Raw genomic sequence first — 72,089 nt, forward strand, 5'->3', positions numbered from 1 at the left:
TTGACCGATGCCGGGAGTATGGGATTTCCCTCAACCCCAACAAATGCATCTTTGGGGTCTCTTCTGGAGTTCTGTTGGGCCACATTGTCTCTGCACAAGGGATATCAATAGACCCTGCAAAGATCGAAAAGATCGCAGCGCTAACTGCACCCACCAACCTCAAACAGTTGAGGGGATTCCTAGGCCATGTGGGTTACTATAGAAGGTTCATAGCTCATTTTGCAACAAAGGCAACCTCCTTGCACAAGCTTCTGAGGAAAGATGCAGAGTTTACTTGGACGGAAGAATGTGGCAAAGCCTTCCACACTCTGAAGCAGTGTCTGATTGAGGCACCCATTCTGCAACCTCCTGATTGGACGAAAGAGTTTCATGTACACACTGATGCATCAATTGAAGGCTTAGGTGCTGTCCTTTGCCAGAAGGGTTCCTCGAAGCTGGATCAACCGATCCATTACGCAAGCCGGAAAGTCACTGATAGGGAACGGAACTACACAGTGACAGAGCTGGAGTGCTTGGCAATGGTGTTTGCCCTAGAGAAGTTCCGCCACTACCTCCTATCCACCCACTTTAAATTTTATGTGGATCATAAGGCCCTGTCCTTCCTGATGAACAAAGCAGATGTGAAAGGACGAATGATGAGATGGCTCCTTTTATTCTAGGAGTTCGACTTTGAGGTGATTACTAAGCCCGGTCATTCCCATGTTCTAGCTGATCATCTGTCACGTATCCCACAAACTGTAGACGAGGAGCACGATGATCCCGACCTCCCTGATGCTTCCCTATTCTTGGTGGAAACTGTAACTCCCTGGTATGCAGACATTGCCAATCTGCTGGCAACCCAACAATATCCTCCTAGTATTTCTAGTCGGGAGAGGAAGAAGCTTATGCTAGAATCAGCCCCCTACACCCTGCTAGGCGGTGCACTGTACAAGAAAGGCAAAGATGAAGTGCTCTGAAGATGTGTTGCAGGAAATGAGATTGGGATTGTTCTGAAGGCTTGCCATGACGAGCCATGTGGAGGCCACTTTGCAGGAGAAGCTACAGCTAGGAAGGCTCTGCTAGCAGGATATTGGTGGCCTACCCTTCATAAGGATGCCTATGATTACTGTAAAAGATGTGATGCTTGTCAGAGAATGGGGAAACCCACCAAGACAAGTGCCATGCCACTGCAACCTATCCTTCCCTTGAAGCCGTTTGAGAAGTGGGGCATCGATTTCATAGGTCTGATCGATCCTCCTACTAGAAGGAAACAGAACGGATACATCCTCATATGTACGGATTATGTCACAAAGTGGTGTGAAGCTAAAGCCCTAAAGCGGGACGATGGTAACAGCGTGGCCCTGTTCATGTATGAGAATATCATCACCCGTTTTGGTAGTCCCTTAGAGCTGGTAAGTGATAGAGGCACTCATTTCATTAATAAAGTCATGGAAGAATTGGCAGAGTTGTATAAGATCCACCATCGCAAGTCCACTCCTTATTACCCTAGAGCCAACGGCCAAGTCGAAGTCACCAATCGCATCCTCTGCTCGATTCTGACAAGAACAATTGCCATACATCGTCGTGATTGGGATGATCGACTTACAGAGGCCCTCTGGGTGTACAAAACCTCCCATAAAGCCGCAACAAGACATACACCTTTCCAGCTGGTGTATGGTACAGAAGCTATTTTCCCTGTTGAACTGGAATTACCTTCTTTGAGAGTGGCTATCAAAGAGCGTTTGGGGGACGATGATTCACTTAAATGCCGTCTCTTGCACTTTGAATGTTTGGACGAAATTTGTAGGATGGCTCTACAGTGCATGGAAGCCACGCAAGCTCGACGTAAGGCTTACCATGATAGCTTCATCAAGCACAAGGAGTTCAAAGAAGGTGATTTGGTCCTAGCCTATGATTTACGATTTGGTAAGTTTCCTGGCAAGCTTCAACAGTGGTGGATGGGCCCCTATAAGGTACTTGTCGTCAACCCTAATGGCTCTGTCCAAGTGCAGACCGTTGATGCCTCTGATGATCCCTTTCTGATCAATGGATATCGCCTGAAGAAGTACTTTCCTCCTTGGGGATCTTGACAATCACGGTCACTTGATCCTTTCCCTTGTTGGCACGGCACTCTACTTCTTATGATGCTACTTCTGATAGCTGTTTTTCAGTCACTCCTGATGAGATGGACGCAACCCTCTATCCCCTCCACTTCACCTTCCAGCCTTGATCTCTTATCCTCTATTTTCCACCAACGACAGTGGCGAGGTTGGTTCTGACAAATGGTCTTTCTACCATTCCCTTGCTTAATTTGAAAAAAAAAGGAAAAAAAATATACATATCGGTCGTGGGAGAAAAGGACAAGGTCCCTGTCATGCCGACCTATTCTTCGAGAAAAGGTGGAAACACCCTCGGGAATAGGGGAAAACAAAAAAAAAGAGAAAGAAAAAAAAACAAACAAAGAAATAACAAAAAAAAAAACTGTTATGCGAGAAAAGGAAGCAATTCCCTGTCATAGCAGGCCTCGTTCCAAGAAAAGGTGGTAAACACCCTTGGGCGGGAAGCTGGCTGTGGAAAAGGTGGCAACACCCAGCAGTCCAGAAAGTGGATTCATTAATGGATATCCCCAGGATCCAATTCCGAATCTGCCTCCCTTGGTACGCTGTGTCCTGGGTCTTTCTGTAGAGTGTCTACCTGTCCTCTCGCAGACGACATGTCCTATCTAACACAACGTCCGATTTGATGGCTACCTCCCTAAGTACGCCTCTTCAACAATTGACGACGCGATTTCAATCGACCAACAATCGAGTGATGTGAGCTTTCATCCTAACCGGATGGGGAAGTGAGTATGGTTGCCCTCTATAATTATCAACAGAGCGTGAGACAGAGGGTGGGGCGAGAGACCAGTCTTTTCCCTTCAAATCAAATGAGAGGTGAGTAGTGTGAATGAAGTGTTGCACGCACGGGATGGGCCTCTCAATGCACAAAGCACAATTTGTTTCTGTGCACTGCACCATAAGGCTCCCTGGCCTTCCTTCTCACACTGTATGCCGACACAAGGCGGGATGCACAGTTGCACCATCAAATGCACACAAGGCATACAACCTTTGCACAAGTGACTGTGAGGATTACATCAATGGGTTTCAGGAAAAGGCTGCCCTTCGGTATCTATCAATAGAGCGTGAGACAGAGGGTGGGTTGAGTGTGATTGGAGTTTCTTTAATCACTTACCGAGAGGTGAGATTGAGGGACATTACGACACTTGGAGTCAGGTATGTTCCCGTTTTCCTATGCACCCACGGGATGGGTCTTTGCCGTCATCACAAGACACATCACCCTATTCTGTACACTGCACTGTAAGGCTCCCTTGCCTTCCTTCTTGCACTTATGCCAGACGGGTTGGACGCACTAATGCACCATCAACTATGCACCCTGGCATACTCCTTCTGCACCATTCCCCTGTTGATTTGTAAACCGGGTATGAGATATGGGTTTCAATCATTCTTCCTCGAGTGATATTAGTCCTGGGGTGAGTGATTGTTCTTTTATTTCATTTGAATGATTGTGAGTGGAGTGCAATATCCCTCGTCATCGATAAATTTCATGTGCTTCCTTCCATCAGCTACCTCCCTAGGTGCTGCCGCACAGTCCCTGCTATGAAGGACGTGTATAGCAAAGATGCCTTGGTACCTCCAGAAGCCGACAACAACACTGGACGTGCCATCGACACTCAACCTTGCTTCTTGACGAAATGGGCCAAGTTTTTCTAACCCTCCCACTTTGGTTTTTTCGTGACGGTCATGTTTTAAGTGTGGGGACGTTAGTGGATGGTTTGTGGCATGGTCCTAGGTCCCTGTTGCTCGGTTAACCCTATCCATTGAGGTCTTAAGTGTGGGGACGCGTCCCTGCGCGTCTACATTGCCTACTCCTCTGCATATGCCTTAACCTGCTCATGCATGTATGACATGCCTTGCTGTTACCCTGATGGGGTCCCTTCCCACCCACCCGGTTATGTTCCACCCACCCTTGGGGTTGTTCCCTTGCAGTTTTCCTTCATTCCCTGCTTTTAAGGTCCTGCCATGTGAATGCACCCTACGTTCACCAAAGTCCAAATCCAACCGTATAGTCCTGTTTCTCTCTTTGAACTGACCATTTTTCCTTTTTACCTACCCCTATTCTGGTGTACAGTTTTTGAGTTATTAATTTTTGAAGCATTTTGCACAAATTCGCCGGTTTTCCATATGAACGCGCTTTTCTTGCTTCGAAACCATGATCTGATGCCATAGTCCTGACAACCACTTTTCCCTTGACATTTTTCCTTTTTACTCCGAGTCATTCCGATACACGGTTTGTCCATTATTAATTTTCCGGTTTTTTACGACTTTTTCATGCGTCTTTTTGACATTTTTCCATGTGAACCTGCCCTGTTTGCATTGGAATTCCAATTTGCTTTAACAGCCATGTCCCATGTGCCTTCCCCCACCTTTTTTCTTTTTCCTCCCCCCTCTTTCGCCTTCTGGATTTTTAATTATTAATTTTTAAATGAGTTTTCGTGTGTATTTTTGGAGTTTTTTGCATGTGAAACCCTCCTACTTCCACTGGAATTGCGGTTTAACGTGATAACCCTGTGCCACTCCTTCCTGCGGACATTTTTCCCGCATGACATTCCGGCGAACGATTCGTCCGATATTAATTTCTGATCCCATTTTCGGGTTTGTTTTTTGGGTTTTTCCCACGTGAACGCATCTTATCTTTGTCAGAACTATGTTTTGATGTGATAGGATTGTCGAGCACGTCTTTCTAGGCATTTTTTCTTTTTTTTGCACCTCGTTTCGATGCACGGATTTTCTGATATTAATTTTTAATTGCGTTTTTTGTTACGTTTTTTGTGTTTTTTGCACGTGACCACCCTTTACTCTCCCGGAACCTCCGTCACATATTTTTGTTGTTTTCCCCCTGTCGTCGTGCCCACTTTTTGTTTTTACGCTATTTCGTTTTGACGTCCGGATTGGGAGTTATTAAATTTTCTTTATTTTTATGAGTATTTATGCACTCTGTCCCGCGCGTGAACGCGCCTTTTTTCCATTTTACGCGTCTTAACGCGCCCCGGTCGTGTCCGTGTGCTCCATCCCTGCATCCCGGTGTCCTTTCCCTCCCGTCACTGCAAATTTTTTTACTCCTGCCCCGCGCATGCACGCGGGACAGGGGCGTCTCACCTCTTCTTTTGTTTTCCTTTTTTTAAATAAATAAATAATTTATTTATTTATTTATTTATTTTTACATTTTTTTTCTCACCCTCCCCTTCCCCCAACGGACCCTCCCTCCCAACCACCCTTCCCCTCTCTCTCTTTCCCTCTCTCTCTCTCTTCTTCTTCCTTTCCCCTCTTTCTCTCTCCCCGGTCCTCCCACCTGCACCCATCCTCCTTCCTCCTTGCACCCTCCATCACCCGTCTTTCTTCCTCCATCTCCTCCCTTCTCCCTCCATCCCCTCCCTTCTTCCCCTTCCCCCGCCTTCTCTTCCCTGCTCCCGCCCTCCCTCTCCTCCTTCCTTTCTCCTCCCTCTCCTCCCCTCCTCCACCCCTTCTCCTTCTAGCCGTCCAGAACCCCGCAGTGGCCCGAGCCGCCAGCCGCTACCTCCGCCCTCACCGGCCGTCCTGCGGCCTCGTCCGCGCGCCGCCGTCCTGCAACGCCCACCATCGCAGCCGCCCGCTAGTGATGCGTCGGGTCGCCTCTGCCCGCCTGTCGCCTTCGCCAGCAGGCCGCCTTCGAAGCGCAGGCGTCGTCGTCTCCTCGCCCCGTGCGCCTCGTTCGCCGCCCTGCAGCGCCGCCATCCCCCTCGTCTCTAGCCTGCAGCGCCTCCTGCTCCTCGTCGCCTTCGCCGCCCACGTCGCCCCCAGCTCCCTCGCCAGTGGCCTTCCGGCCGCCTCTTGGTCGCCCGCCTCATGCCTTCGTCTCCAGACGCCGCCAACTCCACCAGGAGCCGTCTCGCCGCCGCCGCTTCTTCCTCCTCTGCCTCCTTCTTCTTCCCCCTCCTCCTCCTTCCTCCCTGTCACCCCAGGTAGGTTAACTTAACTAACCCTACTTAGCATTAACTAATCCTAATTCACTTAACCTAACCATCATTAACTCACCTAACTAACCCTAGTTAGGTTAGTAACCCTAACCCTAACCCTACTTAGGTTAACTAACCCCCTTTAGGTTAGTCTCCACTGATTTAGTCCCGCGAACTGACTTATCTAACTTCCCCTAGACTAACCTAGTTCTATTTGACTAACCTGACTTGCCTTAGTCTCACTTACATGACTTACACATACTACCAGGACTTAGCTGACTTAATTTGACCTCACTTACCAAAATAAGTTGATTTTCCTGATTTAAGTGATTTCATTAATTTATAAATCAATTTCCACCTCATAAAAATTCTAAAAAATTCTAAAAATTCCCTTCGCTTTTTGCCAATTTTTGGAAATTTGTCAGCTGGAAATTTCCACCCCCAAAATTTCTGAAAATTATATATTTCCTTATTTATCCCAAAAATTACCAACAACTGTCAAAAATTCATTTACCATTAGTAAAAAATTCTAAAACAAATTCTAAAAATTTCCCTTTACCCCCCTTGACCATTTTCCATTTATTTTTCACTTTAAAATATTATCATACACGGTACCCCTATTTTTATTTATAAAAAAAACAAAACAAAACCAAACAACAAAACAACCTCACAAATAAAAACCACCCATAAATAATCACAAATTACAAAAATTAAAAAACAAAAAAAACAAAATCAACATACCCACTAAGGTGTTGTCTTTGTTGTTTCGTCAGTGGTCTTTACTTTTCTTTTACTGGATTCACTTCTTTTGGGGGACTCTTCCGTGCGCATTTAGGCATTATATACACACCCCTTCCAGGTATTTCTTTTATATGCTTTATTTATTTTCATTTTCCCCTTAATCACAACTTAATTGTTAAAATGAACTCTTTATTCACCCACAGTTTCCACGCGCATTCGCGCTACACACACATACTTTTTAATTAAAATAAACCCGCCGTTCACTTAGCACGCGCTATGTGCGCTAAAGAGGCACTTTAAAAATTTTCATTAAAATGAACCAGCCATCACAAGAGCACACGCTGGAAAAAAAGCGCTCCACATCACCTTAATTTGTAATCAATGAACTTGCATTTAAAGACCCAGTCTGGGTATCGAAGTCCGGGATTCGAATTAATGCACCGTTTTCACATAATAATTGGTACTTCAATTTATAATAAGAAACCGCCGTTTTCTTGCTAAGGTTTATCACCTAATAAAAATTCACCTATTCTTAATAATTTATTAAAATCAACCCTTCAGTAAATTAGTTCTCCTTCACTGCACTTAATGAACCGTTTCGTGGGATGGGTATGCGCAGTCCTTAGAGTTATTTCCATGGTCAACCACTGGTTTATCCACGATGTAGTCGATATGTGTCAGATGTGGTATTGTTTTGGTTTACTGTCTTTGATACGGTTACGGGTACGGTGTGCAGTTTTTTCTTTTATTTCCTGATACGAGGTTCTAGGTGTTTGTCTGATGCATCGCATGAAGCTTTCGGTCGCATATGTCTCAAGGTCATGTCAAATTTTTTCTAGGCTGTGGTTTGCTTGGGGTTAGTTGGTCGAGTCACATTTTATTGTTTTGGTTGTTCTCTTATCCTTGGTTTTTTTTTTTGTCTGTTGCTTTGCAGGCATTCTCCTTGATTGTTTGTGTTTGTGGTGTGTGTGTAACCATCTGAATGGCGCCTTCTCATGCTCCTCCCCCTATCCAATACGTCCCATTAGTTAGTAGGGATTACTCTTCCCTACTTACTTTTGAGCCTCTCACGAAGGCGGGACTCGCTGCTTTTGTGGCTACTTCTTTTCCATTGCTTCCCGAGGATCCGTCGTTATGTGATGAGTTTTTGGCCTCTTACAGCAAGAAGACAGGACTAGTCCAGGGAATTTCTATGACTTTAACACCTCGAGGCTTAGGGAAGGCTCTGTCTCTTCCCTCCAAAGGTGAACCTTTTGTTACCACTCGTCAGCTTTTCTCTAATGAAGAGATTCTGAAGCTGTTGCAAAAGCAGACAAGGGAAATGCTGGATGTTAAGAAGGTGATCAACTCTTCAGGAGTTTCCTTTTCTATGATCATTGATCCCGTATGGAAGACGATCTGTCAGTTTCTCCAGGACAGGTTTATGCCTGCCAAAACGCCATCCCAATACTTGTCCAAAGAGCTTTTCACAGCTTCCAGGATGGTGTTGAAAGGAGTTGCTATTGATTGGAGCACTTACCTCCTCACTAAAATGGATCAACATTTTGTCAAAGTCACCAGGGGTAATGTTACCAATGTCACATATGGATCATATTGGTCTGCCTTCTTGACCTATTCAGGTTTACAGAAGACTGTGCCTCCACCTCCTCCATCAGATCCGGTACCTCCTCCTCCACTTCAGATGATTCCGAACCCATTGACATAGAGGATGATGATTCTCCGCCTCCCCTGGTCATCCAGCGCAAACACTTGAAGAGGGTAGTGGATAAAGCTCATTCCGTACTTCCTTCAGTGTCCATCCCTGCTACCTCTGGCAGTGATCTCCCTGGGTATCTCACTTGTAATAACCTGTTCAGAGCACATCGTAAAGGATCATTGGACATATTAGTTCCCTCCTTGAACAATCTAGTCTCAGGAGATGCAATTCCTTTCCTCTATAAAGATATTCAAAGTTCCATTGAATTGTCAGTGACAGCATGTGTTCAACAGTTGTACGCGTCTTTTTATGAAGAACTCATGCAGTCTAAGGACTAGTTGCATAAGGCAACATCCGAGTTAGCTTCTGCTAAGGATACCCTAGCACATTTGTTTAAGCAAATGGAACAACAAACCCAACTGGTTGCCACCCAAAGCGATGAGATCTCTTCTTTGAAGATCCAGTTACTAGAGGCTCAATCCCAGGTTACTAGCCTTTCAGAGGAGAAGGAGCGGATGTCCAGAGAGGCGCAGGAGTTCCAAGCTATCTTAGATGACAAACTTTCAGCTTTACAGATTGCTAATGACACAGTGGCATCCCAAGCCTCCCAAATCAAGCAGTTGCAAGATCAACTGGCAAAGTCACACTCTGTTCCTCCAAGCCCTAATGTTCCCTTGATTCCTTCTCTTTCACAGCAGGACTTGGCTGCTCTTCAGAGACACGCTACTTTGTGTCCTCTATTCCAAGATAAAGTGGAAAGATTGCAGTCCAGAATGGACTTGTTATGGTCTACATTTGAGCAGTTTCAGGAATATGTTCCACCAGACCATTCTTTCTTTGTCCACTACCACTTACAGAAGTTAGTCTTCTACATGAAGCTTTCCACGATGGATTTACCTCTTCCAGAGGATGGATGGAGTGGGGCTTGGTCAGCTGAGTTGTTGACAGAGGTAGTAAGGATGGTGTTTGAAGATTCTGTCACGCCAGATACCATGTTGATGTCCTACATGTATCTACGAGGAGACTTGTTAATTCCAGATGAGGTGGATATGGCATGGTATGTGGGGGATGTGGTTCTACGAGCTGTTTTGTATGTCAACCATTTGGAGTTGCGCATAGCTGACATGTTCCAGAGTTACTTCTCCAAAGTGGCTGATTGTCATGATAATTCATGGCATCCCATGATTGATTCCGTGGTCCTGAATCAAAGACAAAACATAGCTCCTACCTCTGCCCAAAGTACTAATCAACTGAGGATGGATCTCTTAGCCTGTCTTTCAAAACATAATCCGTTTGATTCTTCCTTCTTTGATGCCTATCATCGACGATCTCTCTTAGGAACTTCTGTTCCTACCCTCCTCTATTACCAACAAATGGCTCACCGCTATGCTATATATCTTTCCCTTTGTCAATCTCATTCCACCACTATTTTACCCCTTCTTTTCCAACCTTCATCTTTCCCTCAAATTCCCATTTTTACATATTGTTCCTTTATTGAGGATAAGGTATTTTCCCCTTCTCCACCCTGTCCTTCTCCATCCATTTATGTACCCTCTACATTTCCTATTTATCAGTTAACACCCTTCCTTAGTGATTCCCTCCAAATTTCTACCACTCCTTTAACCTTTTCTTCCTTTTATGATTTTTCCTATCCCTCCCTTCATCCACTTTTCCTTGTTCCACTACCCTCTCCTAACACTTCTATATCTCAACCACCTCAGTTGGTTAGTGACTGTGACGGGTTTGATAATCAGATTTCCCGTAAAACCCGTAAAACACGCGAAATATGGGAAAATTGGGTGTTTTGGATGTATAAATGGAAAATATAATAAGACACACCAACCAAATTTGTGTTTTTACTGCAAATGAACCTAAGGGCCATAGCCCACAACTCATTTTGAATTTTCAGTTATTTAATATTACAAAAAAATAAGAAAAATAGAGAAAATTAAAAAAAATAAGGAAAAAATAGATTTGGAGTGCCGAAGATTAAGGAAAAATAAGAACCATGTTTGTGGATGTATGGGGGGTGTGAAGTATGAGGTTTAGCCTCAATTCAGCCCTACCTTTATGTTTTAGTGAGTTTTTATTGCTTTTCATACAATAAAAATGTGGAAAATGAACCCTAAACCTATGCACCATGCACAACCTAAACGGGTGAGGGGGTAGGGTGTATAAAAAGTGTTTAAATTCTGAATGAAATGATGAAAATATTGTTGGTTTTTATACATACCATTTAGATTGGTCGATAATTAAAGATTAAGAACCTAGTAGCACGAGGGTTTCTCGGTGCTAGGTTTATGCAACGCCGCATACGAGCGATAGTCGAAACCATTGAAAGAAATGTTTTCTAAATGTGCACCAATGCTGATTTTCTTAATTATTTGAGCACATAGACATTCACAATTTGCATAAATCATAAAGAAATAATAAAAGGTATCAGACAATACCTCCTGGATGCATGGAAATTGCTTTCTAGAGGAACATGACCAACGTTGAGTGAGTAAGGTTGCCCAAGCTGTAGGCTGGGCGTTGGGTCTAAGGGGGAAAGTAAAGTAAGGAAGCATGGTATATCTCCTGGAAATATGCGAATCATAAAAGAGAAGTTTGTGTTCATATGTGTTGTATATGTTTAGCGACGCATCGAGGGGCCAATCCCCAAGGTGTAGGAGAGTCGCAGTGAGGTAGCGACAGTCAGCCATGGCAGGACCTCCTATGTTTGTATTTCATGCTATTTGGCAATGTGTAGGGATTCCCTCTGAGGAGTGTTAATTGGGCTAGAGTTGAACTACGAGACATGATACAACTGCAAGATGTTTAGAAAGATGATATATGTGTCATCCACGCTCCTGGCCGCGAGGCCGTGGGGTTGTTGAGCGCATGATAGAGGTCTGGCTAGTGCATGAGCCAGTGCCGACCCATTTTAGGTCCCATCACAAGGATACAACACAACAAGCTAGTCTTGTGCAATCTTTCACATCACGTCCACAGCAATACACCAAGCAACCTTTTTCACTGATTGCTCAATAGTACATGTAATCTGCAACCTGTTTGTAGATAAATCTTATATTTTCTTCCTGCAAACACCTCAAAAATTACAGATTTGCAATTTGTAACTTATGCACCCACTTTCGGTCAATACAGCTGAAATCACAGTATACCCTGAAACTATTGTCCGCAACCTTGCAGCTCTAAAACAGGTCCTAAAATGGCCTCAGATGCCCAAAATAACTGTGGTAAATACCTAAATGCCTTGTCTGGAGAATATGTAGTGATATGCTCACACACCAAATCTCGCAGCAATCTGAGATTTTCACGTGGGGGTCTTTGGAGGAAAGAAGAGAAACAAGAAAGGGTATAGCACCTACCTATGTTATACATATCCTGTTGTGCTCACTACTCTTTGCCAGCAACCTTATTTCATAGACTACCTGCCTTTGTATTTCAGGTGATCCTGTAGCTAATTTTCTCACAAGAAAAGAAGCAGTTGTCCTGGCATCTTCTAGAGCTGAATGAGTCATTGTTACATTGCTACGATCTGTTGCTTGGTAGTTCAAATGTATTGTCACCACATTCATTGCCAAGAGAGAGAATCTTTTGTGCACACCATTGGCTAATCAAACTTCTTAATGCATAATTAGGAATCAAGCTGACATGAATGATTTTTTGCCCACTTTTGGGGCATGTTGAGTGGCCTGATTTGATCCACCTTGTTATTGAGCATCAGTCATATGTATGGCCAGTTACCACCAGCACAGGATTAGTCATCAATTCAAGAGAGACTCGGCACCTAAATTCATCATGTAGAATTAAATTCCTTAAATTTAAGTCATCATCACTAATGTTGGCTACAGAAGCTTGATTTGCAATTTTATCTAGGTGTGGATTAAGGGCAGCTAAATAATAGTTTTTAGGGATTGATGGAACCTAGAACGGGCTGGCACTGGCTCATGCACTAGCCAGACCTCTATCTCAGGCACTCAACAACCCCACGGCCTCGCGGCCAGGAGCAATGATGACACATACATTGCCTTCCTAAATGTCTTGTGTTTGTATTACGTCGTTTGTAGTCCGTCCTTCTCTCACCCACTACTCCTCAGAGGGAGTCCCTTACACATTGCCTAATGGCACGAAGCACAGACATAGGGGGTCCTCCAACGGCTGAGTGCCACCACCCCTCTGAAACTCTCCTACACCTTGGGGATTGGCCCCTCGATGCGTCACTCAACATATAAACATGTCGCACAAAATCCACTCAAGGTACCATTTAATCGTATATAGGAATGTACTATTGTCCTTACTTCTCTTTCCCCTAGACCCCACAACTAGCCTATGGCTTAGGGTATCCTGTCTCTCACTCAACGTGGGTCAAGGTCCTAATGAAAGCAATTGTTGTGCATCCAGGATTTCTGATACCTTTAAATATTTTCATGATTTATGCATATTGTGGATGCTAAGTGCTCAAACAGTTATGAAATCAATATTGTGCACATGTGGAAAACATCCTTTCAATGATTTTCAACTACCGTTCTTATGCGGCGTTGCACGAACCTAGCACCAAGGAAACCCTCGTGCTACTAGGCTCTTATTTTATAATTATTCACCGACCTATATGGCATGCAAACAAAAACAGCAATCTTTTCATCATCTTACTTTGCATTTAGACACATTCTAACCACTCTGCCCTCCCATTGATCAAATGTTGCATTGTGGTATGGATTTATAGGGCATTTTGCAATCATTTTATGTGTAAAAAATGGAAAAAGATGCACTAGAACAAGAAGGTGGGGTTGAACTGAGGCAAATCCTCATGCTTCAGTTCCCACAAACATTCACAAATGTTGTTCTTAATTTTCATTAATTTTCCGCACCCAAAATGCATTTTTCCCTATTTTTTATGGTTTTTCTCTATTTTCCTTGTATTTTTCCTTATTTTTGCATTATTTTATTACTAAAAATTTAAAATAGATTATGGGCTGTGGCCCTTAGTTCCTTCTTGTAGCAAAAAATGAAAATTTAGTTGGTGTTCCTATTTATTCTTCCATTTTTATGCCCAAAAACATCATTTTCCCTTGATTTTCCATATTTTACGTGTTTTAGTATATTATTTTGAACCACAAGATGCATATTTTTCGGATTTTCTGATTATGATCAACAAGTACTCATAGATGACACCAACATAAACAATATTTAGCCCACATGAACAACATTTTATCAATCAAAAGCCATGAAATCTCAAATTTCCTTTGAAAAAATTGAATTACCGCTTATTTGCGTGTTTTGGGTTTCATGTCCATGACTGCAAATCTGAAAATCAGCAGCACTTCATGCTCAGCACGATCACAAATCACCATTCCCAGCCCGTGGAGCAATCCGATCGATACTAGACAAGCCTCCATCATTCTTTCTTCTTCCTTCCTCTTCCCACATGAACTTGCCTTTAGAAGAGAGAGAGGGAGGAGAGAGAAAGACTAGATTTCCATCTCAGCATTCAGGCCATCAATTGACGGGCGAAGGGCGGCGATAGAGTCAGCAGGCAAAGGGGAAGCAAGGGCAATGATCACTCGGGTAGGTTGTTTGCAGGCTGCCTCCTCCCTCTCCATCTTCTTAGCGCATTTTTCGGCGCCATCCTGCGTGCTCTTCTTCCCACGATTTTTCATCTTCATTCTCCACCTTTCTTTCATGTGACATTTAAAATTGGGCTCCCAAAGGTCATGCCCACTTTGGCCACTCTAATGTCCACCTCTTCGCATCTTGACCGGTTTCTTGGCCATTTCCCCATCCGGACTCGGAATTGAGCTCTGAAAAATCTTGGGCGTCCGGCTTGGCATTCTGCATTGGCCAGTAGCTCGTGTCAACCTGCACGATTGTCTGAAAAATTATGAAAAATCAACAAGCGTTGCTCGGGCACCTTTAAAGCACTTTGACGCTTAAAATCGTCCTAGATCGAGCCGCCGCCTTTGACGGTGAATATTTTTCCCTTGATATTCATAATTTTTAGCTATTTTTAAGCACTTTCCGGCACCAAAATTCCGCTCTTAGGGATGCCTTGGCCATAGATGACACATGTAGCATATCGCAAGAATGTGATCAGCTTGCTGATGGTTGATATAGTAGCAAGTTTGCTTGTGTATGCTTGGTTATGTATCTCTTGTTCCAATAACCAGATCTCTTTATGGCAAGATCTGGTGTGATATAACTCCAGAGCCTCGAGAATCCATTGCATTTTACCTGCATTGCAATCAGCTTTTCTTTCCATGTCATGAATTGCAGACAGCAGCGCCGAACAAAATCTCTCGTCAGCTACCTCCTTGATAATTTTCGTTCTCTTCAACTGTACATGAACCAATTCTATTTGCTCGTGGAGCTCTTCGGGTATGTCCATGAGCTGTAAGGGAAAGACGTCTAAGGCCTGATCCATAGCTTCAGCAATTCTCTTGAACTGATGAACAATGGCTTTGCTGTAGACTATTTGCTACATGCTGCTGCGCTCGAAGCAATCTTTGAGTAAGAGTTCAGCTGTTCTAATGGTGAAACAAAGCTGTTTAAGGCATATCAAAGCTTATGGAGACAGGGGAGCTTGGGAAATGCTTAATTCTTCAAAAAGCATGGTGAGCAGTTTAATCCTTCTCACCATCATTGATGTATTGTGCCGGTGGTGCACAGTAATTGGTCCGAAGGATGGTACAGTCTGAGACATGGTGATCAAGCCCTTGATTAAGGCGTGTCGATTGTTCAAATTAGCCATGGTATGACTTGTTTCCATCCAGTTGGGATGAGGCTCAAGTCCGTTGGGGACGAGAGATTTATGAATCAGACAATACCTTGCCCATGCAGTCGAGTACAAATTTCCCCATGCAACCAGGCACAATTTGGATAAAGGCTCGAGCACATACTAATAAAACTCCAACTACTTGTTTGTTCCTGGTCCCCCATAACGCGATGGTGTTGATCATTTCATGATCAAGCCCTAATTGATCATCAAGAGCTGTGAACTGTGATTCAAATTACCCATATTACAACCAGCCATGTCTGGGATAGAAGAGATGGATACAATTCAGATTAATTCATCATATTGACTCGAGGCCACTAGCTTATCAACATCTCTCTCGCTCTTATACTGGGTTGCATCTACATTAAATTTTACATCAACCTCTATAGGTAGAAGCCATAGCTACTAAGCATGCCAGCTTGACATTCTGAACCTTTAAAAGGTACCATTCATTAGTGTGTGCACTACGTTGTTGATGAGAACTGATATGTGACCCTAGTTCAATTTCTTGAAGTCATAATTAGTCTCATATGCTCAAGACAACTTATAGTTTGCACACTCTTGTATCACAAAAAGTTTTGGATAAATTCCTACATTGTGAATTACGATAACATCATGAGCTTCTATGAGGACCATATACCTATCTAAGTGTAGTTGGGTTCAGGCATCGATTTCCAACAGTGATCAGCTTCGAATGCAACAATTTTGACAATTATATATGACAATAATTTAACCCATCTTAATATGGTTTTTAATTGACCATTGTGATTACCCTGATAACGAAAGCAAAGAAGTGGTTTAATTTTCTTTTTTGGTCAATGCTCAATTGATCTGATGGTGAAAATGTTCCCAATGATCGAAGCAAACCTCATCGCCAGTACACAACACTTATGGATTTGATGCAAACTACAAGACTTGGGGACCAATGCAAGAATAAGGCGATGACATGGTTCACCGAATTTCTAAGTAATCACTTTAGACAGGAAGCCATCTCCCTGTTAGCAAAGAAAACTTAGGTTTTTTATTTTTGCATTCACAGTTCTCCTTTTAATGGCCTTGACCCATGCTTGTTGACTATAGGGAAATCGGAGCCAGAGACTCCTGGTTCACTCCTCTTACAACATAAGTAAGATTTTGTTGTAAGGTATTCCAAACCTCCATCTGTAGTCTACTTGAAGATGATTTATTATTATTTTTGGTTGTGTGTAGGTTGCAATTTCTTATGAGGCGGTAAGGTGCAAGTTGTGCTCATCATGAAGTTTGGGTGAAAGATTGAAACACATCTGACAACTGGCGGTAAGGTGCAAGTTGTGCTCATCATGAAGTTTGGGTAAAAGATTGAAACACATATGACAATTGTTGTTGCTGTGTAGGTCAAGGCTCTTCTAGAGCTTCAGGATGGGTACAATATAGTCTGCCTCTCCCATGTAGGTTAGCAGAATCATACAATGCTGCCCTTGCTATACTTCATGTTATTTCCATCTGGGTGTGTGGCTTTTAAGCATAGGTTAGATCAATAAATTGTACATGTCTTATCACTATTAGGATGTTGCTAATCGGCTGATTTTTCTACATGTAGGGAAATGTGATTGCTCATGGGATTATTGAATGGTGTGATGGAGCGCCTCATGTAAGGAATTCTACAGTTGGCAAATGAAATTTGATTCTGCTCAAGCTAGAAAGAAGACAGCTCTGAAAGAGTTGACTAGTTTTTTTTACCATTGTAGTTCAAGGTACAATGCTGCACTTGTTGCACATTAGCAAGAAATGAATCCCTTTTAAAGACTTTAAATTAGGCTTATTGGCCACTTGTTGCTTAAAGGCTTTACAAATATCATCTCAATAATATCAGATGCTCTTTAAATCATGAGAGGAAGTGTAACTCTACCAAGACCACAACAAAGACATATTATTTTTTGTATTTTAGATTACTCATGGAGTTAGATATAGAAATAATGAAAAGCTTGAAGGAGATTGCATTGTTAGGGAGGCATCCTAAAATGAAGAAAATTGATCTTGTGGGAAAGAGTTCTTTGTGTGAGTGTGTAGTATGGAAGCAATGAAAGGAATACAGAGAGAACTCATAGAAGATTATGAGGGAAACAAAACACAAATCTAGCTTCAATGAATAAGAAATAATACTAATACAACATCATCTGCACATTGTAAAGATTTGCTACGAGATTGATGATGAAGTACTAAAATAGAAAAACATAGATCATGAAGTGATGTAATTTGCAGATGAAGCAGAACAGATCTAAAATGCATCAATTGAGATGCTACATGGCAATCTGCAATAAGTGGTCAGCAGGCCTGGAGTGGAAATGTAGCAGCTCGATAGGTCATGTTGGTTGTAGCTGACTTGAAAGATCTCAAATAGTAATAGCTGAGGTGAGGATGATGAATTAGGAGAAAAACTAGTAGATAGAACCACATGTAGACTGTCATCAGCACGTGGAGGGCAATGAATAGGCTGCAATAGCCCGTGGATCGGGTTGTGATGGTTGGCTGAGAGAGGAGTGTCTTTGGCTACCAACCCAGGGTGGGGGCCAGGAGCCCCTTACCCTCTATGGCAACTAGTGGCAACTAGCTAGATATGCGGTGGCTCCCAAGCAAAAGCTCATGTTATTGAACACTATTAGGGGAAACCAAGGGAAAACAATCCCCTTTTCCACATGGGAAAATTATGTCAAAAAAACTTCTTGTGATTGACTATATTCCATCTTGACATTTGATTTGTGGTCTGTAAGAATAGAGAGATCATGAAGAATTTGGTCACTTCATGCGATAATCATGGCGAATTTGGTCAAGATATCCTAAACAGCAGCAACCTCCTCGAGATTAAGGCCAACATGACTGCAAAGGATTCAGATCCATCTGATCAACTTGGCCATATCATGAATCAAGTGAATCAAGCTGATATTTCAACGTTAGGTGGTATGATTAGCATATCCTTAAATTGGCCATGGACATCCATGCTACTTAGCAGATCAAGCCTGGGCAGCACTGGTCAAGAGCATGTGCTGCAGCTCAACAACATGGGTGGATCAAGTGGCATGATTGGTGATGATGATTTGCATAATTTGCAGGATAACTTCAATTTGTTATCTTCTATTTCTAGACATGTTCAAGTTGATAACTCAGCAAATCTGAAGGCTCTGAGGTAAGTGGAATGGAGGTTTCTTATTCTTTTAGTAAAAAGCTTTCTGGGTTATGGGTTAAGGGTTGTTATACAAAACATTAAAAAAAGATATGATAGGGAAAGGAGGAAGCTTATCTTGCTTTTGATGCATCTTTTTATTAGACTGCAAGGTCTAGAACTTGAACTTCTCTCATGGATGGGAACAATAATCAATAAGAGCATATGCATGCTAGATATATAGCTACTAAAATCCAAGCACCACTTTGCATCATTTGATGTGCAGGATTAGTTGAACTATGTTGATATAGAATAGATTTCAGATAGATCTGCTTCTCTAATTGTCAATTCTAAAAGTTCTTTCCCTTCCCGTCAGAAGCACATTAGATTTCAGGTGGAGTATTTGACCAACGAATGAAAGCAAATTAATTAGAATAAGATATGCCTTCCTTCAAACCAATGACTAAGTACTTTTTTCATTTTCGAATCACTGTATGGCACAACAAGCCATGGCATGTCATTGAAGTAGTTGTCAAAATATTCTTGGTCTTCATCAGATGAGCTAAACACAACCTCAAATTATGTGATAGCATCATTGATGCATAGAACAATGGTGCTATCATGCCCAAGAACAAGACCATTTGGTGGAGACTAGATCATACTCTTCTATTGACTATCAGCATGAAGGGTCAAAACCAGAGATGACCTATCATGACTTCAGCACATGCATTAAACGTATCTAGGTAGGCTTTTGATAGTATGAGTTCAAGGTACAATGCTACATCAAGCAACATCAAGCACCATGGCATGGATTTCATTAGAGGCATCATCAGTAATGTTTAAGCACACATACTAATTATTGGTCAATTTTGGTTTCTAGCTTGCAATATGTCTATGGGATGCTACCTTAAGATGATCAAATATGAAATGCCAAAGGATCATGACACAAAGGAAGTAACCACAAATGCTCAGGTGAGAGTTTCAAGAAATTTTCTTGTCCTTTTCTTCAACATGGTTTTTTTAGTAGTGGATCAAATTTAAAGAGATGCAAAATTGAGTTGATTCTTATAAGGACAAGTTTTATAGTCAAATGTCTACATACATCAAAAGTGGTGGTTTTGTTGGCCTACTTGAAAGAGGTAAAGAGAGAGGTCATTGGCTCCATTTATGAAGGCAAATCACAACTACTTGAAGGAAGAGAGAAGAAATTTAGCTTGCAATTGCAAATGAAGAAAATTTGTAACTAGGTTGGGATTGCCAGGTACTTTCTTGCTTAGGGGTGGTCTAATGAATTCTTTTAGTGAGTATGTTTGCTCCAATCATGCATTGAATTGTATTTGAAAATTTAGAGCATATCTTTCCTCTCTCAATACTAGGTGGTAAACTTCAAATAGTTTATGAAGTGGTTTGAGAAATGTTTTATGCTGTGTAGAGTATGGTTTGTTGGCTACATGTTGGTAGGGTCTTTTCCCACTATTTTGGAGCTTGTGGAAGCATATGAGCTTGAGAAGAGCTTGTGGGTTGCGAGTAGCTTCAAGGAGACGCTTGACATCAACAGAGCTTAGGCAGTTGTTCCTTCATACCTGGTTTGCCTAGCTTCTTGGCTTCTCTTTCCCAATCCCCCCAAATGGCCTTGGGAGGCCTTGTATTCATGATGTGTGATGTTAGCTTTCAGCTCCAGCTATGTTGTTGAGCCCTTGGTAGTTCTTTAATGGTTCTTAGTAATACAATTAGCCACACTTTATTTTTCTAGAAAAGGCTGAAGTGATGGGCAAGAAAGTCTAAGACAAAGCTCGGGAAGGAATAATAGGGCAAGGAGCTTATGTATCATGTACAGAAAGCTATACACTAGAAAGGAGAGGGGTGGGTCAGGTTGAGGATAAGTAAGGATGGGCATGTCAAGCTGGGAGGGGATACCTTACGATTTTGTAAAACAATATTGATAGGTTTTTCTATGATTTTGTAGTATTAGGTGGTTTTAAGGTGTAACCAACTAAAAGCTTTGTATGTATGAGTGTATAAACAATGAATTTGGTTTCTTTATAATTCTATTAGTATACTAACTCCAAAATTTGTAGTCATCATGTGAAGGATCGCAAGCTGCAACTTTACATGGTGCTAATTTTAACTCTTCAAAGAGGTTATGGCTGAGGGAGAAGAAACACATCATTTGAAGTTATTGATCCCTACATTGCTCAGGTACCAATTTTCACCAACAAAAATCTTAATATTGATGCATAATCACAATCAAAACTTTGTTTAGGACAGCAATTAACAACACGGTGCATGCCTTTCTCCTTTGAAGCACCCCCTATGGATTGGTACTTGATTTCTCTTGAGACCATCTATGGATTGGTACTTTAGTTCACCTTGGATATTCAATTGCTAAGACCAATCTAACTTCTTGTGGAATATGGCTTGCTTGTAGGACATTTTTCATCGACATCATCATTTCTAATAAGAGTATCAATGTTCAGCTACTAGCATTTGAGCAAATCAAGGATTATTTCTTGTGGGTATTTGTCTAATATTTTAGATGAAGCCTATGCGCACTTGAAACCTCACTACTGAGAGGCTTGTTCTATCTAGCAGCTTTTGCCTATGGAGTTAGAGTGGTCATGGTAGCATCTCTTCTAGACACAGGCAATGCCAACAAGGTGCTTGGAGGAGGGGAAGCATATCAAACCCTGGACTACCACCACAAGGTATGTATCCTTATGAAGGAAATCCATAGAAGATACATCTATTGCTACTTTGGTGCTCTTACAATAGATGCATCTCTTGCTACTTTGGTTGTAGCAAGCCCAATAAAAGGTTAGATTGGTTGAATTTGAGCTTGATGGATCTGTATGTTTCATCCACCTATCTAAACAACTTCCTAAAATGTTGAAAATGAAGAATGTAACTTGAGGGTTTTGATATCCTATTTGCATGTACTGGTAAGCTAAGTAAATTTGACTTCGTATGATACTTCAATATATTGGATTCCTATCTTGTGGGCAAACTCAACACTAGCATATGTGTTTGGTCAATCTTATTGTTTGAGGGTCTAGATAGCTTTGCATATTCCCACAAGAGTATGCATTGATTTGGATGGGAATTACATTTATCCCCATTAGTAAGTATGATACAATATGGTTCCATGGGCAAATAATTTAAATATCTTTTCATTATTTGTCTTGTTGTGGATAGGACTACAGGGTTTGAAGCATACAACCAATAGAGTAGATCTATGTTGTGGAGCTATGGGAGATTGCAGTGCTTTTAGGATCAAGGGAAGGAAGTTTACTAGAAATGGTAGGTCTTCTCTTGTTGCTTTGAGCTTTTTTCACTATGTACATGTTTGAGCCTTTTGATATCCTTGGTAATTGTAAACAAAAAATGCATCTAGGTACAACATTGTGGGTGAAGCAGCAAGGATCTGCATTTCAAAAAAAAGGAAGGGAGGCTTAGGAAGAGCTAACAAGACTTAATTTTTTAAACGGTGGAGCTGATTGGAAGAGGATGACAACTCTAGACCTACCTTAGGTGCTCTAGAACATGGTGAAGCAGAGAGAATGTAGAGTTCAAGACAACTTTTTTAGTGGATTCAATCACAATTCTGTTGCTAACAATACAACATTGTGAACAAATTGTGATTAGTTTTCTTAACATGATATATTAGTGTGATAATGCCTTGTATTAATGGTTCCGACTAGTTTTCTTGTATAGGAAAATTTTACTATATCTATGGTTTCAACTAGTTTTCTTATCTAGGAATATTTTACTAGATCATCAACTAGGAATTTTAAAAATTTTCTATATAGAAATATTTTACTAGATCACTAATTTGTAGTGTTCCACTTTTACTAGTTGAAACTTTTTCTAGATACTTTGATAAGTATCTAGAAAATCTCTCTTTTTTTACTATATGGAAAAGTGTTTAAAGTTCCTTGTGAGTGTGACTACCACCAGTTCTAGCGACGAGGACTTCTCTAGCAATGGTATAGTAAAGGAAGAAGGTAAACAAGATCCTAATGTTATAGTTTCCAATACCGCCGTGGAGAATAGAGACTGTCAATCATCTCATTGCCAATGGGCTGGGTGGCGGCATGATACGGCCCTATTAATCACCGGCACAGAAGTGGCTTTCAGGCTTAAAAGGCGGCCTGACAAGCAAGATGATCACGAAGATGACGGGCAAGTCAGTGGCATTATTAAGGAAATAATGATGATGGCGATGATGGTATGACCCATGAACGTAGGGTAGCTGCGTTCTTGAAAGGCATGGCGAGCTGCGGCATATCAAGCGCATAAGCTTTTAAAGCTTAACTTTAACGTCTAGCTATTGAAAAGCAAGCTATTAAAAGCTTTAGGCTTTAAAAAGAAAGCCAAAAACAAACTCAACATATGAGAGGTTGTGGAAACTATATAAGGAGATGTAAGTAAGGTTGTATGGGAGGGGGGCATCAAGTTCTATGGGGGTGGCTTGAGTTTGAGCTTTGTGCTCCTCCCTCTCCTTGAATATCTCTCCATCAAGACCTCACATGGGGGTGGCTTGAGTTTGCGCTTTGAGCTCCTTGCCTTCCTTGAAGATCCTCATCAAAATCTATGGGAGTGGCTATTGAGTTTGAACTTTGAGCTCCTCACCCTACTGGAAGTTCTCTCCATCAATCACATTCCACCTTCTTCTCTTCTCTCTCAGATAGAGATTATGACCTTGTCGTCTCATTGGCTAGTGATCCTTTGCTTGCTTTAAAGAGACATGGCAAATTTCTCTACAACCGCCTCATCATCTTTACTACTCGTTTCTTGTTGACGGTAGAAGTTAAGAGTGAATTCATAGGGAAGAGAAGGAAATCATTCCAGTGAGCGGCTTCATATCAATAAACAATTTGTTATCACAAGTTCCATCTTGAGCTCTTCATATGTCTTTTGATCATAACCTTTAACTCCACTTGACCAAGAGTCTTTTGAACATGTATCTTGAATCAATGAGTATGTTTTCTCATTCGTATTATATCTAAACTTCTTCTTCTGGATAATTATTTTGCATTGAGTACTCTTCATCATTCTTAGCTCCCATCTCACAAAGTGTCTCTGTGGGGCGAGCGACTTTCATGAACTCCCCGTGTGTATTCCATGCAACATCTGGTGAACTTGACCTGAAAGAATTGCTTCTTATCATCAAGATGGGAGACTCTTTGAATAGTCCATCTTCTTCATCAACTACTTCCTTTTCAATCGATAAGATGAAGACTTTATTACCAACTCTTTCTTTAGCCATTATGATGCAAAATCAGTAGATGTAGTTATCTATGCAGTAGCAGTAGCAGTTACATTAGCAACAATTGGATCAACAACAACTGTTGCATCAAGAATAGAAGCATACGTACGATGTAACCAAAGTGATTGAGGCTGTGGTTAGTGAGTGAATATTATTTGATGGCCAGGATGTTTCAGCCTACATTAAAGCCTTTAAAAGCCAGATGCACTTCTTTGGAGTTCCGACCAATTGAAGCAATTATTTATTACGGCTTGTCACGCCTTCTTTGCGAGTTAGAGTAATAGATTTGTTTGTGCACGACTCTAGCTAGGATGCTTTCAAGAAAGCACTCAAGAACGAATATTTTCTGGAAGATTATGGTATTGCTATGCAAAAGACATTCAGAGAGTGGGTTTATAAGCCCAACAAAGGACTTGTTGTTTTTTACTTATTGCAGAAATTTGAAGAGCAATACAACCAGATGAATGCACTAAAGAAAATAGCTCTGAACTCAGAGAAAGTGGAGTTATTCTTGCAGATGGTTGATCCTGTACTTCAGGATGAGCTAGGAGAGCTTGAAGACCATACGCAACCTAAGGGATTGAAGACAGATCGGCATGATGTTGTTGATGCGGTTTCTACATGGATGAAGAGACATAGATGGAAGGCTCACTTACAGAATGGAATGTAATCACCATCAGCAATGTTTTCTTCTACCAAGTCCTCTCCTACTTCTCCTGTTGCACCATCCACTACTTCTCCTATTTCTCATCCTTTGTCTATGCCTATGCCTATTTCTCCTGTGATTGTCAGACCATCGATAAAACCGACTGTCAAAGATATGGTGAAGGAGATATCAAATAATTTAAAAGACCTACAAATCAAGATGACTACAATGAAGCAGCAACCACTTAGTCTAGCTCCAATTTCAGCCCCAACTTCTTCTACTCTTGCAAATTCTTGCAAGAATGATAGTGTCCAGATCATGAGCCGAAGGACTACCAAGATTTTGAAGACTATCAAAAGCCATCCTACATGCTCAAAATATACCTGTATATCTTCTGGCTAATAAGGTCTGATGGCTAATAAGAGACAGGGCATTTGATGTGCTAAATCAAGCAAGATAAGCATCTGGTGGACTGCATATCTTCTAGCTCTCAATCTTCTCGTGTGTCTGCCATGAGGATCCCTCTTCATGCCAAGAAACTACCCCATAGTATTCAAACGACAGTCAACACTGGACCTATCACAAGGTAGATGGACGCGATAATGGTCTTCATCTACTTCATGTGCCCCTGCCCCATTGTTAGCCCTCGATTATGCACAGTCTGAATGAGTACCTGCGCTATTGCGAATATCAAAAGAGAACTCTATTCTCTCTTTCCTTCTTTTAATGTGAAGGTTCGATCACAAAGTATTTTGAGGTTCATGGAAAAATATGCTTCAAAAATCCTTCCCACAAGCTTCAAAAATTTGTCTTTCTAAGGAGCTTGTACCCCCACTTTGAAGACATGCTCTCTCCTCCTCATCTTTCTACATTTTGCAAGCATTTCTCTTACAGTCTATCTAGATAGTAGATCATATTTGAGCATTCTTATTGGCCCAAATGGTGCTAATATTAATGCCTTGATGACATTCCATAGGTTTAATATGTCTTTGTCCAATACACCTTTGTCCCCAAACAATGCCATCTTCATCATACCCTCTACATTAAGGCCTACAATTGTAATCCACCCTGTCACGTTCTTTTAGAAAAAGCCTGCTTGCAAGGCAATGCCAGAGAACATGGAGAATTGACTCCCAAGATTGATGGCACAAGACACACCATGCATGGATTTTTATAAACGTATTGAGCCTCTCCTTCATGTTTAGCTTCTGCATATACACCTCACATAGAGGGGTGTTCAATTTGTTTATGGAGTACTAGACCACATTTTCCTAGTGCATTTCTGCCATATCTTCCAATGTTCCCTAGGGAAGATGGATCTCCACTCCATCTACTGCTGCTTGAGGAACACATCATTCTTCCTGAATTCTGTTAGAATATCAAGCTCCCATTACTCTTCTATCAGTATGTATGACTGACATTAGCTGTGTCCAACTATATCAGCACAAGTGTGGGACATCAAATAAGTCGATGGTCTTAGACCCAGTGTGAATGGTCCTATGGACCTTAGTACTATTGTATACACTTATGTTATGTTAGTAGTCTATGAAATAATGGAAGATGATGAATGACCTGAAGGTCAGGTTGCTGCTCCATTACATTGTCTCTCTCTCTCCCTCTCTCTTGCAACATGGTATCAGAGCCATCGTGGATGGGCTCTTGAAGGCATGAAGCTATGAGAAAGACCTACAACCTGAAGACTCAGGGCAGTGGTTGAAGAGAAGTAGGCTGACAGTGTGCAGGCTGTCATTGTATCTATGAAGGTATGCATTTTGTCATTTTGGGTTGTCATTATACAAGAGGGTTGTCCTGGCCTGTTTGAAGCATTGTAGAGGCTTCATTGAGCACTCAAGAGCAAGCATCAACTATCCTTGTGGAGTATACCTGCTGCCGAAACCCCCAAGGCTGCTGGCTTGTTTTCGCCTGATCTTGAATGGTCATTTTCTATTGCTAATGAAGATATCAATCACTACCTAGTTGATCTCGAGCTTGAAAATGCTTCTTGGAAGGTCCTTTGATGCCTTGATAAGCCATTGATTGGTCTGGAGCTGATGTATGAGCTGGAACAGTGAGCTTCAGATCTAAAATACAATCCAGGTCTGTTACAAACATGGAATACACAGCATGTATGTATCTCCAACATGAGATTTGAGCATAGATATGCTTATGCAGATATATGTATTGGTTGGTATGCTTATGAGCTGAAGTCTTGGTGGCAAAAATATTCAAATATGGAAATTTTTTAATGGCTGGAAACTATCATTGAACAGGGCAGCATACACTGATCACTCTTTGAAGCATTGAAGCCATTTGATGAGCTTTTTGACCTCTACTGAAGTGAGGGTTCATTCAGGAAGAATATATACTGAGTTTGATGCATTTGGATTGCATTTTACTAATAAAATATTCAGATCTAAAATTTTATGACAAGCTGAAAACTGTCTTCATCATACACTCATTGACTTGAAGAAGTACATGCCTTTTGTTACCTACAAGGAGTTGTATGGTACGTGATATGATTATTGAATGCTATGAGCATTGAAGGCTCTTAAAAACTAAAATCTGAATTAGAGAACAAATGCTTTGACAGTGTATTGGCTGGTCATAAATAGTCCATGTACTTTTTGACATTACTTCTTGAAGATAGAGAGTCTACGAATGCATGTATGGTTATGTATTGATCCCTACACACAGTGGCATATGTATGAGGTGGCTTGAGGATCTCTTGGGCTGAAATACATCTTGGTTTGATAGTTTATTGGTTGTATACAATCTGTGAGTAGATTTATCTCACTTGTACTTGCTGGATATGCACTGTTTTGTGCCCGTATGACTACGTCTAGTTGTCTATATATACTAGCAAATGTCTGGGAAAGTTTGGAGCATGTATGACATGTTTTAAAGTGGTTTTTGATAGTAAATTCACTGCTGGTTACTGAAAAATTACAGGTTTCAGACTGCGTATTCTCTCTACTGCAATAAGCTTGCATGACACAGAGTTACAGTACTTGCAAAGTCTATGTACTGACTAATGTACCTACGGGTTATACCACATGTTTGTGGATGTTTTTGAGGTTGTAAAGGGCTGAAATACCCTGGTTTTTTTGCAGAGAATAGTTGCAAAAAACTGTCATAAACAGTCAAGGACTGAGGTTGGTCAAAGTGACTTGTTGGCTTGCAAGGCAGTGACTAAATAGTGTCTGGGACAACATGGCAAATGCAGAAAGGACTCACAACATAACCTAGATAGTGGGGGAAAAGCTTGATAGTAACAATTATGCCATATGGAAGTTTTGCATGGAGAACTTATTAATAGGGAAAGGCTATTGGGAGTTGGTGACTGGAGCGGAAGCTGAACTTGAGCTCCTAAATCGAGCTACGCTAGATTAGAGACGATTACACCGAGCTTGGATAGAAAGAGCTCGTAGAGTCTTGCACTGGCTCTCTTTAAGTATCTCAGATGCCATGGTAATGCAGATAATGAACTGTAGCTCTCCTAAGGATGCATGGGACATTTTGGTTAAGTATTATGTCACAACCACAAGTGCCAGGAAGATACAGTAGAAGCAAAAGTTCAACAACATGGACAGGAAGAGCAAATCTATATAGGATTATGTCACGGAGGTTAAGACCATTGCGGATCAGTTGGCATCTGTTGGTTCACAAGTTGAAGATGAAGACATGGTTGCTGTGACCTTGAACGGCTTGGGGCCTAAGTATAAGTCTTTTGACACTTCTATGTCTGTGCCGGCTGAAATGCCTGATTTCAATGAGCTGGTTGCATTGCTAATCCATGAAAGGTTAAGCTTGCTTTGGCTGCAAGATCTAGCAGTTCTAAAAATAAGGATGCAATTTTCTATTCCAATCAACGTGGCTGTGGAAACCGTGGTAGAGGCTATGGATTTGGCAGAGGAGGCCAGCAAAATGCATCCTATGGCAATAACAATCAGTAGATATCGAGTGCAAGAGGTGGAGGAAACTCTAGAGGCAGGGGGAGATCTAGCCCTAGAGGTAGAGGCTCGTGGCAATAGCAGCGTCCATCTGACAATCCGAACAAGGATAAGGATTGTCATTACTACGGAAAGTATGGGCATATTGCCAAGGACTGCTGGAAGAAGCAGGGCAATCAGAAAGGCAAACAACATGGGCATTTTGCTACATCTAGTCAGGCAGATGATACTTCAGGAGATAGATTCTTTGCCATGCAGTATATAAAAGATAGAGCTGCTGAAAAATCCACTAATGATGTAGTTTGGTATATTGATTCAGGGGCATCGAACCATATGACTCCTCATAGTGATTGGTTCATTGATATGGTGGCTGAAAAAAAGGGCTATGTCTGTACAGGTGATGACAAGGAGCATAGCATTGAGCATAAAGGCAAAGTGCCTCTTGTGGTTCATGATGGCAAAAAGAAAAATTTGCATGATGTGTTGCATGTTCCTTCGATTACGAAGAACCTACTATCTGTTGGTCAGATGACGGTGGAGCAGAACTTGCAGGTTAGATTCAACAAGCATGATTGCTTTATTGAAGAGTTTGGTAATGGATGCAAGTTAATAGCTCGTGGTCACAGGAATGGCAGAATGTTTACTCTTGATGCTACCTTGCGAGAGCTAAATTCAGCCATGTTTGCCCATGGTTCTGGCACTATCAAAGACTTGAAAAAATGGCACAAGAGAGTGGGGCATGTAAATTTGCAAAGGCTGCAAATTGTGCAGAAAAAAAGCTTGTTACAGGTTTACCCAAGTTCCAATATTCAGATATTGGTCATGTATGTGATGCTTGCCAGTTTGGTAAGTAGTCAAGATTGCCATTTGTCATGCATGTAAGGCAGAGTACACGTCCATTGCAGTTAGTGCACTCTGATGTTTGAGGACCAACCCATAATGCATCCATGGGAGGCTCGAAGTATTATGTTACATTCATTGATGATTATAGTCGCTATACTTGGGTTTACATTCTGAAGACAAAGGATGAGGTGTTTGCTATTTTTCAACAGTTTAAAAAGCAGGTTGAAAAGGAATTTGGCTGTTATATCTCTTACTTGAGGTCAGATAGCGGTGGGGAATATATGTCAAATGAGTTTGACAACTTTCTGGCTGAAAATGGCATATGTAGGAAACTTACATGCCACTACACTCCTCAGCAAAATGGGGTAGCTGAAAGGAAGAACATGGTCTTGATGGAAGCCGCTCGTGCCATGATGAATGAGAAGAAGTTGCCACTCTATTATTGGGTTGAGGCTATTATGATAGCCATGTATATCTTAAATCAGACTCCCACTGCAGGTATTCATGAGATGACACCGTTTGAGAAGTTGTAAGGCTATAAGCCGGATGTAAGTCACATGAAAGTCTTTGGCTGTCTTGCTTATGTGCATATTCCAAATGAAAAAAGAAAGAAGTTGGATCCAAAAGTGCATAAGTGTGTTTTCATTGGATATTCGCAAGAGAAGAAGGCATACAAATGCTATGATCCCTCTACCAGGGAGACCTTGGTGAGCAGGGATGTTATTTTTTATGAGATGGGTCTTGGTATGTATCACCGAAAATAGTGCCATCGGATATGCCTTCCAATTATGTATCTACAGTTGATATGTAGTAGAGCACTGCTATGACAGGACCTAGTAGTCAGATAGTATCTCCATGGACAAGGAGATTGAGGAGCTCACCATCCACTAACACCAGTATGTCAGTGAGGGGGAGAGATGATGTCACGGACAAAGGAAAAGAGAAAGTTATTGAGGATGTATCCGGGATGATGACACCTGGTAGGATGACTTCGTGATACGAGTCTACTGACACTTTAGACAGTGAACTTGGTATTCCGATTGTCTATACGCCTTGCGCAAGGCAGAGAAGATACATTCCGCCTCATGAGAGAGGGGAATCGAGCAGTGCACCACAGCTTAGACGCTCACAGAGGGTTAGATACCCTGTTGATAGGTTGATATATAGTGGCTACACTGCAAAGCATTATGCTTATATGACAAAAGTGATGGAGATCAAAGAACCAGGTACATATGCTGAAGCAGTGGAAAATGAGAATTGGTGTGCGACTATGGATGAAGAAATGAATGCCTTGGCTGAAAATAAGGCATGGAATCTTGTGCCATTGCCTGAAGGAAAAAAGACCATTGACTGCAAATGGGTCTACAAAATCAAATGCAAGTCAGATGGCAGTGTGGAAAGATACAAAGCCAGGCTGGTTGCTAAGGTGTATACCCAACAGTATGGACTTGATTATGAGGAAACATTCAGCATTGTTGCCAAAATGGCAACCATACGCACTGTGATTGCTTTGGTTGCTGCTAGAGGATGGAAATTACAACAAATGGACGTTAAGAATGCATTTCTTAACGGTGACTTAGCAGAGGATGTCTATATGGTTCAACCAGAAGGGTATGTTCACCCTGATTTTCGGCATTATGTATGCAAGCTGAAAAAGACAATGTATGGGCTGAAGTAGGCTCTAACAGCTTGGCATGCTAGGATCAGTAACTACTTGCAGAGGTTGGGTTTTACTATTGGTAGGGTTGATCATAGCCTATTTACAAAGAAGACCAACTTGGTAGTGCTGGTCATATATGTTGATGATTTGATAATCACTGGTGATGATGACTTGGGCATACAGTATGTAATGAAGATGCTGAAATCTGAATTTGACATGAAAGATCTAGGTGAATTGAAATACTTTTTGGGTATTGAGGTAATCAAGTCTGAAAATGGTTTATGGCTGATGTAGAAACATTATGCCATGGAAATGCTGAAGAAGTATGGCATGGCTGAATGCAAACCATTGGATACACCGCTTGATCATAATGTTAAGTTGGACATTAGCACAAGAGCTGAGATTCAAGATGTGACTATGTACAGGCAGATGGTTGGAAGTTTGATCTACTTAACCATCACTAGGCCAGATTTGAGTTATGTAGTTGGGCTCATAACTCAGTTTATGCAAAAGCCCACGAAGCCACATTTGGATGTTGTTAGGTGGATTATGAGATATGTTAAGTCCACTATAGATTATGGGCTGTTCTATATGAGAGATAAGCCCTTGAAACTAGTTGGATACACAGATGTAGATTGGGCAGGATGCTCATATGATCGCAGATCTATGAATGGTTATGCTTTTGGCCTTGGAAGTGGCATTGTCTAGCACTAAGGCAGAGTACAGGGGTGCTACATTGGCAGCATGTGAGATTTCATGGCCGCTCAAGCTTATGGCTGATTTGGACATTCAGGTGGACGCTCCAGTGACCTTAATATGTGACAATCTCAGTAGTGTACTCCTGGCAATGAATCCAGTTTACCATGCCAGGACAAAACACATAGAGTTACACTACCATTTTATCAGAGAGATGGTTCTTGTAGGGAGACTAGATCTTATGCATGTGAAGACTGATGAACAGGTTGTAGATATCTTTACCAAGTCTTTGGGTAAAAGATAAGTTTAGTAGTTTCAGATAGCTACTTGGAGTTCATCAGATGATTTGAGCTTGAGGGGGAGTGTCCAGCTGTATCAGCAAGTGTGGGACATTAAAAAAGTCGGTGGTCTTAGACCCAGTGTGAATGGTCCTACGAACCTTAGTACTATTGTATGCACTTATGTTATGTCAATAGTCTATGAAATAATGGAAGATGATGAATGACCTGAAGGTCAGGTTGCTGCTCCATTACATTGTCTCTCTCCCTCTCTCTTCCAAGAAATTCAAAATGTTTCTTGTGCTTAGCTTGAATCACCGTTTTACCTCTAGCTATGACATCCCCTTGAATTCCTCTTCGTATGAGTTTAAAATTTCTAACCATCTTCTCAGACCTTTATTCTCCATGGCTTTGGAATTCTCTATCATCTTTTTTTGGGCCTACCCAATGCTCCTAATGATGATTTTTCCTTAGCATTTAAAATAAAGAAAATAGAGAACAAGGTATTTTGAATTTATTGTTTTGATCCTTTGTACCATTTAAGTTCCTTTTCAAGTCTTATATTTCTTGAATATATCTTCTTTGAGTCTTAATATCAAGGTGCTCCTAATTTCCCATCAAGAAAAGTATGTTATAAATGCATGAGGGATGCATGAGGAATACACTCCCAAGTTGAGTCAAATATGCTTCTTGACATGAGAGTCTAGGGCATAGCTACTACTTAAGATGGATGCCTATAGAAACCCAAAACAACTTACTTGTACCAAGCTTCTTAAGAGGATTACCACACAACCTACTTTTACCAAGCTTCTCAAGAGGATAGTTTGAGGAGTGTACTAGATAGCATGCATGAACCAAGCTCAAAGGACTATGCCAGGGGACTATGTTCAAAGGACAATGTGGTGAACAATGCATTAAATGAATTTATGCAATGAGGCTAAGTCTCCTCCTAGTGATCTAGAATTGTACACATGCTTTAGTCATTTACTAGAATTTCTTCAAGCTATTTTGATAGAAAAAGATATAGATAATTGCATGTTAAGCTTTAGATTTGTAAGCATTAATCACTACATAAAGGCCGTCATTAAAAAAATTTAGTTGTTATCTTTAAGATAACACACAAATTCAGGTGTATCCACCTATAGGTGGTCTGGATCAACTCAAGCTGGCATTGACCATCCCTCTCTAATTGTTGGCCATTGCCCTAGTTACAATGTGGGAAACAAGAGTCCTACTTCACTTCTAGTGTCTTATACGATAATCTAGGCTATGGATCTTCAATCTTCATTAATCTCATTGGATTCATGATGCCAAAATTAGGCTTTTCCTGTGCATGTATTTTTGGTCACTGTTGCATGTCACTTGACTCACAGCATACATAATGTACAAGATAATAAAATGAATTCCTCCATCATATGCTTAGTAATTAAGTCCCCAACCCAAACACATGCATGTTACTTGGCCTATGTTAGATATGAACAATCGTAAAGGAGTGTTATAAACTTCCTAGCATATATAGCCCCCAACCCAAACACATGCATGCTCTCTTGATAAAGGGCATGCCTAAGCACAAGTTGTTGACATTGGCACCTTTAAATCTCAACAAGTAACCTAACGATCCATCATTGGTATGTTCTTATAAAAGTGTAGTTAACTTATCAATATTCAAGGACTAAAACACCATATTGGGGAATATGGGAATTTCCCATAAGTTTGGGACACGTGGTCAAATCTTTGGATTTGTCATAACTTGAACACTATAACTCCAAATCCAGTGCTTTATAGCTCAATAGATTCCATTTTTCAAGTGATTTCCAATGATAGGTCACATCGTATGGTTTTAAGAAACTTATGGGTATGTTATCTTGGTGCCACCTTTTTAGTATTCAAAAAATGGGAATTGGGAGATTCCCAAACTCACTAATATTGTGTTCTCAAATAATATTCCTAATTATTATCCCGAACATATCTCTTTTAATTTTTTGCATAACATTGATGGCACTCCATCTTTTAATCTTTCCCTATTATTCATTTCAAGCTTTAAGTTTTTCCAATCTGACTTATGATTTGAAAAGTTGTGTGAAAGTAATTCACTCAAATCTTATGCAAGAGTTAGAGGCTGTGGGGAAACCAATACAAGTCACAAACTCGGGCCCCCTTACTCCAATGGAGAGGACTAAAAGGTCACTTAGGTAGCTTCCAGGTTAGCCCATAAAAACAACTTTACAAAGCAGATGCAAAAACATTCAACTTAATGACTATCACTAAAAGAGTATTAAGCTAACTTCCAAGTTATGGAGTTTTTCATCTGTCGAGTGCTTTGCGATTTACCATGTTTTTTGATTGTGTAGATAAGAACTTAAGACCTTATCATATTATTCCAAGCATCCTTCAATTATGGGTTGATGAATCCTTCCCTTTCTAGAGAGGATGCACTGAACCTAAATAGAGACTGGCTTCCATTTCTTTCTCCAACTAAACCGATCCTTCTTAGATGAACTTCCTAGGAACCTCACATTCCGAGAGATCATAGAGAGCCAACTAATTAACATTGTATCTTTGTTTGAGCCTCCATAATCCTGAATAGAAAAATAGTCTTGTCAACAAAACATTTGCAAGCAGGCTTTTAAAGGGAAAGCTTTTCTTTCTCACCTCCATTAGATGCCAAAGACTTTGGTGGTTGAATTTCTTTGTTTCCATCTTGCTTTAACTTTGACGCCTCTAGGATTTGGGTTCCTCCTTTTGAGGATTGTTTGTTTTCTTGGATTTACCCTTATCAATCTATGAGCTTTTTTCTTTTTACTTCTTTTGTGACAATGTTGCATGAAGTTCTTCCTTATCTTCACTCTTTTCACCTTGGGTGCTTCTTAGCTCCATTCCTTTGCAAAGCACCCACGTTCTTTGCATAAGCATGTAACCAAGAAGAGAGAGAATTCTACATTAACCAGAAACTCAATCCCATTAGGATCATTGATGATAGGAGGCATATTCCACAGTCAAACAAGAGTCCTACTTCACTTCTAGTGTCTTATATGATAATCTAGGCTATGGATCTTCAACCTTCATTAATCTCACCGGATTCATGATGCTAAAATTAGGCATTTCCTGTGCATGTATTTTTGGTCACTCTTGCATGTTACTTGACTCACAACATACATAATGTACAAGATAATCAAATAAATTCCTCCATCATATGCTCAGTAATTAAGGTTTGATGCTAAAAATCTTGAAAACACCCAAATTCTTTATAATCAAGCAACTACAGCTCCAATTTTTCTACTTGGAAGCCTAGATCCCTTAGCAATTTTGCTAACTCATTCAATCTTAGGTAAATAGGCTTGCTTTTGCTCACATTAGTCACAACCCTAGATAGCTCTAGAAAACTTTCATGCACTTTCATTAAATACATCTACTAGTTGCCTCTCTACTTGCACAATATTGGTAAGTTATTGTTGGCAAAGAATTGGGAGACCAAGTGTCTTCTTAATGGTATAGGAAGTCCCTTGCTTACTCCATGTTGCACCTTCAAATCCAAATTTCTAAGAAAAGGGTTGGTGATTATGGTAGCAAAGAGTAATGGGACAATGGGACACCCTTTGTGATGGATCTAAAAACGGGCCGGCACTGGCTCGTGCACTAGCCGGACCTCTATCTCACGTGCTCAACAACCCCACGGCCTCGCGGCCAGGAGCATTGATGACACATGCATTGCCTTCCTAGACATCTTGCATTTGTATTACGTCGTTTGTAGTCCACTCTTCTCTCACCCACTACTCCTCAGAGGGAGTCCCTTACACATAGCCAAAACGCTCGAATCACATACACATGGGGTTCCTCCTACGGCGGCTGAATGCCGTCAACCCTCTGCGACTCTCCTACACCTTGGGGATTGGCCCCTCGATGCGTCGCTCAACATATAAACATTTCGCACAAAAGTCCACTCAAGGCACCATTTAATCGTATACAGGAATGTACCATTGTCCTTACTTCTCTTTTCCCTAGACCCCACGACTAGCTTATGGCTTAGGGTGTCTTGTCTCTCACTCAACGTAGGTCAAGGTCCTAATGAAAACAATTGCTATGCATCCAGGATTTCTGATACCTTTAAGTATTTCCATGATTTATGCATATTGTGGATGCCAAGTGCTTAAACAGTGATGAAATCAATATTGTGCACATGGGGAAAACATCCTTTCAATGACTTCCAATTACCGTTCTTATGCCGCGTTGCACAGACCTAGCACCGAGGAAACCCTCATGCTACTAGGCTCTTATTTCATAATTATTATCCGTCCTAAATGCTATGCATAGAAATCAGCAACTTTTTCATCATCCCACACGGCATTTAGACATATTTCAACTACTCTACCCTCCCATCAATCAAATGTTGCATTGTTGTATAGATTTATAGGGCATTTTGCCATCATTTTATGTATAGAAAGCGGGAAAAACACACTAGAACAAGAAGGTGGGGTTGAACTGAGGAAAATCCTCATACTTCAGTCCCCACAAACATTCACAAACATTGCTCTTATTTATCATTAATTTTTCGCACCCAAAATGCATTTTTCTCCTATTTTTAGTGATTTTCCCTATTTTCCTTGTATTTTCCCTTATTTTTTGCATTATTTTATTACTTAAAATTCAAAATAGATTATGGGCTGTGGCCCTTAGTTCCTTCTTGCAGCAAAAATGAAAATTTAGTTGGTGTTCCTATTCATTTTTTCATTTTTATGTCCAAAAATATCTTTTTTCCTTGATTTTCCATATTTTACGTGTTTTAGTGTATTATTTTGAGCCACAAGATGCATATTTTTCTGATTTTTTAATTATGATCAGCAAGTACTCATGGAAAAAAACAACATAAACAATTTTTAGTCCACATGAACAACATTTTATCAATCAAAAGCCATGAAATCTCAAATTTCCTTTGAAAAAATTGAATTACCGCTTATTTGCGTGTTTCGGGTTTCATGTCCATGGCTGCAAATTTGGAAATCAGCAGCACTTCATGTCCAGCACAATCACAAATCACCATTTCCAGCCCGTGGAGCAATCCGATCCATGCCGGACAAGCCTCCATCATTCTTTCTTCTTCCTTCTTCTTCCCACATGAATTCCCTCTTAGAAGAGAGAGAGGGAGGAGAGAGAATGACTAGATCTGGTTCTCTTCATTCAGTCCACCATTCTACGGGCGAAGGGCGGCGATAAGATCGGCCAAGAAGGAGAAGATCAGCCCCAATGTCTGTTCCATGGGGTACTCACAGCCCACAATCATGATGAGAGAGGAGAGAGAGCAAAAAATGCGCCATTTCTTGATCACACCATGTCTTCCTTCTCTCTCCACGTTTTTTGATCAAGAGGTGCATAAAATTTTGGGTGGAGGGTCCAAACTCAAAAGGCATGCTCAAATTTGGCCTCCCAAGTGTCCACCTTTTCATATCTTGACCATTTTGTGGCCATTTCCCCGTCCGGACTCGGAATCGAGCTCTGAAAAATCCTGGGCGTCCGGCTTAGCATCCCGCATTGGCTAGTAACTCTTGCCAACCCGCACGACTGTCTGAAAAATTATGAAAAATCAACAAGTGACGCTTGGGCGCCTTTAAAGCACTTTGGCGCTTAAAATCGTCCTAGATCGAGCTGCCGCCTTTGACATTGAATATTTTTCCCTTGATATTCATAATTTTTAGCTATTTTTAAGCACTTTCCGTCACCTAAATTCCGCTCTCATTGGCGACCACGGGATAGGGCGACTCAGCCCGTCGAATCCACGAACATATCTGCACATAAACAACCAAAGAAGCATCAAACTGATACAAAACGAATGTATAATAAACCTCAACACAATGCTCCCCCTACCCCTGGACAGAACCAAGGCATGACATCCACAAGGAGTAGGCCTAGCATCATCTAATAAAAGAGGCAAAGTGAGTCACTAACCAGCTGCTCCAACACAGCCAAATTAAAAAACCTATCCAAGAGGTTGCCCTAAGTGGTAGTCTGCACTACGTACCAACTAAAGACAATACAACTAGGAGCTCCTACAAGGCGAGGTCTCCTATAGCCTGATCAAAGAGTATTTGCTGTCAGTACATTGCTTCTTTTAGGGGTTTTATTTTATCTATCATACTTGGGCATGTAAAAAGGAGAGAGCTGAGCGTAGTGACCCAAGGAGAACAGGGCATCGGCCTCAGGACCTGTCTCGGCACCCAAGAACCTACCAAGCCCTCGCAAGGCGACACTGAATCCTTTTCTAACGCTCACTTTTATTTTCGCTCCAACCTTCCTTGTTTTGTCATTCTTTTTTCCAGCAAGAAGCCACCCCTAGGAAGACAAGGTATCGGCCCCAGGTCTGATTCGTCCCCAGGAACCTACCAGGCCTTCGCAAGGCAATGATCAACTGCTTACATATTTTCATTTCTTTTCTTTTCTTTGATAGGGGTTAGAACCCCTTTTTACACACCTTCGTATTTATATTCATCTTTTAGGATGTATAGAGTTTCTTGGCATCACTATTATTATCTTCTGGCAGGCTTCTCTAACTGCCTCACTACTAACAAGAACTCCTAGAACGGCTGCCTAGCAGGCTAGCAGAACAGGGCCACTAGGACTTCCTTCTAAAACAGGTCTTTCGATGTCTGACAATGTCTTTGCAGGAGGCAATGACTACTCCGACCTCCCTCGAACATACTCAACCTAAACCTGGGACTTCATGCCTTGGTTGCCGGTCCCCAACAAAAATGTATCCCCTCGACAAGTACAAATACATATATAACAGGAAAGAAAGGTACTCGTAAAGGAGAGGTATCACCTGGATTGGCCACAAGAAGCTTCCATCGCAGCAAAGGCTCCTCCAGGCTCCACCAAATTCCACAAACTACGAAACCTGTCCAGCACAATACTTTAAAAAACCCGATTAAATGCACTTGCACTAGACAGGGAAATGGCCCTCTTGGCCTAATGAAATGAAACACTTCACTACAAAACTGAATCGGCCCTCTTGGCCTAATGAAATCAAACAATACTACACATAATATCCTCCTGGAAACAACTATGATAGACATCAAAGCATACCATTCCCAGGGGAACAAAGGCTCGTAGCTCTAAACTAGGTGCATTAGATTATGACCTATCCCTCCTGCGTATATTGCAAGAGGTGTTTGCATCACATGTCGTCTAATCAGTCTATGGGTCCAAGATAATAAAGGCAGATGAGTCTCGCTTACCCTCTGCATCACCCAGATCAACCATCGCCTGCCAAAGAGGGCATGTTCAGAAAGCATACCCCACAAACGACCAGGTCCTATCTCACCATCAATAGATATATCGGGACAAGGCCCACAATTAAAGAAGAGGTCTTCTTCATACGCAAAATTAGCCAAAGAATCGGCAAACTGATTCCAATTCCGTGGAATCAGCTGAAAAGATACTCTATCAAATTCGTCTAGCAAGGCTATGGCAGTATGATGGTACATGCAAAGGATGGGGTTTCGCACCATGTACGTCCCATTGAGTTGATTTAAAACCAACTGAGAGTCCCCTTTCACCAATAACTGGCGGATACCACCCTTCTTGGCAATATTCAAACCCATAATCAGGGCTTTGTATTCTTCCATATTATTGGTAAAATTCGCCCCGAGATAAGCAGTTAACTTCATGACAATGGGTCGTCGGGGGTCACGGATGACAACTCCTACACTTCCTTTTCTGCATGCACCCCTAGAGGCCCCATCAAAGTACAAGGTGTACGTCCATAAAGGGTTTACATATCCCGCAATCCTGAACTCTACTCAAAATTATGGTAATCGAAATTCAGCATATTCAACGGGTGGACTGTAGGCTCCATCCCTCCATCATCATTGAATTCAATAGGGATGCTCGTCAAAATTTGTAGGCAGTGATGGCAGAAGACCTTGATCTCCCAATCACCTTGTATCCTTTGCTCCACCAAATGAGCTTTCCCTGATGATACCTCTGTTCTAAATATGGGTGTTCTAAATAAGGGATCAGACGACACATCAACCTCTATCACGATTTCCTTACAGATGTTTGATTGATCTCGCCTAGACCTGCAAGGCAGTCATAGCATTAGTGCAATTAGAAATAATAAGGTTTAATCTTATTAAGATTAACCTTATTTTTAAATTCTATCCCCTCCAGGTTAGCTAACAAGACTGTGGATTTATTCTTTCCTATTCTAACGATCCTATAGGGCCCATCCCATTTGGGCTCTAGCTTGCCTGGAAATAATTCACGTCGTGCATCATAATACAGAACAAGCTGTCCTTTCTTGAAGGTGTATTTCTTGGCTTTGAGGTCGTGCAGCCGCTTCATTCGGCGCTTTGCCACTTCTTGGTGCAATAAGCTCTGCAGCTTAAGCTCATCTAAATGTGCCAGTGTCGTCAAGCGCTCAAAAAGTGCGTCTTCATCACTCAAAGAATGATTGATGGCAAACCGAATAGTCGGCAGCTCAATTTCTAAAGGCAAGACACACTCCTCCCCAAATACTAACTTGAATGGGGTATGGCTAGTGGCTCGTTTGAAAGTCGTATTATAGGCCCACACTGCCACATATAACTTTTTATCCCAATCCCATTTCTTTTCCGACACAATTTTGGACAGGATGCCCACAAGCTGCTTGTTGGTGCTCTCAACTTGCCCATTGGCTTGCGGATTATATGGGGTTGTCTTGTTATGCTTGATTTTCCACATCTCTGTCAAACCTTTAATCACCTTATTTAGGAAATGGGTTCCGCAGTCCGACACTAATTCTTTCGGCGGACCAAACCGACATATTATCTGCTCTAAAAGAAAACTAGCAGTTTCTTTAGCATCATCTTTCCTTGTTGCACGTGCTTCTGACCACTTTGTGAAGTAGTCAGTTGCTACAATGATGTACCTCTTTTGTGTAGTCGACGACGGAGTAATAGGACCCACAAAGTCTATTCCCCACTTCTCGAATGGAAGTATCGCCATAATAGGGGTGAGTGGTCGTTTCCTATTCTCTCGACTATCATGTCGTTGGCAAATATCGCATCTCTTGACATACACAAACGCATCCTGGAAGATGGCATGCCACCAATAACCTACTCTTAAAGCCTTTTGTGCTGTAAGCTGTCCAGCAAAATGGCCACCGCAAGCAGAATCATGGCACTCTTCCAAAATGAATGGCACCTCGTCAGGCATCACACACCGGCGATAGATATCATCAACCCCTTGCCGATATAATGTACCTGCGATCAAAGCAAACTTTAACGCTTGCTGCTTAATTTTCCTTCTCTCAGCTTTTGATAATTCGGATCCCGCCTCTCTTGTTGATAAATAATGCGTTATTGCAGCATACCAGGAGGGAATAGATACCGTATCTATTTTAAATAACAACTCCATGTCACTACCTTCAGCCCCAGATTCTTTCGGCTCCCCAAAGTCCACAAGACATTCCACGATGCCTTGCAACCTTAGTGGCTTACTCCTGATTTCATAATCAAATTCCTGCAAAGTGATCAACCACTTTGCTAGACGATCAGGCGGCTGTAGCTTATTCATCAATAATCGAAGCCCCTCCGCCTTCGTATAAAGCACGACTTTCTCATAGAGAATATAATGCCTGAATTTATTAGTCCCAAAGACCATCGCTAGACACAGCTTCTCCATGTAGGTATAATGGATTTCGGATATCCCCAGCTTCTGACTAGCAAAAGCAATCGGGTGGTACCACTTCTCTTCCCAAATTTGGGCTAAACAGCAGTTGATACTATACATAGTGGCTGCTGAAAATATATAAAACACCTCACCTCTTTTAGGTGCTTTTAAAACGGGCGCTCTTGCTAGCTCTTGTTTCACATCCTCGAATGCTACCTTACAAGGGTCACCCCATACAAACGAACAGCTAAAGGACAATAAATTTGTAAGCGGCAACGTTCTTTCTGCTAAGGCGTTGATGAATCTACGGTAGTAACCAACTAAAGACAGAAAGCTATGAACTTCTTTCGGAGTGCATGGTGGACCCATGGCAACTATGACTTTAACCTTCTCGGGGTCTATCGCAATTCCTACCGAACTGACCACATGACCCAACAACAGCCCATAAGGTACTCCAAAAACACACTTCGGTGGGTTTAGGGCGATGCAAAATTGTCTACAGCGCTCAAAGCATTTTCTTAAAATGATCAACTGCCTTCCTCTCACGGTGGCGGCCCCTAAGTCATCAATAAACACCTTCAACTCCTTAGGGGATATGTCACCGAATGTCTTATCTGCTATTCGTTGCCACGAACCAAGCGCATTGCATAAACCAAAGGCCATCACATGGTACACAAAAGTACCAAATACAGTGATAAAAGTTGTTTTCAACTTATCCTCTTCTGCAATTGCCATTTGGTTGTATCCTGCAAAGCAATCCATAAACGAATATATCTCCCTACCTGCTAATTGATCCAAAATCTGGTCAATAAATGGCAACGGGTAGTAGTCCTTAACTGTCTGCTTATTCAGCTCCCTAAAGTCTACACATAAACGGATTTGATTATTCTTATTCTTTCTAATCACAACCGGCGAACACCATTCCGTGTGTTGCACAGGAAAAATCAAACCCGCTTTTCGAAGCTTCTGTAACTCTTCAAACAGGCTGTCCCTCAGTTCGAAAGGCATACGCCTTACTTTCTGTCGTACAGGACGACTGCCCTCTTTCAACGGAATCGTATGAACAGCAAGACTAGGAGGGATGCCTCTCAACTCATCATAACTCCAGGCAAAGATATCACGGAATTCCTGGATCAAGGCCACATAGTCCTCCCTTTCTGCTGAGCTGAGCATATAACCTAATTTGATTGGCCACGAATCATCAGGCGTACCAAGGTCTAGCTCGATAACATCTGCATCTCGTATACGATCTTGGCTCTCTATCGGCTCATTCAAAGTGATCTGATAGATGTCTTCCGTGGTGGATCCCTCTTTGGACTCATCACTCGATGATGTCTCACTGGTAGATAAATCTTCTAATGTCTCCAATTTTGTAGAAGATAGAGGAGCTCTCTCACTCTGCGGGGACTCAGGATAAGCATCAACCACCACACGCTAGGAACCTCTGCCGAATATTAGCCAACCGGCGGGTATATCCACTTGGCAGTCCGCTTGCAAGATCCAAGGTCGTCCGAGTAATACTTGGTAACTTTGACGACCTGCAAAACGAATCACCCTAAAGTCCAACAGGCATTCTACATTTGCAACAGGGACATGGACCTTAGTAATGCAGCCTTCCGGCTGTCTCAAACTATCATCTGCCATTCTGAGAATTGTGGAGGTATCTTTCTGGATCGCAAGACCCAACCTTTCCATCAGTTCAGAACTCATAATGTTAACAGATGATCCCGTGTCAACAATGGCATAATCTACTAATATCCCATTGACATAGGCTACAACCCTTGGGCAATGCTTCTCAGCATGCTCGAACCAGTCATCACCAACTCACGCAATACCCAAAGGTTCTACAATATACCCAGTACGTAGAATCTTTCTAAATTCGTTACATACTCCTGGGGAAAGCTTAAGAAGTTGTAAAAGATTCACATCTGGCTTGACTTCGCAAAGAGAGCTCGCCAAATCGAATTCATGATAGTTTGATAGAGCTCTCTTTTCACGCCAAACCATCCGCTCTTTAGGTCGCTGAAGTGGCTTCAATGCCTCCTTTTTAACTTTCACCTTCTTCTTTGGTGATTCCTTATCGGCTTTACTTTCCACGGTCTTCAAAGGTCCCCCTTCCATGGAAGGATCCAAAACTTGTGTTCCTTTGTCGCCTTGTTTAGGGCTTCCATAGATAGGCTTATCCTTGTCGGCTTCTCTACCCTTTTGACCTCTTGTAAGAACAGCTCGCAGATTAGAGGTTTCAGCATCGTTCACGCGTACAGCCTCAATCAAACTAACCCCACTACCACTTGGTAGCTCCTCCAATGTAGTCTTTGGTCATTGAAGTATTTGTTTAGGCCCATCTTCTCGCTGGGAATCATTTCCTTGGGCACGATGATTAATAGGCCATGGTTGCCGATTACCTCGTTGGAGGGAACCGATCTTACTCCAGCAAGTAGCTGCTAAATGGCCGGATTTTCCACAAATGTCGCACTTAACATTTGGGCAATTTCTTGGATAGTGCTGCCCATCACACCATTTGCAACTAAACCTCGAAGGTGCACCCTCCTCTGGGTATCTACTTCCTATCAAATTTTGTTGTTTTTTAAGGAAGTTGACATCAACGGCTATTTTTCGATACTGCTCCGTAATCATGTCGGTATAATGCTTCATCATGTCCTTAACCTCGCCAAGAACATTGGGAGAACTCGACTCATAGCCTTGGTCATTACCATGTCGTTCCATCGGCCTAACAATTCGATTAGACACAGGTTGTTGAACCACAGGCATAGCGTTAGAATTGACCGCCTGGCCTCCACCACTTGGAGCCATTTGACTGCCCGTAGGCATCGATATGCTAGGGGGAGCTGGTAATAAAGGCACATTGTGTATCATGTTCCCTCTCCCATTAGGGTTAGCCATTGCTATCCCTTGGCCACTATTGCCATTGGCCATTGCCATATTGTTTTCCAATACTAAACCCATATTCGAATTGCCTCGAGAAGCATAGGCTGCTTGTAGTCGGGATTCCACCTCTTGTGCTCGTGTAATGGCAGTATCTATATCCCCCAAGGGGACACTACTCAACTGCAATTGGATATTAAAGTCCAAACCATGTACGAAATATTGCAATTGGGCAGCTGCGGGGATGGGAATAGAGGTGTCCAACTTACAGAAAACCTCTTTTATTTTCTTTGCATAAGCACGAATATCCTCATGTGGTTCTTGGCGGGTCACGTTGAGTACACGCAACCAATATTGCCCACCCCTTTCGGGGGCAAACTCCCTTCGAAAAGCTCCATAAAATGCATCAATATTCAATATGGTTCCGGCTTCTAAACCATGATACCATATAGCGGCTGTAATATTTCCGCGTACTGCCTACCGTAAATATTAACTTCCCGCTCTCATCGTAAACTCGTGCAAAGATTATCACCAGTGCCAGCAGCTATATGCGGGAAATGGAGACACTCCACCTTGCGAAAATAGGGTCGGGGATTCAAACCGGCATAGCCGCGGGAAAACTCCCTCTTGGGAGGAGGATAAGGGGAAAAAGGTGGATTTAGTGCAAATTTTTTTATTCTCCCCAGCCGATGTGTGGCTGGGGGAAAGGGATGGGCTAGGGAAGCATGAGGACGTGGGGGAGAGGCCATGCAACTGACACGTGGGGAGAACTCCTCTCCCCCCTTGGACTATAAGAACCCCCTCTTGGGGGGGGGGAAGAAAAAAGGAAACAGACGGCGGTGGACAGAAGGACATGGCGCGAGAAGGCTGTTGAGAGGCAGAGGCCGGCCGTGTGAGGGAAGGGTCGCCATGAGACCGGACGTGGAGGAAGGGGGGGAAGAAGGACAATGGGGGGGAGGACAGAAGGGTGGGAGGCCACAGTGATGAAGGGCCGTGAGGGTGCCGGACGCGAAGGTGCTGGACGGAGGGGGCCGAAGGGGCCAGACGACCGTGTGGAAGGGAGGAGGACGGCTGGACGAGCTGAGGGGGAAGTCGCCGTGTGAGGAAGGGCGCCGTGGAAGAGGACGCCGTGCAGAGGGGGAGCTGCCAGTCCGCCATGGCACCGCCATAGGCTTCCACGCCGCCACCATCCCAAGCTAACGTCCACCCTCTCCCATCTGGCTGTTGACGTCGTTTCACCCCACGTGGTAATACCACGCTGCTGTCCATGATCAGAAGCTGGAAGCTTCTTATTTGGAAGCTTCCAAGGGGCTTCCATAACACCCCTTCCTACCAAATCACCATAAGCCCATCTCGGAATTTGAAGAAAAGGAGGTGACAAAAGTCTTTTCCCCTACATTGGCCATAAGTCTATCCACACCCCTCGGGACTTGAAGAGAAGGAGGCGACGAGTCTTCTCACCAATCACCAATAAGTCCATCTCGAGACTTAAAGAAGAGGGGCTACAAAACCCCTTTTCACCAGTCATTCCTGGGCCGGGATTTTGAAGAAATTAAGCATAAAAGGCCTTGCCACTAATCACCCATAAGGCCCTAAGCTTGGGATTCAGAGTTCCCTTTTCCGCAAGGCCCACACAATCCTTCCTAAACCCGGAATTTCAAGGTGGATTAAAGTTCTCAAACCTCCATTGTCCAAAGGACCTCATAAGAACCCTAAGGCCTTCCCAAGGCAAATTCCGCAAGTCGGAACTTCGGTCAAGGAAGCCATGTCTCAAAGGAAATTGCGCATACAAGGGAGACGGACCAAGGTCATAAGACTGCAAGCCAAGGCCAAAAAGTTGAAATCCACAAAGGCTAACTGGAGATCGAATTCGCGATGGCCTCTAAAAAGATCACAAGGTGCGATGCGGAAGGTTCACCCCGAGCATACGTGGACATTTCCCGGAGTCCGCAAGTCCAGGTTTTATCTATTTGGATTCCACACAAAAATATTGAATTATTCACGATAACTTCACGGATTAGGAAGCACTCATGCATGTTCGAATGCAACTAGTCAAGTTAAATGCAATTGGAAAATGAATTGGCTATTTGAACATTTATTAGAAATAGCTCAAGATATGAAAATTGATCATTGGTACGTTCAAAGGAATGGGTGAAAAGAGCATAAGGTGTCTATGCATTTGTAGGACCTTATCAGCAAGTTTCCTTTTTGTGTATTCAAAAGTGACGAGGCTAGGACAACTATTGCCTCATTTCAAGGTTGAAATTATTGAGGTACACCTTTTTACTAGGCATGGAAAGATTAATGGCATGTCACCTTTTTAGATAAATCCTCCCTGTAATGATTCATGAGGGAAAGATAACACCCATAAGACGTTATTCGAAAAGGAATAGAAGGCACGAAATTGATCTATGGACTTGCAAGAGGCAGGATTATTTGATGTAAGTAGGACCTAGGGAAGTTAGTGTCTAGATTATCAGGCATTTTTACCTTACCAAGGAAGGATAGGGTTATTGCGAACCATGTGATGCGTAGAAGCAATGAATCGCATGTTTACACGTATTGGTGTAGTTGTAACTGTTGTTCTCCATTAAATCTAGTTTATTACCTTTGGGAAAGGTTCATCCTTGTCGCAGGACAAGTATATTGTGTTGTCTAAATCACATAAACCACACGGGATTCATATGGGCATGGTTCAGACGATATGATAAGTATCCCAAGTGCTAACTAGGGTTTAGTGCGATAAGAATTCGACCTAGTTTTACACTTGTTGCCAAGTCAAAACCTGCAAACCCAAAGATCTTACACACATTCACTAAAAGTTGAGTCAATTGGAAGTTCATGCATGAAATGATCTAAGGTTTTATCCCAAGGATCATTCGTTTAAAATGATGAAACTCCGACGGAGTTGTCTATTTCTAGGACCATGGGCCAACATAATTAGGAATGGTTTGGAGGATACCCTAAAACCCTGCCACTCGACTGGAGGTAAATTCCGTGACCGGAAAACGCTAAGCAATTGGGTAGAATGATCCCGTGGAATAGATGCAATACATGTGCAAAAAGCTGCAACTTTGTATAGACTTGAGATTTGGCCACAAGAGAGTTTTATCATCTCTCGAAATGAGGTTGGCAAGTTATTGAAAGAATTTAACTTACAAGAGGATGGGTAATCATCCTGTTACTCACTTTTCTTGAGGGATAACTGCCAAGGAAAAGGAAAGGTTAGGTGTTTGCCTTGAAGCAAATGACCAGACAATAAACTAAAGCGACATGGTCGCTGGATCCTGCCACAACAAAACCTAAAGTATTGGTAGGGTATGACCCTAACCCAAGAATGATAGGAATCTTGCCAAGTTGCAATTGATTCCGGATTGAATGCGGGTTGCATTCGGAGAAAAGGAGTCACTCCTTAACAGTTTGCCAGCTAAACGACCATTGAAATTGATTGTGCTTGTAACAGTTTAGAAAGGACTGTTTGCATTGTTTGCTCAATGAACTAAAGGATGAAAAGATATCTAAATACTTCAGGTTGAAGCCTGAAGGGAGAGGCAGCTTCAGTTACCCCCGACTGCCTGCCTGACCCTAACCAAGGGGGTTGTTAACCGCGCCGGGAACGTGGACCGAACCTGCCGTGAGAGGTCTCTCCGTTGAGTTCTACTTGGAGCAGGAGGACGCTTGGGTGCCAGGGGGGGCTCTGGCTGTAAATCCCTTGCCTTCCGGGCCTTGCACAAGAGGCTAACGTGACTCGGGATTGGATCTCGAGGCCCGCATACTAGTCTACGGGCGGAAACTTGGATTAGTGATCCCTGGTGGATTACTGGATAGCCTTTGGGCGGATTATGAAAAGCCTACGGGCGGGAACTCCTTGTATTCCAAAGATAAAAGGATAAAATGATAATAAAGGAGTTGTTTGACATTGTCTTCTTTATGTCCTGTGATAAGATTACGTGAAGGAACCAGTGCTTAACAGGGCTAATCAAGGAAGCTGTTTGTATATGTCAAACTAATGTGGTAGGTAATTACATAACTAAAACAAACCGAGGAAAGTGCGGAGGATGGACCATGGGTCTGTCCTATGGAAGGGTGGTCCCGGTTAGCTGGGAACTTTTCTCAAAGTCTTCAACGAACAGAGGATGATCGTCATCACCGAAACAAGTAACGAGAACGATGACTTAGAATTAACTATTACCCGATTCGCGCTGTTTTAGGGGAACGGAATGGGACTATGTCTTGTGGCAGAGAGGTCGAGCCTTGCATCCCTCTCGTTTCCCATTCTCCTTGAACCAAGTGCAGTGTGAATCCGCTTTGGATCTGGCGTTTCTGCGTAAAGTAGTTCGCTCGGATCTGACGCTAGTTGTTGCTAGCTAATGACCAAACAGGAAGACCCAAATTCAGGTCGATCCTAAGTGGGAACGGCCAGGATACTTCCGCTACGTGGCAGACGCGGGAAGACCTAGATCGCAAGTCCCGTAACATTCCATGGGAGTGCCGGGCGGAGCTTTCTAGACATCCTTCCCGATGGACTGCTAAGACGTGTCCGGAATGATTCTAGCGGACACGTTACAACGGCTCTTCCTTTGAGAGTCATATTGAAGAACATCATTAAATGTCCTTCTTCTTGAATGCGGCAGTTAAACATCAGCTTTTGAAACTCCCGAATGTGGAGTTCCGCATCTTCCTCAACTAGCCCATTAAAAATGGGCAGCGGGTAACCTAGTGCCGGTAAATCTGTCGTTCCTACTGGAATTGCAAAAGGCTGCGCCATGACGCGGATTGGATTTACACTAGGAATAGGGGACGGTGGGGTTACACCTCCCGCAATTGACGTGGACTGGCTTATGGCAGGAAGGGGAGCACTAGAGCTTCCACCTTCTCCTAACTTGCTGCTTGTGGCCCCAAGACCACTAGATCCACTCCCTCGTAAGGGTTCAGCACCGCTACGCTTAGGGGAATATCTCCTAAAAATATCAGCATGTCGCCTAGCTCTTTCGTCTCTTTCTTGCTTTTGGATTTCTACAAGACGATGCTTATCAATAAATAACGGATCAATCTCAGTATCCTTTGGCATAAATTGCTAGTTGGTCCCTAGAAAACCAGGATTCGAGGACCGCCACTTTTAAGTAACTCCCGGCAGACGCACCACTAATGGACCTAAAAACGGGCCGGCACAGGCTCGTGCACTAGCCGGCAGACCTCTATCTCACGCGCTCAACAACTCCATGGCCTCGTGGCCAGGAGCGTTGATGACACATGCATTGCCTTCCTAGACATCTTGCATTTGTATTACGTTGTTTGTAGTCCACTCTTCTCTCACCCACTACTCCTCAGAGGGAGTCCCTTACACATAGCCAAAAGGCTCGAATCACATACACATGGGGTTCCTCCTACGGCTGAATGCCGTCAACCCTCTGCGACTCTCCTACACCTTGGGGATTGGCCCCTCGATGCGTCGCTCAACATATAAACATTTCGCACAAAAGTCCACTCAAGGCACCATTTAATCATATACAGGAAAGTACCATTGTCCTTACTTTTCTTTTCCCTAGACCCCACGACTAGCTTATGGCTTAGGGTGTCCTGTCTCTCACTCAACGTAGGTCAAGGTCCTAATGAAAACAATTGCTATGTATCCAGGATTTCTGATACCTTTAAATATTTCCATGATTTATGCATATTGTGGATGCCAAGTGCTCAAACAGTGATGAGATCAATGTTGTGCACATGGGGAAAACATCCTTTCAATGACTTCCAATTACCGTTCTTATGCGGCATTGCATAGACCTAGCACGGAGGAAACCCTCGTGCTACTAGGCTCTTATTTCATAATTATTATCCGTCCTAAATGCTATGCATAGAAATCAGCAACTTCTCCATCATCCCACATGGCATTTAGACATATTTCAACTACTCTACCCTCCCATCAATCAAATGTTGCATTGTTGTATAGATTTATAGGGCATTTTGCCATCATTTTATGTGTAGAAAGCGGGAAAAACACACTAGAACAAGAAGGTGGGGTTGAACTGAGGCAAATCCTCATACTTCAGTCCCCACAAACATTCACAAACATTGCTCTTATTTATAATTAATTTTCCGCACCCAAAATGCATTTTTCTCCTATTTTTAGTGATTTTTCCTATTTTCCTTGTATTTTCCCTTGTTTTCTGCATTATTTTATTACTAAAAATTCAAAATAGATTATGGGCTGTGGCCCTTAGTTCCTTCTTGCAGCAAAAATGAAAATTTAGTTGGTGTTCCTATTCATTTTTCCATTTTTATGCCAAAAAATATATTTTTTCCTTGATTTTCATATTTTACGTGTTTTAGTGTATTATTTTGAGCCACAAGATGCATATTTTTCTGATTTTTTAATTATGATCAGCAAGTACTCATGGAAAACAACAACATGAACAATTTTTAGCCCACATGAACAACATATTATCAATCAAAAGCCATGAAATCTCAAATTTCCTTTGAAAAAATTGAATTACCGCTTATTTGCGTGTTTCGGGTTTTATATCCATGGCTGCAAATTTGGAAATCAGCAGCACTTCATGTCCAGCACAATCACAAATCACCATTTCCAGCCCGTAGAGCAATCCGATCCATGCCGGACAAGCCTCCATCATTCTTTCTTCTTCCTTCTTCTTCCCACATGAATTCCCTCTTAGAAGAGAAAGAGGGAGGAGAGAGAAAGACTAGATCTGGTTCTCTTCATTCAGTCCACCATTCTACAGGTGAAGGGCGGCGATAAGATTGGCCAAGAAGGAGAAGTTCAGCCCCAATGTCTATTCCATGGGGTACTCACAGCCCACAATCATGATGAGAGAGGAGAGAGAGCGAAAAATGCACCATTTCTTGATCACGCCATGTCTTCCTTCTCTCTCCACGTTTTTTGATCAAGAGGTGCATAAAATTTTGGGTGGGAGGGTCCAAACTCAAAAGGCATGCTCAAATTTGGCCTCCCAAGTGTCCACCTTTTCATATCTTGACCATTTTGTGGCCATTTTCCCGTCCAGACTCGGAATCGAGCTCTGAAAAATCCTGGGCGTTTGGCTTAGCATCCCGCATTGGCCAGTAACTCTTGCCAACCCGCACAACTGTCTGAAAAATTATGAAAAATCAACAAGTGACGCTCGGGTGCCTTTAAAGCACTTTGGCGCTTAAAATCGTCCTAGATCGAGCTGTCGCCTTTGACATTGAATATTTTTCCCTTGATATTCATAATTTTTAGCTATTTTTAAGCACTTTCCGTCACCTAAATTCCGCTCTCACTTTGGCATCGACATCTTTACCTCAAATGGACCTAAGCATAGACCATTTACAAATACATTCCAAAGAGGATGAAACATCCCTACATAAATTCCACGATTCCTTCTCCATCATCTATCATAGTGATGAACTCTTGTTGCTTCTTTTGCTTCATCAATTCATAAAATTAATTGATCGAAGAACTAGTCCCATAAGATACCATTTCCCTTAGACTAAATTTTGGCAACTTCATCTTTATGTTTTTGCAAATCCTCCATGTAATGCTCCACTTCTTTGAGAATTTGATAAAACATCCCATTACTAGAACACTTAGAAAGAGTCATAATAATATACTCACTGCATTGCTAACTACTAACATGCAACCCTCTTTGAAGTCAATCTTGATCTTTGTCATACATATTGGTAATCTCAGTTATGATAGCAATGGATCTCATCTAGTTCTACGTTGGATTAGACATTGGATTGTTGGTTTGTTTCCAAGCATCCTTCAGCTATAAGTTGAATCCTTCCCTTTCTAAAAAGGAGATGTTGAAAGAGAGGGGCTACCATTTCTTTCTCCTAATAAACACATCCTTCTTGGATGGACTTCCTACGCACCTCACATTCTAAGAGATCATAGTGAGCCAACTAATTAGCATTATATCTTTGTTCGAACCTCCATAATCCAAAATAGAAAAATAGCCTTGTCAACAAAAAATTTACAAGAAGCTTTTAAAGGGAAATTTTTTATTTCTTACCTCCATTAGACTTCAAAGAATTTGGTGGTTGAAATTATTTGTTTCCATCCCGCTTTAACTTCAGCATCTCTAGGATCACGACTGATAATTAGGTTTCTCCTTAGGTTCCTCCTTTTGAGGCTTGTTTGTTTCCTTGAATTTACCCTTCTCAACCTATGTTTTTTTCTTTTTGCTTCTTTTGAAGTTCTTCCTTATCTCCACTATTTTTTCCTTTGCTTTTTCTTATCACAATTCCTTTTTGGGCATTCCTTTGCAAAGCACCCATCTTCTTTGCATTTGAAGCATGTATCCAAGAAGAGGGAGAATTTGACATCGACCAACAACTCAATCCCATTAGGATAAAAAATCTGGAGCATGTCAAGGATATTCTTCCTCTTATCCCAAAGTACAAGAGGTCACTTGCTCCACTAGTTGATATTATTGTAAGAACATAGAGCGCTCTACCTAGCTCTTATGCTAGGACATTACTTCTCCATCTAGCAAAGTAGGAAGTCCATGAAAACTAGCCCATATTGGGCATTCAATTTGCAAACCCTCCTCAGGAATAAAATCATGATGCCATGGAAGCATGTAATTAAGGCTCACTTAAGCCAAACAAGTGAACCCAAATCCCAACCCAATCTCTTTTTTCTTTAGATGAAACCAAGACCCAAAAGAAGTCTAATGGCAAGCAAAACAATGTGAGCATCACTTTGATCCATAGGTGAGCCAAAACAAGCTAGCAAACTCATCCTCAAGGGGGACCTTTCCTTAAAATACATGTACATGTTGCATAGAGAATACTTAGCATTGCTTTGCCGAATGCATGGCAACAAGGATACCACTCATGCACATAGCACTTGCTCCCCAAATTCTATTGTGACTCTCTTTTAATTCTCGTTGAAACATTTTTGGTCACCCCACATCTTCTTCTCTAGCTCTTCCATGTTTATGCTCATAATGACAATGTTAGCATAATCCATCTCCATCCCATTGTCTTGCTTCTATTTCTTTATGTTAGTGCTATGTGTTCCATCATCTCTTACTCCTTGTTCACCCCCTGAATATGCTACATGCATGAAAGTGGGAGTATATGCCACATGTTGGTAGGAAATGTTACTTTTTTAATGAACTTAATACAACTACCCTAGTTGATAGACCATGTGCCATGACTATCTATTGAGAGCTCCCCTCTTCAAGTTTCTGCATACTCAAGAGGTTCTATGTCTTTCATTTAAGGAAAAGGCTGTTACAATTTGAATTGTTTCTATTTTGCTAATGGATGGATATGCTCCTTGTTTGTAAGGGGCTCAAATAACTTTTGATAACTATTTGTGCTTGTATGGATGCTAGGTATATCCCACACTTTAGGGGGATTTGAGGGGAATTTCAAGATTTAGATCCATGGCATTGAGTTGAATTGAATGAGATTCTTCTTTGTTTTAACTTGACAAGGAAATATTTATATTGTTAAAAATGATATTTTATTTATGGATGTGTAAACTATTTGTGCTATGTGAGTAAGAATTAAAAGTTATCAAAATGCACAAATGTATCTTATAGCACATGTACATTTTGGATGCATACAAACATATCCATTACAAGTGCGTATCGACATTGTCTTATTTGAGATTGACTACATGGTTGATGGTTAGGCCTATCAATTGTGATGTATATTACTTAACATGACTATATAAGCATGACTATGTTAGATATTCTATACAAATTTGTTTTGATTTACTATGCATATACATTATCCTATGATCCATAGCTTCATAATTTTATCCAATAAACATGGCTATATTAGGTGATATATAGAAATTTGCCTTACTTTACCATATAGACACTTATTTTACTAGTTATAGCTTCACATCTATCTAGTAAAATTAAAAACCTAGTTCCAATTTAGAAAACCCTAGTTACTAACTTAAAAAAATGTGTATTTACTAGTTATAAGGCTATTTACCATCTAGTTTAGTTTCTAAAGTTCCTTGTGACTAGTGGTTTCAGAGCCTTCTTTCAACCTTGTGCTTTCATCTGTTCCTTTAAATCCATCACTCAAACAATCAAAATCAGTATTTGGCTGTACTTGGTTGCTCTGTGTGCATTGCCCTATCTCGGAAAGTTGCTGATTGCCATGACACTCTGATACTCTTGCAAAAGAGTCATGGATGCTGCTGTATGGCCTGTCAAGATTCCTAATACTGCTCTCATTCATAATCAAGTGGATCATCATTGAGTCCCTGATATCAATACAAGAACCTTGGTTTGTATTCATCCCTTCATCACAAATCTGAGGACCATGGTGGGGAGTCTAAATCATCCTTAGAGTCATTCTCTGAACTTGAATTTGCACCAGAACAATGAGCCCCGCCGTCCTCACTTTTGTCAAACCTCTCCCTACTACCAAGAGAAAAGTGTGATAGTCTCCTCTTGAATTTCAAATGGCATGGCAAGCATGAACCCAAAGTGATCCATCGAGAGAAAGAGTGATGAGGGCCCAAAAATGCTTTCTAGTTTAGTACCTCTAGGATAATAATAAACATTATTCAATTTAATCACAAGTTCCTCAATGTCTTCAAACTTTTGATCCAAATACCATTCTTACATTCCAAGTTTCTCAAATTATGTAATTTTATTTCACAACTTTCTAATATGCTCATATGACTTCTCTATGTCGTGCCATTACCGAATCACACCATCCCTTTTTTATTCTCACTTATTCATAATCCTTTTTATACCTTCTTCATAAACTCCATTATGGAGTACATCCCTTGGAGTCTTCAAATTCTCATCATATGAACCTGTTTATCAATCATTCATGATTTGAGAACATATGCAAATTAAAATCCATGCAATGCAACCAATCAAACGATGCTTCCACACAAAATTTATGAATGCACTGAAGAATTGTGCCTAGCCTAACTACATGTGCTTGTGCGACATACAAAATGCAAACAAAAAGACGCACACAATAAAAAATAAATTCCTAATGACACTAACTAATGAGATCAAAATCTTGGCAAAAAACTCGGCCTTCAGGTTCGTAGTGGTGGTTGGATGCACATCATCACAACAATGTAAGAAACAAATATGTGGTAGTTTGTGATGTAATCAAATGATTTAAAAATTGTACAATATTTAAACCAGATCTCAAAAAAAATTCCACTGATAGTAGTGTATCAATAATAAATATACTTTTAGAGATATCTTGGCTAAGAGAAGCAAATAATACCCTATAGCCAATGTCAAAAACACATGAAAGTTATTTGCAATCAACAACACAATCATTCTAAATACTTGAAAATTTTGAGCATCAAAATGGCTTACCTTATGCAACAATAAACTACAAAGTTAGAAAATTTCATATCTTTTTTCTCTAGCATGGGCTTGTCCTCAAGAGATATACTATTGTAGTCCTCTTCTTCACATGTGCAAGAAACATTGTCAACCATTTGGCTATACACTTTACCCATCCTCTCATAATTAACACAACCAAGCAAATCAATTTTTATCTTGCAAATCTTGTCCTTGATTTCTATGGCCTCTTATATTTTTTCTTCCTTGAGACAAACTCCTATTGAGATGCACCCGCTGTTGAGTAAAGAAAAATCACATCCTCGACCTCTAGCTCTTTAACTTTCCTAGACAATTCTAAGGGAATGTTAAGGATCTCATAGCCTTTTTTATCAATAGTGGGTAAGGGCTTTAATATATCAGAAGAGGACTACAATAAATTTTAGAGATATCTTGGCTAAGAGAAGCAACCAATGGCCTATAGCCAATGTTAAAAACACATTAATAAAATTGCATTGTATTGTTAGGTATAAGAGGTGTTGTGAGGCTAAGGGAGAGGACAAAATAATATTGTATGAGAACACATAGTGGGTCTCTTAGCAATTGAAGACTTGTGTTGTATTAGTAGGTACAAGAGGCACTATGAGGTAGAGAGTGAGAGCAAAATAATACGGCGCGAGGACAAACAATGGGAATCTTTGAAATCGAACAATTGTGCCATATTGTTAGCACTTTAAGGCAGAGAGCAAGGGAAAAATGATACATGCGAGGAGACACAATCCATATTTTGGTAATCAACCAATAACATTATATCTTTTGGCAATGTAATGGATGAGATGGTGCCATAATCAAGAGAAGGAGGAATCCAAAATGACTTTCACATTGTTATATGATAGCTAAAATGGTCCATGTAAGCTACGAACCATCTTATATAGTTGGGATAGTACAAGACACTTGGCATCCTATATTTGTCTAGGAGTTTCAATAATCCTCTATATGTGAAGCCATCCCAATGGTGCATAAAAATTAGTGGCAAGTTCCTCATACACTTTATTACCCGATCTTGAATCTTGATTGTTTTGCACTCTTCATGTTATTTTCGTAACTTTCTATATTTTTTAGAACTATTTCTCAATCTCAAGCAGCCCTTAATCTCTTTATTCTAATATATGAAGTAAGGAGGATTGTTTCTCTGGCTTGGATATTTATTTTCACACTGTATTTGTATTGCACCATGTACTCCCTTTTATTCTCTATTTTTTTGTCACAATTTGCATTTGTTATATCTCTTTGTCAAGATACAAAGTGAGGATGCACTTCTAGTTTGGTCAAGTACCATTATTCACACCCTATCTTGGATCTTGAGATGTCTGATCCCAAAAATTTTCAAGGCTCCCCAAATATGCGCACACAAAAGAGAAAAAGAAGAAGGTTGTCTATAGGGTCAAGGGGTATAGTTTGTGCTGCCTTTGCTCCTAAAAGTCCTTCAACCTCTTCTCCATGCTTAGCACTAAGTGTTAAAATACCTAAGAAATCTACATGCAAAAGTAAGTCACCATTGAGGGTTCCTTGGTTGTCTCAAATCACAAAGGTTTCTCCCTCAGAAAGACTCCTAGACTTTCTTCTTTAGAATGGCATGGACTTATCTTATTATGCAATTGCAAAGGATATTTTCAACCTTGAATAGGGTCTTGATCATGTGGTGAACTCTTGCAAAAAGTTTTGTGTGGAGAACTTTGCTGAGTTTGAAAGTCTAGCATTGCCTATGGTTGAAAAGGTTACAAAGGAATATGCTCATATACGTATTAGGACCTTACCTTTAGAGAAGTCACTACTCATAAGGAAGTGTGGAGCTCTTTCTCTTTACAAGTTTCATGCAACATATTTGTTTTGTTTTACTCATTCTAGTAAATGTAGGCTTATGTCAAGTCAATTGTATTTATTGTGTATACTCTTGTTAAATATTCTATTGAATTCGATGAACCAAAATTGGAGGGAGAAAAGTTCTCTAGTTTTTTCCCTATTCAATGAGGTGGTAGATGAGAAGGATACAGAGAAATGTATGGCCTCTCAGTAAGAAGCATCTATTGCTAACATACTAGATGTCACCCAATTTAGAGCTAAGACACTTGCAGTATGTTAAAGAATTACAAGACACCAATGAGACACCAAGTTGTAATATTATCTCTAATTTTGTAAGATACATTGATAGTTTGCATTTAACTCTCATTTGGTATTTGACTTTTTTGCAGTTGGAGATTGTAGGTTCTGATAACTTCTTGGAATTTGAGAACAAGTTGAGAGTTAGTAGTAGTTCATTGAAGGTCATTGTACTTGGGCATTACTTGGAAAAGATTGATCCTCATGTTTCTTTATTATTCTATAATACATTCTCAAAGGAAGAAACATGGCCTATACTATGTATTAAGGCACTTATAAGGCTGCTTGGTTTCTCTAGGTTACAATATAATGCCCATAAGGTGATGCTTTTGGAGAAGACAATAGTAATTATGATTTTTGGTTATGATCTTGGCTTCTCGGCTTGTAGAGCATGATATATTTTGGCCCTCTTATCTTATGCTTGGGCATGAATTATCAAGTTTCATTGTCATCTTTAGTATTCATTCTTTGAAGTTTTCATCGAAAAAACCAATTGAATAGCTCCTCAAGAGTATTTATTTTTGTAACTCCTCTTACATGTCTTGTGATTCGAAACAAACTTGTACATGCTTGATAGTGAGAGTTTTCCATGCCTTTTCCAGTATAAGTTGCTATGAGGCCGTGCTTCTCCACAAAGTAAGGCCCATGATATGAAGGATGGGCTGCAACACAAGAGAGTAACAAACACTTTATACCGTTTGATATTTTATCAAATAAAACTTGCATTAAATTCTAAATCTTACCAAATAAAACATGATATCCTTTTCTCCCCATGCCTTTTTATTGCTTGAACATGATTTATAATTGAAAATATGAACTCTTTGTTGAGTTAGTTGCAATGGAGCTTCTGTGTAGAGATGCAAGTTGAGAGTGTATCTCAATAATGATTTTAGATAGATATATGTACTATGTAAAATGTGGCCCTTACGGGTGGACGCGAGAAGCATTGCCCTTTATTCCAACAACCTCCCTGCTAAAGGAAACGTGCCCAAAGGTAGAGGAAAAGAATCAACTAAGTCTAAGTATGTAGAAAGGTGAAAAAACTATATCTATCCAATACCCATCATCTGCTGGCAATGGGCAGACCTCTTTGCTGGAAGACCCTTCGTGAGAAGGTCTGCAGGGTTATCATCAATGTGCACCTTGACCAGCTCAATGCTCTTTACTATCACGTACCTCTCTGATGAAATGATACTTAACCTATATGTGTTTTGTATTTTCATGAAAGATAAGGTTTTATGCTAACATGATAGAACGTTGACTATCATAGTGGAAGACAAGAACTTCAATAATCGCAAGCTCAACAACCAAACGCGAGAGCCATAAGGCCTCTTTACATGTCTCAGTGGCAACCACATACTCTGCCTCCATAGGAGGCACTGCAATACACTTTTGCAGTTTAGATATCCAAGAGACAAATGTTAGATATGCTCAATGCCCCACCCATAAGGTGCCACCAATGATTCATGGTGCTCAAAGGTGTAATGCCCCCATTATGAGAAGAAGCCACATGTGAGCCTAGATATTGGTTGAGTCCTAACCTATATATCAAATGAGGTCTTTGTAACTAAATGGCAAAAAGGTGACCGTTGTGAGTCCAATCTTTGGGTAAGACATAGTAGTCAAGCTGGTAGCAACTCGAGGTACATTGCATCGAGTTACGGGGTAAGGGAGTTATCAAGGGCCCCTATTTTGGCATTTGAGGGCCGTGAAAGCGCCCTCAACCTGACGGTAGAGAGAATATTCATTGGAATATATCCTGACTGACTAGTGGAAGCTCATATGATATAAAAGAAAAACCTCTTTCAACCATCCATCATCTATCTTTCACCCAGATAGAGTTGTTTCAGCTAGCCTTAAGCTCTTCACCTATCTTTTGTGCAGATTGCCATCTAAGCTTCATAGTGGAAGCGCATGGATGGACAAAGCCATCTTTGGGGTTCGAGGGTCACAGTAGTGCCCTCGACCCGACGATAACGGAATATTCCCTGGCGAACTAGTGGGGGCTCATATGATAGGTCAGTCAGGCTGACGTAACTGCCTTCACGGGCTATAAAAGAAAAACCCCTTCACATCCATCCATCATCTATCTTTCACCTAGTTAAAGCTGTTCTAGCGAGCCTTAGGCTCTTCACCTATCTTTTATCTAGATCGCCATCTAAGCTTCAGAGTGGAAGCACACGGGTGGACAACACCATCTTTCTATCAGTTGTTTGGAGCTAAAGAAAAATTTTTAATTCTCCTCTTATCTATTGTGTACTCTCTATCTCTTTCTCAAATTTTGTTCATTGCATCGTGTAATTTTTACATGGTATCACAACGCAAGGGGTTCTAGGTATTGAAGACTATGCAAGAGGCAAAGGCTTCAAGAGCAAAGAGAAATGATGCTATATTTTAGAAGTGGTTTTGGTGCATCAAGAAGTGGTGCAGGAGGTGGTGGTGGTGTACTGGCTATTCAAACATTGAGGATTCATCCACCAACCTTCAACAAAGGCAAGTTAGATGGTACAAACTACACCTTGCAAAAGTTCAAAATTACAACTATCCTTGATTCTTATGAGCTATTGGAGATTGTGCTGGGGACTGACATAGAACCACAGCCTACCTTCGACCCATCAAATTCTAGTGTGATGATTCCTCTGAATGTAGATCTTCTACAAGCTTGAAAAAGAAGGAATATATATGCATTGTGTGCCTTAGTTACAAGCTGTTGTGACAATGAAGTGACTTTGATTCAATATGCAACCAAAGCATCAAAGGCTTGGAATATACTAAGGAGTAAATAGAAATGTGAAACCAAACAAGGATTCAAAACTTGGAGAATCAACTAGCAGCGGAGAAGTTTTCTAAAGGAGAGATGACTGAAGCATTCATCACTCGGATTAAGAATCTGCACGACCAGATAGCTTGCACTCGGATACAAAAGACTAGCGAGGAGCTAGCTTGGAGGTGTCTTTTGATTTTTCCACAAAATTTTGATGGACTAGTAACTTCCCTTAATACTCAAGTGAGACCTCAAGCTTTGAATTTTGAGGAGTTTTGTGCATTATTGATGGAGGAGTTGAGGTTGAAAGCCCAAGAAGGAAGCAACAATGGAGATGTTGCATTCTCTGCCAATGCAAAAGGCAAAGGTGGTTCCCACAAAAAATGATGGTAACAAAAAGAAGAAGGGTGGTAAGGAGAAGTTTCAAGGAGAGTGCTTTCACTACAAGAAGAAAGGACATGCAATCGCAAATTGTCGTGTCAAGAAGGCGGATGAAAAGCATGGTACCCTTAAAAGTAAAGGGAAAGAAACAACCAATATAACTGAAGCTGACTTGGAGTTATTCATGGTGACCATTGAGGAAGTGTGCTCCTTGGTACAAGAAGAATCTACAACTAACTCATGGGTGTTGGATAGTGGGGCCTCCCCTAACAAGAATGGTTTATACAATTCTATGCAGCAAAATCCATCACTGTGATAGTTGGAAATGATACAAAATTCCCTATTGCGGGCATAGGTACTATTTCTATTGTTGCTACAAATGGTAAAGTCAAAAATCGTTCAAATGTGTTGTATGTTCCCAAAATTAGGAGAAATCTGTTATGAGTTGCTGCTATAACTGATCTTGGTCATGAAGTGAGGTTCAAGAAGATAGGTGCAGAAATTCTTGATAGGGCTGGAAAGGTTGTTGGCAAAGGAGAAATAAGGAACAACATGTATGAGCTAAGTGCTCTTACAGCCACCACTGGAGTGGTCATAAGTAAGCTTTGTCATGAAAGGTTTGGACATATTGGATTTGCAGCATTGAAGGAGATGCACAAGCAAGGTATGGTTGCTCACCTACCTATAGTGACTGAATTGAAGGAACCATGTGAAGCTTGTATGATGGGCAAGAAACAAAGAAAGGAATTTCCACAGGAAAACAAGAATAGAGCACAGGCTCCTCTAGAGTTGGTGCATGTTGATTTGTGTGGTAAGATGCCTACATAGTCCATGGGGGGATCTTCTTACTTTATGTTGATTGTCAATGACTATAGTAGGAAGATGTGGGTGTTCTTCCTTCGTGATAAGGCTCAAGCTTTTGGCAAGTTTAAAGAATGGCTAAAACTTGTTGATAATGAAACAGGGAAATTGTGAAGAAATTTGGAACAAATGGTGGTGGTGAGTTCAACTCAAAGGAGTTTGAAGACATTTGCAAGAGCAAAGGAATCAAGTGTCAATTGACAACACCTCATACACATTAGTAGAACATTGTTGTGGAACGCAGGAATCGCATCATTGTGGAGATGGCAAGATGCATGCTAAATGGGAAGGGATTGCCTATGGAATGAAGTTGTTAATACTGCCGTCTACATTCTAAATCAAAGCTACACAAAGGCTCTCAAGGGGAAAATACCTCATGAGGCTTATACTGGTAAGAAACCATTTGTCTCACGTTTCAAAATTTTTAGATGTGAATGCACATATTCTAGATGGAAAGAAAAAAAAAAAACCAAAAAGCGGAAAATGTATCTTCTTGGGTTATAGTGATGAGGAAAAGGCTTACAAATTATATGACCAAGAGGCAAAGAAGATCATCGCGAGCCATGACATGGTGTTCAAGGAGTAGCCGCATATAGTGGAGGAGGAGAAGGCAAGTTCTTTCATTTTAACATCAAGCGAAGAAGTAGTCCACTATGAACCTATCTTGAGAGTTTTCCCTATCCTTAAGGAGGAGGAAGCATCATCTTCAGATGATGAGGAAAAAGCTCATCAACCTGCCATCACCCCACCGAAAAAGCCATTGCCATTGTTGGGTAAAGTAGCTCTATGACCATAATAATCCTATGCTTACATCTATGGAGGAGAAGGCAGAGAGACCAAGGAGGTCTTAGAGAATGGAGGAGCAAAGGAGGGCTTCTACTCACATAGTCAATATGGCCTTGATGGTTGAGATTATGAGAGAAGTGAAGGAGTCAACTAACTTAGAAGAAGAACTTGCAGATCTAGCATGGAAGATAGCTATGCAAGACAAATATGATAGCGTAATGAAGAATGACACTTGGGAGCTAGTGGATTGACCAAGAAAGCGGAAGGTTATTGGCACCAAGTGGATCTGGAAGGTAAAGTACAAGGCTGATGGTACCCCAAAAAGATACAAAGCCACACCAATTGCCCAAGGATTTTCACAAGTTGAAGGGTTTGATTTTCAAGAGTTATTTGCCCCAACTGCCAGAGTGACCACTATTCTCAGAGTACTTGCAGTGGTCCCCCACAAGCAATTGGTCAATTTACCAAATGGATATTAAGTCAGTGTTCTTAGATGCTGACCTCAAGAAAAATGTGTACATGGCTCAGCCACCAGGGTTTGAGGCCCCCCATTCTGAGAGCAAAGTGTGTAAGCTGAAGAAGGCATTGTATGGGGTCTAAAACAAGCCCCTATAGCATGGTATCAGCGGATAGATAAGTTCTTTTTAAGCTTAAACTTCAAAAGAGGTGCCTTAGATGCTAACTTGTATGTTTACAGGGATGGTAAAAAGTCTATAGTGATTGTCCTATATATGGACGACTTTCTTATTACAGGTGACTATGAAGATATGATCAACCAAACTTGAACAACTTTGAGTTTTGAGTTTGAAATGATAGACTTGGGCTTGCTACACTATTGTTTGGGGAATAAAGTCCAAGAAAAATCTTCATCTCTCAGAAGAAGTATGCATGGGATATCTTGAAGGCATTTGGCATGACCGAGTGTAGGTAGATAGCTACACCTATGGAGGTGAATGCAAAGTTATCCCTTGAGGATACATTAGTACTAGTAGACATTGGGAGATACATGAGGTTGGTCAGCAGTCTGATTTACTTGCGTAACACTAGACCAAATATCAGTTTTGCTATTGGTGTTTTGAGCAGGTTCTCAAATAAACCTCACGAGAGTCTTTGGAAAGCTAGGATACGGGTGCTCAGATACTTGAAGGAAACTCCTGATTATAGTATCACATACAGTTTTGGAACTTCTCTTGTGGGGAACTGTGACTCGGATTGGGAAGGAGACAATGATTCCTAGAAGTGAGTTTCTAGTTATTGTTTCTCTTTTGATTTAGGAATTTTTTGTTGGATTAGTAAGAAGCAACCAATAATGGCATTGTCTTGTACCAAAGTAGAGTGCAAGGCAGCTTGTTTTGTTGCATGTAAAGCAATATGGTTGAGAAGGATCCTATGGCATATGGGAGTGCAGGATGAAGAACCAATCGTGCTGAGATGTGACATTCAAAGTTGCATTGCCATTGCCAAAAATTGAGTGTTTCATGCGCGCACCAAACATATAGAGATCCAACATCACTATGTACATGATTTGATTGGGGATGGGATAGTGGAACTGGTCTACTCTCCAAAAGAGGAGAATGGAGCGGATATCTTCACCAAAGCACTTATAAAGGATCTACTTCAAGTTCATCTTCAAAGACTTGCCATTGGGCCGAGGAGATAGTTCCAACATTGAGGGGGGGGGTGTTAGATATGCTTAATGTTCCAATTTCATAAGGTGCCACCAATGGTCCATGGTGCTCAAAGTTGTAAGGCCCCCATTATGAAGAGAAGCCAAATGTGAACCAAGATATTGGCTAAGTCGTGACTTGTATATCAGATGATGTCTATGCGATCGGATGGCAAAAAGTGACCGATGTGGGTCTAATCTTTGGGTTGGACCAAGTAGTTAAGGTGGTAGCAACTCGAGGTACATTGCATTGAGTTGCGGGGTAAGGGAGTTATCATCGGTCCCTATTTTGGCGTCCAGGGGCTATGGAAGTGCCCCCGACCTGACAGTAAAGGAAATATTTTCTAGAATATTCCATGGCCGACTAGTGGAGGCTCATATGATAGGTCGGGGTCAGGCCGACCTAACCACCTTTGTAGGCTATAAAAGAAAAACCCCTTCACAGCCATCTATCATCTATCTTTCACCCAGTCAGAGTTGTTCCAACTAGCCTTAGGTTCTTCACCTATCTTCTTTCTAGATTGCCATCTAAGCTTCATAGTAGAAGCGCACGGGTGGACAGACCCATCTTTGGGATCCAGGGGGCCCTATTTTGGGGTCCGGGGGCCGCAGTAGCGCCCCCAACACAATGGTAAAGGGAATATCTCTAGCCGACTAGTGGAGGCTCATATGATAGGTCAGTGAGGCCGACCTAACCGCCTTCGCGGGCTATAAAAGCAAAACCCCTTCACAACCATCTATCATCTATCTTTCACCCAGTTAGAGTTGTTCCAACTAGCCTTAAGCTCTTTACTTATCTTCTTTCTAGATCACCATCTAAGCTTCACAGTGGAAGTGCACGGGTGGACAAAGGCATCTTCGTATCAGTTTTTTGGAGCTAAATAAATTTTTTTCAATTCTCCTCTAATCTATTGTGTACTCTCTAATATCTTTCTCAGATTTTGTTCACTACAATGTATAATTTTTACAACAAATCCCCTTGTGAAGTTAAACACATACCCTGTACTGGACTTCTTGCAGTCCGCATGTCCAGCATAGTCTGCATCGGTAAAGCCAATGATAAAGGCCTTTTGCTTACCAAAGTAGATGCACAAATCCTTTGTGCCCTTGAGTTATCTCATAATACCTTTCACTACTTTCCATTGCTTCTTGCCAGGGTTTGCCGTGTACCTGTAACCACTTCCACTGCAAAGGCAATGTGTCTAGACATGTAGCAACCATAGCATACACAAAATTGCCAATGGCTAAAGCATATAGAATCTTGGCCATTTCAGCCATTCCATTATCAGATGTAGGGCTATCCTCTGTATTGAGTTTCACATATGAAGGCAATGGAACTCCAATTTCTTTCCCCCCTCCATATTGAAACATTGCAAAATCTTGGATACATACTCCTGTTAAGATAGATAAAGTAACCCCTTAAATTTATCTTTGAGTATCCGCATCCCAAGAATGTGATCAGCATCACCAAGATCTTTCATGTCAAAGCTGCCATGAAGACTTTGCTTCAATGAATCCAAGGCATGAGTATCCCTACCAACAATCAACATGTCATCAACATACAAAACCAAGATAATCAGGTTCCCATCTACTGCCTTCTTGGTGTACAAGCATTGATCAACTTGAATTCTCTGAAAGCCCTAAGATTGCATGAAAGTATGAAACTTATGATTCCATTCCCTTGATGCCTATTTTAGCCCATACAAACTCCATTTCAATTAATAGACCATCGTCTCTTTGCCTTTAGTAGCAAAACCTTCAGGTTACTATATATATATGTCCTCATGCAGATCACCATGTAAGAATGTAGTCTCTACATCCATCTATATGAGCTCATATCTTGAGCTACAAGCCCAAAATGGTTCTTAGAGTAGTTATCTTAACTATGGGAGAGAAGATCTTGTCAAAGTCAATTCCATGTTCATGCTTGTACTCCTTTGCAACTAAGAATGCCTTGTACTTTGGCAAAGAACCAAAAGTGATCTTCATATTGTAACCCACTTGCTTGTGGAAGAGTTTTTTGCCCCTTAGGCAATTGCACCAAGCCCCAAGTACCATTCTTATCAAGTGATTCCATCTTTTACAGCATGGGGGTGAACCACTTCTTCGTGTCTGGTCTAGTCATTACTTCCTTGAAGTGTGACAGCTCACCACAATTAGTAACCATGACATAATCTATAGCATACTACACACCAAGAACAAACCTATTTGGTTGCCTTGAAGGTTGGGTTGACCTATGCAGCAAAGATTTTGCATTTGGTGGCTATTGGGCCTACAAATCTGCATTTACAAGTTGTTGTCCTGAAATACATGCGTGTAATTCCACATGTAGAGGTTGTTGTCTTGGAATATGAGCCTACAATTCTGCATGTACATGTTGTTGTCCTAAAATGCTAGCATGTTGTCCTAATAGTTTAGACTATCCTAACTGCTTGTTTTTAGGCTGAAACTGTGGTGTATCATTGGCAATACCTTGCTTGTCATTCCAACACCATTTCTTGCATTTTTAGGAGTATTTACAACAAGTACACGCTATTGTGCACTGGGAACAAATAGCTATCTAAAAGGTACATTCTCCTTGAAAACAACCCTCTTGACTTCCTCAGTCTTCTCAGGGTGTTTATGCATGAGATCTTCATGGAAGATGATGTCATTGTTGCGTACTATCTTTTTTTCTTGGGATCCTAAATTCTATATCCCATCTCATCCTTGTCACTGTATCCTAGGAATATGCATTTATAGGACTTTGGTTCTAGTTTGCTATGTTCTTATTTCCGTATGTGCACAAAAGCCTCATAGCCAAACACTCGCAAATGAGCATAAGAAGGTGGCTTGCCCGACCACTCTTCTTGAGGGACTCTCCCCCCCAAACACCTGTTTGGTGATCTACTAATTAGATGAATGGTTGTCATAACATTCTCTGCCAAAAGCCATGGGGTAATGCACCTGATACATCATTGTATGGACCTTATCCTATATGGTCCGATTCATGTGCTCTGCAACTCCATTTTTGGATGCATTATGAGGGGTAGTGAGGTCCCTCTTTATCCCCTTGCTGTCACAAAATTCCTAAAAGGCTTTGGACACATACTCCCCAAAGTTGGCAAAGCAAAGACACTTAAGTGTCTTATCAATCTACTTCTCAACCAATGCCAAGAAATTTTGAAACTTGTCAAGCACTTCGTTCTTGCACAAATAGGGTAAACCCATACCTTTCAAGTAGCATCATCAACAAATGTGACAAAGTATTTCTTTCCTCCTAGTGATAACCTTGGCATCTGGCATACATTGGAATGTACTAACTCTAGAGGCAAAGATTTCAATGAAAGAGACTTTTAATGAGATGTCTGCGCATGCTTACCATGAACACAATGATCACAGTGCTGAAAATTAGCATCACAAAGACAAGGCAAGTAACCCAAATGAGAAAGTACTTTCATTCATGTTTGACTCATATGTCCCAACCGGCCATGCCACAAGGAAACACTTGGCTACTTAGTCTAAACACCACCCTACCACATCACATTGAGGACCACAAACCTGACCAAGAGAGGCTAAAAATGGCTTGCTAGCCATGAAAACCTGCAAGAAAACTCTCCTTCTCACCATGAAACCATGCCTTCAAAATGCACATGAAAGAGGCACACAAAATATTGAGGGATTCAAACCCTCCTCAGCCTCTTCCTCTTCCTCACTCTCCATGAAAATGGGCATGAAGCACAAGACAAAGAGACAAGAGCAGGAAGGAAAATTTTGTGCCAAAATAAGAGAGAGAGGGAAATGAACCGTGAAAGGAGAAGATAAAGGAAGAGAGAGATGTAACCACCTAAACCTCCCACCTACTCAAATCCAACTGCAACCACCTTTCCTTTTTCTTGATATTAAAATTGAGTTTGTATACATAAACTAAGGTCGAAAGGGCCTCTCATTTTAGCATGAGAGAAAAGGTGTTTGATCTTTCCTTTTCCTTTCAAAATTTTAATGAGCCTTTGGACCCCCACTTTTACATTGCTTAATATTAGAAGTTTTGCTAAGAATTACATTTACAGTGGATCATTATACAAAAGATGTTTCTATGATGAGCACATTTTGGTGCCTTTATTTGCACAGATTTCTTGGTTCTCATTCCTCCCACATTTAAGTGTGAAGCATTCCGTGAACAAATTGAAGAAGAGCCACGATCAACTCTAAGAAAATTCTTTGTCTTCATCTTATCACACTGGTCATTGTTTTCTCGATTGATCTCCAAATTGCCATTGGATAGAGAAAGGAAGTAACACAAAAAATAAAGATGCAGCTAGGACGTTTAGCCTAGGTTACAAGCACACTAAAACAAAAATTCACTGAGCACACAAAAGATAGGGATCTTAATCCAATTTGCATGCAAAAATAACATCACACCCGAGATAGGTTGAAACACAACCACATCAAGAAGCACAATAATAAAACCCGAGAAAGATATCACATGGAAGCATGCCCTCGCAAGAGATATAGAAATGAGGTACTTCACCCGATTTTTTTGAAAGAGGAAAGGAGAGGTAAGTTAATTAAGAGAAATATTTTTTTTAAAAAAAAATCATTGTGTGTTTTAGAGGATAGTCTTGGTAGGGAAAATGGTAGATTCAATAGGAGAGAAGATATCCATGTGAACAATCCAAAGAGTATTTGTTAAAGAGTAATAAGGTTTCTTTTGTGAATTTTAGAGGTTTTCTTTTGGATCAGTAATAGCTCCATTGAGATAAGGAAAAAGGAGGCATTGCTTGCTATGTGAACACACGTGAACTTGAAGGATGACCTTGGTAGAGGATAAGGTAGTGTTGATTTCAGAAATATGACAAATAATAATGTTGTGATGTTTGTGCCATATGGAGCATTGGAATACGAGATACAAAGTTATAGCTTAATAGCTCTCTAAGGTTGCTGCCAGCTGTGTATTGGAGAGTCACCATTTGTTGGAGCGTCTTCCCTAACTAGCGGATCCTAAATGGTGTTGTACAGGTAGGCACGAATCATATGGCGAATCTGATATTGGCATTTTGAGGAGGCATTAAAGTGGTAAACTAGTATCGCATCACTTGTAGCAGGGTGCACGCTCCAACTTTTGATACCATGTGGAATGATAAGAAAGAGAGGTAGGAAAAGTCAGATGGCAACGTAAGGGGAAGGGGAGGAATTAGAGGGGTAGGCGGGGGTGTGTTGGAATGGAGGGGCAAAGAATAGTCAAGGCCAGCGACATGCACAATAGCAGCATGAAGCCCCTCTCTTTCATTCTTCTATAGCAACTCAACAAGACTATTTTCACCCCTTCCCCTTTTCCTTGAAATGCAGAAAGAAAGATCTTAATCCATGGCCAAAATACACTTGCAAATCCTTTCTTCTTGCTAGTTCCATGATCACCTCTTTCCTGACTAGTGCACCAAATGAACAGCACCCTGCCACAGCACATTGAGAACCACAAACCCGCCGACCAAGAGAGGCTGCAAATGGCTTGTTGGCCATGAAAACCTAAATGAAAACTCTCCTTCTCACCATGAAACCATGTCCTCAAAACACACAAGAAAGAGGCACACAAAAGATTGAGAGATCCAAACCCTCCTCACCATCGTCCTCTTCCTCGCTCTCCATGAAAATGGGCATGAAGCACAAGAGAAAGAGACAAGAACAAGAAGGCAAATGTTGTGCCAAAATGAGAGAGAGAGGGAAATGAACCATGAAAGGAGAAGATAAAGGAAGAGAGAGGTATAACCACCTCAACCTCCCACCTCCTCAAATCTCATGACTGCAACCACCTTTCCTTTTTCTTGATATTAAAATTGAGTTTGCATACATAGACTAAGGTCTGAAGGGCCTTTCATTTTAGTATGAGACAAAAGGTGGTGGACCTTTCCTTTTCCTTTCAATCTTTATATGAGCCTTTGTACCCAATCTTTTATGTTGCTTAATATTTGAATTTTTGCCAAGAATTACATTTGCAATGAATCATTTTACAAAATATGTTTCAATGATGAACACATTTTGGTGCCTTTATTTGCACAAATTTATTGGTCATTATTCCTCCCACACTTAAGTGTGAAGCATCCTTGCACACAATTTGAAGAAGAACCATGATCAGCTCTAAGAAAAGTCTTTGTCTTCATCTTATCACCTTGACCATTGTTTTCTTGATTGATCTTGAAATTGCCATTGGATAGAGAAAGGAAATAACACACAAAAGAAAGATGCAACTATGACGTTTAGCCTAGATTACAAGCACACCATAAGAAAAATTCACCAAGTACACAAACGATCTAAGGGATCTTAATCCAACTTGCATGCAAAAATAACATCACACCCAAGATAGGTTGCCACACAACCACACCATGAAGCACAATAATAAAACCCAAGAAAGATATCACATAGAAGCACACCCTCGCAAGAGATATGGAAATGAGGTACTCCACCCACTTGTTTTGAAAGAGAAAAGGAGATGTAAGTTTATTAAGAGAAATAATTTTTTTTAAAAATATCCTTGGGTGTTTTAAAGGATAGCCTTGGTAGGGAAAATGGTAGATTTAATAGGAGAGAAGAGATATCCGTGTGAGCAATCCACAGAGTATTTGTTAATAAAGAGTAATAGGGTTTCTTTTGTGAATTTTAAAGGTTTTCTTTTGGATCTGTAATAGCTGCATTGAGATAAGGAAAAAGGAGGCATTGCTTGCAATGTGAACACACGTGAACTGGAAGGATGAGCTTGGTAGAGGATAAGGCAGTGTTGATTTCAGAAATATGACAAATAATAATGTTGTGATGTTCATGCCATATGGAGCATTAGAATAGGGGATACAAAGTTATAGCTTAATAGCTCTCTAAGGTTGCTTCCAGTTATGTATTGGAGAGTCACCGTTTGTTGGAGCGTCTTCCTTGACTAGCAGATCCTAAATGATGTTGCACAGGTAGTGAGAGTGGATTTTTGAGCTCGAGATGTGTCTAAAATTCGCTAAAAAATCCGGAATTAAGGGGAAAAATATTTAACATCGAAGGCAGCGGCTCCAACTAGGACGATTTTAAGCACCAAGTGAAATACGACTCTTAAAAGGCGCCCGAGCGACACTTGTTGATTTTTGATAATTTTTCAGACTGCCGTGAGGGTTGTCATGAGTTGCCAACCAATGCGGGATGTCAAGCCGGACGCCCAAGATTTTTTCAGAGCTCGATTTGGAGCTCGGACGGGGAAATGGCCAAGGAACTGGTCAAGATGCGAAGGGGTGGACAAAACTTGGGCCAAATGGGTTAGTGACCTTTGGGAGCCCAACTTTAAATGTCATATGAAAAGAAAATGCAAGAGATGAAGCAAATCGTGGGAAGGAGATGGCGCCATTTGTTGCCCGAAAAATGCGCTCCCCATGTTGATGATCAATCTCCTGGCTGTGAAGAACCTACCCAATGGACATTGGGGCTTGTCTACCCTCTGCTTGTTGATCATTTCACTGCCCTTCACCCAAGCAATGATGGCCTGGATGAAGAATTCTGATTTTAGTCTTTCTCCCTCCTCCCTCTCTCTCCCCTAAGGGGTTGTTCTTGTGTGCAAGAGAAAAATGAAGAATGATGGAGGAAAGCTTATTCGGATGAGACCGGATTGCTTCCGGATCAATGAAGACATGAAGATTACTGATTTTAAAGATGCTAGACATTGAATGGGGGCTGACACGCAGTCCTGTACCAAAACCGAGATCCCGAGACACAAAGCCTAAGCGGTAATTAAATTTTTATGAAGAAAAAATGAGTTTTTATGCTATTTGGTTGATGAAATATTGTTCCCATGGGCTGATTATGCATCATAATTTTGTTTGCTATGATTTTGATCAGTATATGCTTTGAAAATCAGAAAATCATAAGTGATATGGCTGAAATTAATGGTATAAAACCCGTAAAACACGCGTTTAAGGGGTAAAATGGGG

General features: G+C 41.2%; 1 pseudogene; it reads right to left on the reverse strand.

Annotated features, from left to right (window-relative positions):
• Positions 1-5,621: 5,621 nt before the first annotated feature.
• On the reverse strand, positions 5,622-15,216 carry LOC148040711 (U-box domain-containing protein 1-like; annotated as a pseudogene).
• Positions 15,217-72,089: the final 56,873 nt, after the last annotated feature.

This window comes from Lygodium microphyllum, chromosome 2 (genome assembly GCF_053477565.2).
Source record: "Lygodium microphyllum isolate KBCC chromosome 2, Lygodium_microphyllum_v1.1.10, whole genome shotgun sequence".
Classification (NCBI taxonomy): Eukaryota; Viridiplantae; Streptophyta; class Polypodiopsida; order Schizaeales; family Lygodiaceae; genus Lygodium; species Lygodium microphyllum.